This window comes from Styela clava, chromosome 12 (genome assembly GCF_964204865.1).
Source record: "Styela clava chromosome 12, kaStyClav1.hap1.2, whole genome shotgun sequence".
Taxonomy (NCBI): domain Eukaryota; kingdom Metazoa; phylum Chordata; class Ascidiacea; order Stolidobranchia; family Styelidae; genus Styela; species Styela clava.
The window spans coordinates 14,887,471-14,959,559 of NC_135261.1; the positions used below are offsets into that span (position 1 = coordinate 14,887,471).

Genomic DNA, 72,089 nt, shown 5'->3' on the forward strand with positions numbered 1-72,089 from the left:
AAATCACGTGCGGATTTCCGACGAAAACACGAGGTTGCACACGCGTTGATAGATAACTGTGGTGTTTCTCGCGAGTTCGAATTCGAACAATGGTGGCAACCCAAATTTTTTAAATTGGAAAGTTGCAAAACAAAATACTAGTAGAACACCATGGGTTTTATGACGACCGATTAAAAAAGCAGCTTTATACATTGCAAATCGCAAAATTTCGGGTGCTACCGTAGTATATGTACCAGAGCATTTTCCCCTTGAGATTATTCTCGTTCCTGTCCTGTCTCCACATTGGTACGTACAGAACTGGAGCGCCGTAAGTGTTGTACGAAGTACGAACAGCTCAGGTTTGTCGAATTCACAAAAATACGAATCAAAACAAAATATAATTGGACACATCCTACCGCGCATTTTTTATACACGGATTGTCATGATATTTTCTGAGTAGTATTGCTTTTATTTCGTCAACACAGCCGCAGATCAAAATGATCACAATTAAATTAGTAATAAGGCAAGGCGATGAATATTTATTTTTAATTTACTAATATACTTAAATAACTTTCTAATAAGTACTAAATCAAGTTGTACTTTCTGGAAATTTATAGCAGATAGTAGGATTTTTCTAATGGCGATAACAAATTCGCAAGTTCGCAAAAAATATGTATCAAAACTAAATCTAATCGGGTAATATATTATTCTCACATTATTATGTTCGCAGATTGCCGTGCCATTTTAAAGAATTAATGCTTACATGTTGTTGTAAGTCGACGTAATAGCGAGTTACCATGAACACAATTAAATTAAAATTGAATGACATTTTAAATTATCGTCGTTTTCATAGATTTAATATTGTGCGACAGAAAAGAGCATTGTACACTAAAAAAGTCGGCTATTTTAACGAATCTAACCAACGCGTAATTGCGGCGAATTTCCGATTTTAAAATTCGTTACAATTCTGTTGTTTTTGGCTTTATTGCTTTTTCACACGGTTGCAATAAACGGAGTACGGTTGCAATAAACGCACCTTGAGTCGGCAAAGGTTTTCGCTGGTGAGAAAATAGTCCGCGACCTAAAAAAGTTGGGAAACGCTGCGATAGAAGGTGCAGCTATGCCAACCTAAAACCGTAATGCGCTCAATGTATATTGTAACATTTACCTGTCTTATTTATAGAATTTTTTTGGAAAAAAATATTTGTAAATATTTTTATATAATAAAATGTAATATTAATAGTTAATATTAATACATTTTTCCTGGGGGCGAAGCAACCATTCTGGTACACGTATCGACATCGTGTATTCACAAATGTTATTCAAATGTATGCAAACTTCACGCATCATCATAGATTGAGCGTAACCACATATAGCGTCAGCGTGTTTTTGACAAGCACATCTTGTATTCTTTCAAATATGCTAGTGCAGAGTGAGGCACAAAACCACGAACTTCCCTATCACCATACGAAGAAGTCAAATGAGTTGTAAGAGCAAACGAAAAAGATCGTTGTCACTGGTAATTGAAATATCATCAGCAGAACCATTTTCAGTTATAGATCTCTGTTTGTGAGAAAGCACTCCACAACAATGCGCGGTGTTTACCTGTGCATACCATATTTATGTAATGAAGATTTCTATAAATTTTTTATCAAATCACTTGTTACTGAAATCGCTAGAAAACTAGAATACAAAATGGCAGTTTATTGACAACATACAGTTACTTAAACTTGTTGAATAAATGAAATAGCATTGCCATAGTAACAATTTAAAATGTGGAAATTTTTTTATGCTTTTCCCCGTTACTTTTGATTTTAGTTACTGTTTTGTGATCAACCAATGTTGCATTTTCCTGGGTGTGCCAGCCGAATAATGGTTGAATGATTACTGTTTTTCAATCAAGCGTGAAATCCGTGTTCTTGCGTTACCTATTTACTGGCCTTCAAGGTATAAAATCCAATATACCACAGACTTGTCAATTATGTAATCTTTAAAAATATGATATTTTGTAAAATATGATGCATTTTATAACCAACAAATCATTTTGAGCATATTTTTGCACTTTGTTTAGTACATAAAATTTGAATATCTTCAAATGATTTATTACAAGCTTGAGAGTATATTGCTACAATTGAAAGGAAGCATCATATCATATCAGAGTGTGAGACAACTTCAACGAATTATATACAGTTTGTCTAAACAAATACTGTCGTTTTGCTATGAGTGGAAACCAATCAGAGAAGTTTGAATGTGCAATTGGATCTGCATGATAGGAATTAAAAATTGTTTATTATCTACATAACATAAAACTTCTTATGTGTCAGTTTTGACGCGAATTGCTTAATTGTCATTCTGGTGAGTTTTCACTAAAAAAAAATATTATGGTTTTTTATCCATATCTTTGTGTCGCGGCTTTTTCTTCCTATACTCTTTAAAACATACCCTACACTAAAAACAGAACATCCAAGGTTCGACTGCGGCTTTATTCTTAATTAAAAACGATAATAACGCAATTTAAAATGAATAACTAGAACTCAAACAGAACTCAAACTTCTCACGCTAAACACAAACCATCACTGTCTGTCACTGCCCAAAAACATGGCAGACGATACTTCTCATCCTCGCATTCGGGGTTAATCATTACGTAACACAGCAATAAAAAATCATTACTTAACACAGTAATTACAAACAGGAGAACAAAGAATCATATACACGCGGAAAAAAACACTATCAAATTTGCATTGAATTGTTTTATAATTGTTGGTGAGAAGAGAGTCTACAATAAATTAATTTAGACATAAAATAAATTTTCATTCTATTCATTTGCAACTATAAAATTTTTTATCTGCAAGATGTTATGTTTTATGCAATTGGAAAAACAGAATCAATATGTTTTCCACGCTTTTCCGTTTCGACAAAGACTATTGCAGCTATAAAATATTATAATGCTACGTATTAATTCTGATATGCATCATATCATGTAAGTGATAAAATGCTTTACGGCAAAAAAGTTATAATAATTTCAATTAAAAATAAATGCGATTTAAACTTGGGTTTTGTGACTGACTTATTTGTCAATATTTTAAATATGCTTCTTTTGTTGTTGCAAATTTTCATATTTATGACATTCATTTTATAGATTTTTTATTTTAATACAATTTTTATTTAATCTCAAAATATGTAATCAAAAGGGTTCTCTCAAATAGAATTTTCAATATAAAATCATGTATAAAAATATTTACGTCTGTTTGTTTGGTTTTAAAATATATTGTTGCATGAAATAAAACTATAGTTCAGTATATACATAAAAGTACGAATAATCGGATAATTTTGACGCTTCCGCATGTGCTCGACCGCTTGGACGCCATCTAATTTTTTAATTTTTGGACTTTGCATAGTACAGAAAATTTAATCATTTCTGAATGTTTTTTACGACCTCGCGATGTAAATTGCTACATTCGAAAGGAAGCGTCATAAAATCAAAGTATGTGTTTTCGGGCAAAAATTCAGTATTTTTAAAAATGAGTCTGAAAAGAAATGTAAAAGAGAAAAACAAAATATAACATACATTTTTAAATTAATATGATGATTTTGCTTTCCTTATCAGCACTGTTTATTTTAAATTAGAAAGTCCAAAACAAATTTGTTTTCTTGGAATGATTAATCGAAAAATTCATATTTTTGAAATGTTGTTCATTTTTAAAATCATATTATTCATCGCTAATTGGTCTAGTTAAAACTGAATCATAAATATATTACTAATATGAAGATCGTACTATAAAAAGCTGTTTTATGAAAAAAAAACATATTAATATAAATATTTAAATGTCATCAAATAAAAACTGTTTAAAATCATTTATGGTACATCTCATGAGCATGTAGATGTCATGTCACAACTCGAAAGGTACTCATATAGTATGAACATATAGATACTTTTTCGAATATAATGTACTTGATTTGCATTTTGTGTATATTGTTTTCAAAACAAGATGGATCCCTCATTCCTGAAGTTTTTCTCCACCCTGAGTCTAAGTCATTTCCCGGTGGAATTTCACTTATTCGTTTGCAAATGACAGCTTTCAGTCTTAAATGGTTGTTGGCCTACAGAGAAGAATCACAAGCTGAAGCGAACGTGCTGGCTATTCCATATCACCATGCGAAAAAGTCAAATGCGTTGTAATAGATGAATGAAAATGATCGTCGTTACTGGTTATTGAAATGTCATCAGTGGAAACATTTTCAGTTATAGATTTGCTGTTAGTAAGAAAATATTCCACAACAGTGCACGCTATTTACCTATCCAAACCATATCTATGCAATGAAGATCTTCACAACATTTTTAATAAATCACTTGTTACTGAAATATCTAGAAAACTAGAATACAAAATGGCAGATCATTGACAACATAAAGTTATCAAAACTTGTTGAATAAATGAAATAGTAGTGCCATAGTAAGAATTTAGAATGCCAGAGGTTTTTTTTCTTCACCCCGTAAGTTGTAAATGTAGTTACTATTTTGTGATCAACCAATGTTGCATTTTCGTGTGTGTGCCAGCCAAATGATGGTTGCAAGATCACTGCATTTTTATCGAGCGTAAAATCTATGTTCTTGCGTTGGCTTTTTACAGGTCGTCAAGGTATAAAATTCAATATTACATAAGACTTGTTCATTACGCAATATTGAAAATTATTTCCAATTTTATAAACAATGAATAATATCCGAACACGTTCAATGTGGTGAGCCAGTCACAACAAAGACAAATGTGCGTATGTTGATAAATTTTCCAGAACAATTACAATACAAATTATTACTCAAGAGGTGATGCAAACCTTAGGCTAAAATAATAAAAAGTAAACTGAATACATATCAGTTAAGATTTTGTTTTTTGTTATGCAATTGCTTGAAATCATTTTAATGTTATTTTTTTAAATGATCTTTTTCTCAATTCAAATAATAACGTGCTATGTAAATATACCATTGAGTGGTATATGCCAGGGGTTCTCACACTTTTGGTGTTACGGAGCCCTTGAAGAGGTTGACTATTATTCATGGAGCCTGCAAATAAATTTCAAAAATAAAACAAACAAAAAAGCACATTGTTATTTACCGATTAATGCTTCCGAGTAAGTTAAAACTACTGTATGCCTACCTAATTTAAAGGCTAAACTCTTTTTAATAGGGTTACATACAAGTCATAAAAAAATTGAATTTTGTTCAAATCGCCTTTATTTTCGTTAGCGTGACGTGTTTATCAGACCGTGAACATTTCTACGTCGGTGTTTATTCTCCACAAAATACAAATTTTCCTCGGCATATGCATCCATTGTTCCACGGGGACAACGATAATTACTTTTCTGTTCTCGTGTGGAATTGTGAGTTCAGTGTGAAAAACAAGTTAGTATATACTATGTTATATTCAACGGCGACGAGATACTGAAAATAATTAATAAAGAATCCACAACCCAAATTTCTTGATTGAAAAGCGGCATTATAAAATATTAAAACTAAAACCTAAAGAAGATAACACCCTATGTTTTGTTTAGGCGGACTCGCGGCATATCAAAAACATGAAAAAGCTTTTATAGACATTCTATGGAAATTATACCGTAGTCACTGAAATCGAAGCATAGTCGATTGCGCGCACAATGTACCTTTTTTTTTTTATCAATATTACGATTACTAAAGTGAAAGATTACTATTCTAAAATAACATAAAATACGTGCTAAACTGTCAATTATTAATAGATTGGAATCGTATTCTTGAGACCTTGGGATTCATCAAATTGGGGTTGTTCTTTCAGCACTCGTGAATCCTTTTAGCAAGTTGTCGCCATTAAAAGAATCCCAACTTCGGCGTTAAAATATTAATTGGCTCAATTTATTTGATGTCACCTGCAGTTGCGTCGGCTTACGGCAATACAAAAGCCTTACCTTCTACTCAGTATTACCACGGCAATCCGCGGCCATGAAATGAGAAACAACGTCAAATAAACGAATCTCTGTGGATTACCGTATATCCTGAACAACGCCCTTATCATGGGATATTAGGAGCAATGTCGTACTAACCACAAAAGAACATGCCACTACCAGTGCCGATAGTTTGATAAGTTATTCGTGGCCGTCCCGATTTAAATCATAATCATGACTGATTGTGTGGCAGATTACACCGATTAAGCGAATTCGACAAATTTGAGCCGCTCTTGCAACACTGACTCCGGCCTATCGCAGGTCTGCCACACAGATTCTTTTTAAGATATCACCGTTTGGAAAATATCAATGTCTGGACAAAATACGAAAGATTGAAATTTTTTTTTTTTGCAATAACATACTGAGAGAAAATCGCATGCGGCTCCGTCAGTTTCATAGTGGATCGACTCGACGGCGAATAACGATGAACACAATTAAATAATTATGACAAGACATTCTAAATGCTCGCATCGGCCGTGGATTGAATAAATTGCGCGACAGAAAGTATTTTTCTCAACGAGTGGCCTAATTGCCAAGAATGTTGCCTGGGAATTTCTAATTCCAATTTTTAATCCCCCCTATTTAAAAATCTTGACTGCGCTCCTGCTTATAGATACGGTAATGTCATATTTGAATTACCGCCTCGTTGCCATAATTCGACGTTACTGTTGTCAAACTTTATCAATGCCTTCATTGCTTCTTTTGATAATTACAATATTAGCCAAGTCAGTATTTTTGATAAGTAGTGGAAGTAGTGGTTTCTCTCACGGAGCGCTGGGGCTCCGTACGGAGCACTTTGAGAACCTGTGGTATATATATGCCATGGTCAAAATTGCTCGATTTGCTATAAAATGGATCAGATTCTGAGGTAGAATCACTTTTCACAGAATCACAACATGTTCTGGGTCGTCTTGGATTGTTTTGAAATTAAAGAAGTAGTGTGCATAGAAAAACAAACAGTACATTTATTTCGGATATTTACTAGTTGTATTAAGTATGGTAGGACAAAATTAATAACTCAACAATGGAACCAAAAGGTAATATTTCTTATTAATAGGCTGTAGGATTAATATATATATATCTAAATTCTAAACAGTCATTACTTCATGGAAGGCTACAATATGATGCGGTAAATTATTTCAATTGGTTCATAATTAATAACAAGCGCTGCAATATAAGGTGTCCTAAAAGAAATGAAACCCATTAATTCAATTACAACTTTTGGTGGTTTCATTTATTTTGGGACATCTTGTATATGGTCACGCAGATCTGATGACTAACCGCAGTACCGGTAGTCAATTTTAGTCGTGAGACCTTCCACATTGGGTCGCAAGGCAATTTATAAATTATACGCATCACGTCTGTGCGCCGTATTTATGTGCTACAGCTTTATACACCCCTGGTTGTAATTATTGAGTTGTTACTTATCGATTTTAATCGGTAAGTATGTTGATAGGTATTTGTCTGTCTGTCTGTTTGTTTGTCTGTTAGATGCACGCGATATCTCACGAAAGCGTGATTAAATCTGCTCAAGATATTGCATGTGCTTTCATCATATGTCGCACCAGGAGCCTATTGCTTTTGGATGAAATATGTCGTATAATTAGCGAGTTATTAATTGATTAGTGATAGGACACAAGGTGTCACTATGGAGTAAGACCGCTGTTTTGGGGGATCCCCTAACTTTCGATCGATAAGTCTTCGGTCTCTGACCGATATTCTCGTTTGCATTGTTATTACTTATCGATCTTAAGATCGGTAAGTATGTTGATAGGTATTTGTCTGTCTGTTTGTGTGTCTGTTAGATGCACGCGATATCTCACGAAAGCGAGGTTCAATCTGCCCCAAATTTTTGCTTGTGCATTCACCCTAGCTCGTACCAAAACCCTATTAATTTTGGATGAAATATGTCGTATAATTAGCGAGTTATTAACTAATTAGTGATGAAGAGCTCTGGATTTTTGCAAATCGAAAGAACGATTTCTACAAAGCGGGAGATTTTTGAGACGCGCTGAATGTGTGTGTGTGTGCGATGCGCAAGTTTTCACGCTAGTGAGTCAGAGCGAAGGATACACACCGCTGGATCGTATCTCGTGATTAATCTTTAAGCATTGTCCATATCTCTCTTGTGACTTTGACGTCGTCGCGATGCTCAATGTTTCCTTCGAGAAATTTTCCACGCTATTGAGTCAGAGCGAAGGATACACGCCGCGAGTTCGTATCTCGTTACTTATAATTACTCTTTAATAAGCAATGTCCATATTCCTCTATCGGGGTTGCAGAATTCCTCACCAAAATATCGCTAGGCTGTGTTTGGATAGCCGTCGCAACCCGGGTTAGCGCCGTTGTATTTGACACAAAATATAGGATTGGTAAATAGGCTATTGGCTGGAAACTAATCGAAACAATCCAGTTCGGATTTGCAGAATTCTTCATAAAAGTATTTCCTCGAGTAGTATTTCGACGACGACGTGGGGAGTTGGCTATTGTTTCCTACATTTTTAATAGTGGCTGAAAACTAATCGAAACAATCCAGTTCGCGTTTGCAGAATTTTTTCGAATCGAAACCGCAGTTTCTTTTTTGGGAGATACCCTAACTTTACATGATATGTCTTCGGACTCTGATCGATATTCTCGTTAGGTTGTTGCATTGTTATTAGTCCACGCCCTACAACGTCGCATTCTTTCGTGGCAATGCGGTGTTAGCAGCGGTGACCGTACATTTGAACCCTTGCGTATATCCACGGGTTCAATCTATATGCGGGTGCTAAAACCCATGGGTTAGGGTTAGTATGGGTTTAACTATCCGTGAAACAAAAAAAATTCCATAGGTGCAATAGCATACAGGTGCAATTGTCATGGGTTCAAATGTACGTGGGTTCAAATGTAATGTAACCGTTACCAGCAGCTGCATGGAATTGCTTGATAAGACAGATAATGAGGTTCGTCCATTTTAAAATGAGTAGTAAGGCTGCTGTTAAATTTTTTATTGTAGGGTATTTTTGATTGAGTTTGAAATTTAGCAAAGTTAGGTTCAAAAATGTTCACAAACCGGTTACTGAAGAGTACTCTGGAAAAGTCGCTAGCGGAAGAATTGAAATAGAATAAAACACTGCATGTACCTACAAAAATAATAGCTTCTTCAAGCATCGGGGATGAGCGCCCGACAAAAGACTCATATTCTCACACTCGGCGGGACCTTGGTAAAGCTAGCAGATACCGTATTTCCCGGCGAATAAGTCGCATTCAGACCCAAATTTTTTGCCTGATTTTTTTTTTGGGGGGGGGGGGGTCGTCTTATTAGGCGAGTATGATAGTTCTCATTATTTTGGTGTTGCCTTATTATGTATAGAATTTTCTTTTATGGTGGACGCAATCGCGAGTTGAACACAATTAGATAAAAATGTAAAGACAGTTCGAATTCCCGTAGTTATTATGAATTGAAAATTAGCTACAAGAAAACGTCAATATAGGCTATTTTAACCAATGGGCAAACGCGGCGACCGCTCAAAATGCATTGCATGGTGATTTGAGATTCCGATGTTGATGCGATTTTACTACCCCGACTTATTGGCAGGTTATATGCAAAAACCCATTTTTTCAGGCTGAAAACGGGCCCCGTCTTATTGACCGAGTAGACTTATTCGCCGGAAAAGACGGTAGTTTCAGCAGACCGGTATCTCCTTTTTCAGAAATCGAACCCGCCATCTGCAATGAGTTCATCGGGTTCCATTACATTTGAACCCACGTACATTTGAACCCACGACGATTGCACCGGCATACTATCGCACCTATGGAAATTTTCGTTGTTTTACGGATATTTGAACCCATACTAACCCTAACCCATGGGTTTTAGCACCCGCATATATAGATTGAACCCGCGAATATACACATGGGTTCAAATGTACGTGGGTTCAAATGTACGGTCACCAGTTCATCGCATTGAGGTATATAACTAGAATGCGAATATATAGGAGCAAAACTTTGTGCCGAATCGAACGTTCTCGTATTTGGAAAAAAATGGCAAACAGTTGGAAACATGCCAGGGTTATTTTGATACAAAAAAGGGCAGCACAGCTAATACAACAAACTGGAGGCCTATATCGAATTTGATTTTGGATTATAAAATACTCACTTGCGAATTTTCGACGAAAACACGAGCACACGCGTGGTGTTTCTCGCGATTTCGAACAACGAGGAACAATTTTTTTTTTATAGTAGGTGTCAATGGTAGAAACCTAAATTTTCTAAATTAAATATAAATAAAGTGAGCCCTATAACTTTTGTTTTATGATTGTACGCGACCGATTAAAAACGCTTCTTTAGAAATTGCAAGTCGCAAAATTTCGGATGATACTGTAGTATATGTACCAGGGCATTTTCCTTCAGGTCCCCACATTGGTACGTACAGTACTGGAGCGCCGTGAGCGTTGTACGAACAGCTCAGATTTATTGAATTCGAATTACCGAAAACGAAAAATGATTCGAAAATACGAATCAAAACAAAATATAATCTGGCAAGGCGAGTTACCATGAACCCAATTAAAATAGAAAGACATTTTCAATTCTCGTCGTTGTTATGGATTGAATATAGTGCGACAGAAAAGGCCATTACATTAAAAAAAGTCGGCTCTTTTAACGGACGCGTAATTGCCGAGAATTTCCGATTTTTGAAATTTGTTCAAATTCCGTTGTGTTAGGTTTTATTGCTTCTTCACACGGAGTACGGTTGCAATAAACGCACCTTGAGTCCGCAAAGATTTTCGCCAGTGAGAAAATAGTCCGCGACCAAAAAAGGTTGGGAAACGCTGGTCAACATATTCCCCAGTGTGTTCTGTGCATGAAAATCTTTTCAAACAATATCATAAAACCTACTCTATTCTTAGGTTAAGATTGTCCTGTTTGTAATTGCTTTGTATGTGGCAAAAGCTAAAAAAAGGCAAATACGCTTGGTGAAACCCGCCTGACCATGTATATTGGAAAGCACCTCAAACAATGGAACTTTTTCGACCGAACCCCACGCTCCCATTTTTTCACGCCGAACTACAGCTCAATACAGAGGAGAAGATAGGGTAAATGAATAGATAGAAAGGGAAAGAAAAAGTGAGATTTTCTTTCTAAATTTAGAGCTTTTTATACTCTGCTTGACGAAGTTTTTAATTGAAGATCACTAATGGCTGTATTGGGGGTAAATCGTGTAATCTTGTTTGATGAAAGGGTAAAATATGCAAAAAAGGTTAGGAACTACTGCTCTAGAGTCTAGCAGTATTGTATCATTGTCTATTTATGATATAGGCTCGATATGTTTATCCATTGCGCCCATTTTAGCTTGTTTTTTGTAATCGTATGTGGGTTCATGCAAAATCCGCTATACAAAAAACTGTACAAAATTCAAACACTTTTTTAACAGAACCTAATTCGCTATATATGTGGTTCAGACCATATTTCTGCATATTTTTAAAGATATTACGAAACCTACTACCAAACAGTTGATAACTATTTCCCAATCTCCGAGACTAGAATCTAACGCGTATTCTATACTCAAACAACATGTACTTTGGTTCATTTTGATGTTATCGCTTGTCAACTTGCGAACAACACCATGTGAAGTAACATAATCAGAGGTTTCGAAAAGCATAAGATTGCGTGATATTAGTTTGACACGTTGACAATATCAGCCAGAACATCTTTCGGAAAAGTGAACTAAATACACTTGAAATCGTGTTGAATTGTTTCGACTCACCTTGGCCTGGAGAGTACATATATAAGATGAGACATATATGTTGTGCTGTAATCATTTCAATTGGATTATATATATATAATGTATTATGATATCTGCTCATTAATTTGTAATTGACTAACTACATAAATTTATGCATCACTCATCGCCACATTTTATCTTCTACAAAGTCAAACTATCTTTCATTTTGATAATTTCATTTTAATCTATTGAAAAAGTAAACTGTTTTGAAAGAACGGAAAATGGGTAACTGTAGAATATGTATAGATTGTATATTTTTGATCGAATCTATGCGCGTTACCGTCACCTTTTTTTAAATCACAGTTCTGAATATTGATGCCTCGATTATTTATTGGTTAAAATGCAGAATATTCGTAAAACATAAATTAAATCTCATTCCATATATACCATTCAATAGTATCGCACGGTTTTCATGTGATAAACCAATTACTATTATAAAGCGTGCGAAGCCGAAGTGCCACTGGTACCTTCTTGATTTGGTTGCCGTGCAAAAAACTCTACACAATTGGAAGAGAATTACATCATCATTTTTGTTTTTCTCAGTATTTTACGTTTATTTTGAACATATAATATCATAGTGCTGCTGTGTGTTTATAGCACTTGTGCACAGGACGCATTTAAGTCAAATATTCGAGAATATAGCCTATTTGCTTCCATGACACGCTTCACTTACCCCGAGACGTTAACATAGCAACAAATCTAGCCTAAATTAAAGGACAGGAATACAATAGTAAAACACAATAAGTGTCATTTAAATAATGCTGACGCTTACAATGGCAGATTCTATTTCACGATACAGATCCATTGTTTACTCAGCTAACCGCGGGTCAAACACTCGCGTAACGGCACAAATCAGCTATAATACTTCGTATGGAATACCTGTTCATTGGTATAACACATTTTGAGAGTTATAAATTAAAGTTTAGCGCAGTCTTAGATCGTCTGTTTATTTTACTTGCCTATATAAATTTACAGGGTCATCTGAAGGAATGTTTACGGCAAAATAAGCGCTACTCTGTCTGGTGTTTCATAACAACAGTTGTAGGCGTATTCACTATTTGATTAGGTTCTCTTGATATTGCCGGTTTATGCAAGAATCATGTATAAACGAATATCAAAGCAGCTTGTGTACTCACATAGAACGGGAAGTATAAATTAATGTATTGTGAGAAATAGATAGAAATATATAAAATATTCAATAAAGATGATGTAATACAAATTTAAAAAAAGAATTTCCTATTTCCATAATAGGTTTTGAATCGCGAACGCATTGTCATCTTTGACTGGAATGTCGGATCAAGACTAAACCAGAGTTGATACTAAGTTTAAGCTTTATTAACTGTAGTAACCATTTTTTTATCACAGGGCAACTATTGAATTTATTTTAATTTATTTAATAAAAAATAGAAATAGATATGGCATATGCCCACCCACTTCCTGGATTGGGTGTCGGTAAAGTAGATAGAAATCAGAGATTTCTGAGAGCTGCGTCTGCGCCACCAGACGTGCAAAGATTGAAAGAGATGCTACGACCACTAGACCCAAAAGAATGCAAGAAAATAAGGGTAGGTGATAAGTTATTTCTTGTATTTTGCAATTTTACGTAACTTCATTTTAGGCACGTTAAGCATTGGCAAAATAATATTCATCGTTTATTGTATGTTTTAAATCGAATGATGTGAATAAATAGAATTAAATTTTGTAGAAAAGCAAATATTTATCTTGAAATGATGGTTTCTATTTATTTAAGGACACTGCAAGAAAAGACTGGAGAGACGAAATCGAGCGTAGTGATCATTCTGTTACAACCTATAGCGGTTTGCACGCAGAAAAGTTGTTGGATCAGCCAACACGCCAACTTGTTCGCCCTTCCTCTCCGACAAGACTGAATAAACCACATCCTCCAGGGTATATATTTTGACATATTTTTATAGATAAATTGTTTCAAATAAATTGAACAATTGTTTGCATTTAACCATGGATAAGGAACAAAATTAAGAAAAACCACTTTGTGTACATTGTATGAGAATTAATTTATAACCATCATGTAATCCGAATTACAAAATATATCTTTTGAACTATATATAAAGAAAATTGTCGAGATTGCTGTCTTATCTCATAAGATTTGATGTGACATTTATTAGCTCAAAGTTCCGCAACATGAAGTGGTTTTCGTACTTATATAAACTATGTTATTTATATATTTATATAAATATTCCGCTATCAATAGTGCCAAGATCTAACATAAGATTTAATTGAGCTTAAGTATTTTACATTTTTGTCAAATTTCACGCTCTGCTTGCGTTACATTATATAGTTTAAATCGCATGGTCTTAATATTTTAACGAATGGCATCAGGCCCTCCTGGAAATTTAGTTTTTCAAGTTTGTGAGTTTGTCTGTAGTGTAATATTCTTGAAAATTTGAAATTAAGTTCAATTTACTGATTTATATCAGTAAAACGATTAGTAAGACGATCTTTGGCTATTACATATCAAGGCGGATGAAACTCATTTCAGCGAATTTGATATGATACACACATAACTCTAAAAACAGTGAGATTAACATCTTCGCAACATCTTGAACATCAATATTGCCTTATATCATTATCTTTTTAAGCTAGCTTGACATGTGATTGAAATATTTTAAAATGAAGTTCGTGATTAAATACACAATATGTTTTATGTAAAATATTCTTGCAGGGTCTTCCTCGTCACTAGGCTCAAAAATATACAAGGATGTTTTAAACCGGAAGCTGCAGCCACACCACGATATGGCGGTAAGGTCTAAAATATAAAATATTAATCATACAAGTGATTTACCAGTCTTGATGCACATTAACACATTTATATTTCTGTAACATTTCGTCTAACCAATTTCAGACTATCTCAGACCTATACATAACTCAACTATAAAAAAAAGCGATTACATGCATATTTTGAACAATGAATCTTGCTGCACGTTAATGGCTAACCTTGAAACAAAGAAATACTCATTGAAGACCCTTTGTCTGAGTCTCCAACTGTTTATTAATTAGAAAGTTATTAAAAATATAGGCAAATTCATTTTGTGAAAATTTTTCGATGCGCCAACATGACAGATTGATTACGTGACCAAGCCCAGCGATGTTAGTTCATTTTTTTCTCAATATTCCGTATTCATGTATAAGATTATAACATGTATTCACATTCATCTTTTAGTAATTAGTTGGAAGAACTAGATGCAAACTTTACAATATACAGACATACGGCAACGAATATTGAGTAGTAGTTATTGAAATCTGACTTTTTGCGATTTGAACCATTCTATAAATACGCTAAAATAATGCAGAAAAGATAAAACACGCAGATGTTGTAGACGTTTTTCTATGAACTATATAAAATCATCTTGAAAAAATAAAATGATCACGTTCTTGTTTGGTGTATATTCTATTACGAGTTGCTTTGTATATAAGCCACCCTTTTGTTAATACTAATACATTGTCATGCTACAATATGGAAATGACTTAATTACACTGACATCAGTGACATACGTACGATTTCATCAAGCTGAAAATGAGACACATCACAATTATATAGTATGATGTCATAATTTTTGAGCAAGTTTTGAAACGAACGTTATTACAAATTTTCTGCAATCTAATTTAGGAAATGGACAAGATAATCTGGAAAGATATATACAAGAAAACAGACAGAAAATTGCTATTGCAATGGGTCATCATCCTCGACCAGTACGTCCGCAAACCGCAGATGCCATCGCAACAAATAAAGCCCGCGAAAAAATAACTACTATTATGGGTCAGGTTCCTGGGCAAGCAACCGAGGCGTGGATAAAACTTAGCAATGACAAAGGTTAGTATACTAAACTTTATTGTGCTATTCAGTCCATCATACTATATCTATAAAACGGATTCTAAATTGATTTAGTTGGGATTCACCATAAAGTATATGAGTGACATATTTTATGAATGGAAGAAACATATTTAACTCATAGGTTCGATAAATAGAAGTATATCAAAGCGTTCAGTTTATTGCGAGTTATAGATAGAGGTGATGAAAGTTAAGGAAATGTTTAATATTTGCTAAATCTAAGCACGCTAAACTCAAAGTACTTAATTTTTAAGGTGAATTTATTATATGCAAATTTACACAAAGAAGGTGATTACACAAAGTGATCAGATCTGATCAAAGTTACGGGCGAACAGTGTCATTCAAATTGACATCATGAGTGGAAAAAAGTGGAACTTTCATACGTTAAAAAAAAACATTTGTATATAACAAAAGTCAATTTGTTTCTCTGTAATATATGGTGCTATCTCAAGCTAAATGTCAAGTGAGGTTTATTCAACTTGGGTCGAATATTTTCAGTTGAGTTCGTTACTGACAAAAATATCTGATAAAATCTTGAAACGACTTGTTGTGGTGTGAAGCCAGACATAAACACTTTACAAGTATTCTCGTTCAAAATTTCCGAGGCAGGTTATTGGTTTTATTTTATATTTATGGTTGGTGAGTTTAAGCATACTGAGAATAAGTTGTAATATAAACATGTATGATGTGATATTCTAAAATGGCGGACATTGATTTATTTTTCTTGGAAAAAAATGTAACTTTCTATTTTCTGTGACATAGAAAACATTGGACAATATCATGAAGACAAAAACCAATTTAGTAAAACGGTGACTGCTTAAATTATGTGTCCAAAAACTGTTTCCAATCAATAATTTGATTCTTGAAAGACTGCAACTATCTGGTTATACTATCTAATTATGACGAATGAAATAATACTTATTTCAGAATATACAGTATATACAGAATATGCGCCCATCCCAATTAAGAATATTCTTGCTAATAAAAGCAATTGGTATTTAAAACAATACCAAACAGATAAATGTGATAAAATATTCATATATTTACCAGATCGGCGAGAAATTCTTCACGTAATCGATGAGGCTGCACAAAAGACAAAACAGAACGATTTTTCACGAGAACAAGAAAAGCGAAGGCGTTTACGTCGTCGCCAACAAATTGTCTCTTTGCGACAAATTGCAGGAAAACAGGAAAAAGAAACAGAAAGGATTTATTCTTCAAATCGATGGCTGAAACCTGCAGGACGAGAAGGTTTGTGTATATTAACTTGAATTGGCAGAGTACGGAGAAAACAAAACGATTCGAATGAGGTAACTCAACTAATATATCCTTAAAAGTTACAATCGGAATTGAGAAAATTTGTGCATGTACACTCAGTACAGTCAACAATTTCGTTATTGTGTTGACGACAGTTGCAATCGAGAATTGTAGATTTTTAGTTAAATAAACATCTTTCGCACGTATTTCATACAATCTCTTTCACCGAACAAATTCTGGACAAAATTGTGTCTCGTTTTCCTAAAAAAGTTAAATGTATATTTATTAGTTAATAATATGTATTTAAAGTTATATGTAATAAATCTAATATTATGATTGTAAACTACTGAGTTCAGATTACACGAATATTTAACGTTTAATAATGCAGCAAAATTATAACCCTTTGTTATTTATTCGTAGTCTTAGATTTGTTTGTAGATAATAGAAAATAAAACAAGCTTTTTTTGTTTCATCAGAAAACGACGCGGTCACCAGATTAATCGAAGCATTCCGAAGGGCTCCAAAGAGGCAGATACCAATGAAAGGACCGCATTTTCATATAACGGATTATTCAACCATGTTTGCTTCCCCTTCCAAACCCCCTCGGTACGACTTTCAGATTCATCCAGAAAGTGAGATTTTCTTTCTAAATTTAGAGCTTTTTATACTCTGCTTGACGAAGTTTTTAATTGAAGATCACTAATGGCTGTATTGGGGGTAAATCGTGTAATCTTGTTTGATGAAAGGGTAAAATATGCAAAAAAGGTTAGGAACTACTGCTCTAGAGTCTAGCAGTATTGTATCATTGTCTATTTATGATATAGGCTCGATATGTTTATCCATTGCGCCCATTTTAGCTTGTTTTTTGTAATCGTATGTGGGTTCATGCAAAATCCGCTATACAAAAAACTGTACAAAATTCAAACACTTTTTTAACAGAACCTAATTCGCTATATATGTGGTTCAGACCATATTTCTGCATATTTTTAAAGATATTACGAAACCTACTACCAAACAGTTGATAACTATTTCCCAATCTCCGAGACTAGAATCTAACGCGTATTCTATACTCAAACAACATGTACTTTGGTTCATTTTGATGTTATCGCTTGTCAACTTGCGAACAACACCATGTGAAGTAACATAATCAGAGGTTTCGAAAAGCATAAGATTGCGTGATATTAGTTTGACACGTTGACAATATCAGCCAGAACATCTTTCGGAAAAGTGAACTAAATACACTTGAAATCGTGTTGAATTGTTTCGACTCACCTTGGCCTGGAGAGTACATATATAAGATGAGACATATATGTTGTGCTGTAATCATTTCAATTGGATTATATATATATAATGTATTATGATATCTGCTCATTAATTTGTAATTGACTAACTACATAAATTTATGCATCACTCATCGCCACATTTTATCTTCTACAAAGTCAAACTATCTTTCATTTTGATAATTTCATTTTAATCTATTGAAAAAGTAAACTGTTTTGAAAGAACGGAAAATGGGTAACTGTAGAATATGTATAGATTGTATATTTTTGATCGAATCTATGCGCGTTACCGTCACCTTTTTTTAAATCACAGTTCTGAATATTGATGCCTCGATTATTTATTGGTTAAAATGCAGAATATTCGTAAAACATAAATTAAATCTCATTCCATATATACCATTCAATAGTATCGCACGGTTTTCATGTGATAAACCAATTACCATTATAAAGCGTGCGAAGCCGAAGTGCCACTGGTACCTTCTTGATTTGGTTGCCGTGCAAAAAACTCTACACAATTGGAAGAGAATTACATCATCATTTTTGTTTTTCTCAGTATTTTACGTTTATTTTGAACATATAATATCATAGTGCTGCTGTGTGTTTATAGCACTTGTGCACAGGACGCATTTAAGTCAAATATTCGAGAATATAGCCTATTTGCTTCCATGACACGCTTCACTTACCCCGAGACGTTAACATAGCAACAAATCTAGCCTAAATTAAAGGACAGGAATACAATAGTAAAACACAATAAGTGTCATTTAAATAATGCTGACGCTTACAATGGCAGATTCTATTTCACGATACAGATCCATTGTTTACTCAGCTAACCGCGGGTCAAACACTCGCGTAACGGCACAAATCAGCTATAATACTTCGTATGGAATACCTGTTCATTGGTATAACACATTTTGAGAGTTATAAATTAAAGTTTAGCGCAGTCTTAGATCGTCTGTTTATTTTACTTGCCTATATAAATTTACAGGGTCATCTGAAGGAATGTTTACGGCAAAATAAGCGCTACTCTGTCTGGTGTTTCATAACAACAGTTGTAGGCGTATTCACTATTTGATTAGGTTCTCTTGATATTGCCGGTTTATGCAAGAATCATGTATAAACGAATATCAAAGCAGCTTGTGTACTCACATAGAACGGGAAGTATAAATTAATGTATTGTGAGAAATAGATAGAAATATATAAAATATTCAATAAAGATGATGTAATACAAATTTAAGAAAAGAATTTCCTATTTCCATAATAGGTTTTGAATCGCGAACGCATTGTCATCTTTGACTGGAATGTCGGATCAAGACTAAACCAGAGTTGATACTAAGTTTAAGCTTTATTAACTGTAGTAACCATTTTTTTATCACAGGGCAACTATTGAATTTATTTTAATTTATTTAATAAAAAATAGAAATAGATATGGCATATGCCCACCCACTTCCTGGATTGGGTGTCGGTAAAGTAGATAGAAATCAGAGATTTCTGAGAGCTGCGTCTGCGCCACCAGACGTGCAAAGATTGAAAGAGATGCTACGACCACTAGACCCAAAAGAATGCAAGAAAATAAGGGTAGGTGATAAGTTATTTCTTGTATTTTGCAATTTTACGTAACTTCATTTTAGGCACGTTAAGCATTGGCAAAATAATATTCATCGTTTATTGTATGTTTTAAATCGAATGATGTGAATAAATAGAATTAAATTTTGTAGAAAAGCAAATATTTATCTTGAAATGATGGTTTCTATTTATTTAAGGACACTGCAAGAAAAGACTGGAGAGACGAAATCGAGCGTAGTGATCATTCTGTTACAACCTATAGCGGTTTGCACGCAGAAAAGTTGTTGGATCAGCCAACACGCCAACTTGTTCGCCCTTCCTCTCCGACAAGACTGAATAAACCACATCCTCCAGGGTATATATTTTGACATATTTTTATAGATAAATTGTTTCAAATAAATTGAACAATTGTTTGCATTTAACCATGGATAAGGAACAAAATTAAGAAAAACCACTTTGTGTACATTGTATGAGAATTAATTTATAACCATCATGTAATCCGAATTACAAAATATATCTTTTGAACTATATATAAAGAAAATTGTCGAGATTGCTGTCTTATCTCATAAGATTTGATGTGACATTTATTAGCTCAAAGTTCCGCAACATGAAGTGGTTTTCGTACTTATATAAACTATGTTATTTATATATTTATATAAATATTCCGCTATCAATAGTGCCAAGATCTAACATAAGATTTAATTGAGCTTAAGTATTTTACATTTTTGTCAAATTTCACGCTCTGCTTGCGTTACATTATATAGTTTAAATCGCATGGTCTTAATATTTTAACGAATGGCATCAGGCCCTCCTGGAAATTTAGTTTTTCAAGTTTGTGAGTTTGTCTGTAGTGTAATATTCTTGAAAATTTGAAATTAAGTTCAATTTACTGATTTATATCAGTAAAACGATTAGTAAGACGATCTTTGGCTATTACATATCAAGGCGGATGAAACTCATTTCAGCGAATTTGATATGATACACACATAACTCTAAAAACAGTGAGATTAACATCTTCGCAACATCTTGAACATCAATATTGCCTTATATCATTATCTTTTTAAGCTAGCTTGACATGTGATTGAAATATTTTAAAATGAAGTTCGTGATTAAATACACAATATGTTTTATGTAAAATATTCTTGCAGGGTCTTCCTCGTCACTAGGCTCAAAAATATACAAGGATGTTTTAAACCGGAAGCTGCAGCCACACCACGATATGGCGGTAAGGTCTAAAATATAAAATATTAATCATACAAGTGATTTACCAGTCTTGATGCACATTAACACATTTATATTTCTGTAACATTTCGTCTAACCAATTTCAGACTATCTCAGACCTATACATAACTCAACTATAAAAAAAAGCGATTACATGCATATTTTGAACAATGAATCTTGCTGCACGTTAATGGCTAACCTTGAAACAAAGAAATACTCATTGAAGACCCTTTGTCTGAGTCTCCAACTGTTTATTAATTAGAAAGTTATTAAAAATATAGGCAAATTCATTTTGTGAAAATTTTTCGATGCGCCAACATGACAGATTGATTACGTGACCAAGCCCAGCGATGTTAGTTCATTTTTTTCTCAATATTCCGTATTCATGTATAAGATTATAACATGTATTCACATTCATCTTTTAGTAATTAGTTGGAAGAACTAGATGCAAACTTTACAATATACAGACATACGGCAACGAATATTGAGTAGTAGTTATTGAAATCTGACTTTTTGCGATTTGAACCATTCTATAAATACGCTAAAATAATGCAGAAAAGATAAAACACGCAGATGTTGTAGACGTTTTTCTATGAACTATATAAAATCATCTTGAAAAAATAAAATGATCACGTTCTTGTTTGGTGTATATTCTATTACGAGTTGCTTTGTATATAAGCCACCCTTTTGTTAATACTAATACATTGTCATGCTACAATATGGAAATGACTTAATTACACTGACATCAGTGACATACGTACGATTTCATCAAGCTGAAAATGAGACACATCACAATAATATAGTATGATGTCATAATTTTTGAGCAAGTTTTGAAACGAACGTTATTACAAATTTTCTGCAATCTAATTTAGGAAATGGACAAGATAATCTGGAAAGATATATACAAGAAAACAGACAGAAAATTGCTATTGCAATGGGTCATCATCCTCGACCAGTACGTCCGCAAACCGCAGATGCCATCGCAACAAATAAAGCCCGCGAAAAAATAACTACTATTATGGGTCAGGTTCCTGGGCAAGCAACCGAGGCGTGGATAAAACTTAGCAATGACAAAGGTTAGTATACTAAACTTTATTGTGCTATTCAGTCCATCATACTATATCTATAAAACGGATTCTAAATTGATTTAGTTGGGATTCACCATAAAGTATATGAGTGACATATTTTATGAATGGAAGAAACATATTTAACTCATAGGTCCGATAAATAGAAGTATATCAAAGCGTTCAGTTTATTGCGAGTTATAGATAGAGGTGATGAAAGTTAAGGAAATGTTTAATATTTGCTAAATCTAAGCACGCTAAACTCAAAGTACTTAATTTTTAAGGTGAATTTATTATATGCAAATTTACACAAAGAAGGTGATTACACAAAGTGATCAGATCTGATCAAAGTTACGGGCGAACAGTGTCATTCAAATTGACATCATGAGTGGAAAAAAGTGGAACTTTCATACGTTAAAAAAAAACATTTGTATATAACAAAAGTCAATTTGTTTCTCTGTAATATATGGTGCTATCTCAAGCTAAATGTCAAGTGAGGTTTATTCAACTTGGGTCGAATATTTTCAGTTGAGTTCGTTACTGACAAAAATATCTGATAAAATCTTGAAACGACTTGTTGTGGTGTGAAGCCAGACATAAACACTTTACAAGTATTCTCGTTCAAAATTTCCGAGGCAGGTTATTGGTTTTATTTTATATTTATGGTTGGTGAGTTTAAGCATACTGAGAATAAGTTGTAATATAAACATGTATGATGTGATATTCTAAAATGGCGGACATTGATTTATTTTTCTTGGAAAAAAATGTAACTTTCTATTTTCTGTGACATAGAAAACATTGGACAATATCATGAAGACAAAAACCAATTTAGTAAAACGGTGACTGCTTAAATTATGTGTCCAAAAACTGTTTCCAATCAATAATTTGATTCTTGAAAGACTGCAACTATCTGGTTATACTATCTAATTATGACGAATGAAATAATACTTATTTCAGAATATACAGTATATACAGAATATGCGCCCATCCCAATTAAGAATATTCTTGCTAATAAAAGCAATTGGTATTTAAAACAATACCAAACAGATAAATGTGATAAAATATCCATATATTTACCAGATCGGCGAGAAATTCTTCACGTAATCGATGAGGCTGCACAAAAGACAAAACAGAACGATTTTTCACGAGAACAAGAAAAGCGAAGGCGTTTACGTCGTCGCCAACAAATTGTCTCTTTGCGACAAATTGCAGGAAAACAGGAAAAAGAAACAGAAAGGATTTATTCTTCAAATCGATGGCTGAAACCTGCAGGACGAGAAGGTTTGTGTATATTAACTTGAATTGGCAGAGTACGGAGAAAACAAAACGATTCGAATGAGGTAACTCAACTAATATATCCTTAAAAGTTACAATCGGAATTGAGAAAATTTGTGCATGTACACTCAGTACAGTCAACAATTTCGTTATTGTGTTGACGACAGTTGCAATCGAGAATTGTAGATTTTTAGTTAAATAAACATCTTTCGCACGTATTTCATACAATCTCTTTCACCGAACAAATTCTGGACAAAATTGTGTCTCGTTTTCCTAAAAAAGTTAAATGTATATTTATTAGTTAATAATATGTATTTAAAGTTATATGTAATAAATCTAATATTATGATTGTAAACTACTGAGTTCAGATTACACGAATATTTAACGTTTAATAATGCAGCAAAATTATAACCCTTTGTTATTTATTCGTAGTCTTAGATTTGTTTGTAGATAATAGAAAATAAAACAAGCTTTTTTTGTTTCATCAGAAAACGACGCGGTCACCAGATTAATCGAAGCATTCCGAAGGGCTCCAAAGAGGCAGATACCAATGAAAGGACCGCATTTTCATATAACGGATTATTCAACCATGTTTGCTTCCCCTTCCAAACCCCCTCGGTACGACTTTCAGATTCATCCAGAATGGCATACACCATGGCACAAGCAATATGAAAAACAAAATATTTTCACAGCCTGAGACGTCGCACAAGAATCTGAAAATAAATGGTTAACAGTATTGGACCAAAAAAAAAACAATTTACCGACGTTCTAGTAACTAAGAATTCGAGTAGTAAGTTGGTGATATAATTCTACACCAGTTTTCTTATTTTATTTCTCAGCAATCCCATAAATCTGCCTTGTTTAAAACTGACGATCTACTTCTCTCATAACTGATTCCCTTATTGTAAGACTGGCTGTTATACCTTTACATTTATTGATTGTAATTCTGATTTCAATCACTGTTCTAACACATATACTGCACTTTTTTATATTTTAGTCACTGTATTTGAAATACTGCTTATTTTATATTTAATTAATTTATACACAAATTAATTTTCGGTCTAATCGGTTTCCAAAGCACTGGTATCAAGCATATAAAGTATAAGATTGAAAACATAAAAAAAATATAAAATAATCTCTGAAAAATGAGAATTCTTAAACATATTTTATTGGTGTATCTCTCCTTAGAAAGCTCTTGGTATAATATTGCTTGTTAATATTATTATGAATATTAATATTATTTCATGATGCTTATAACTTGCATAGTTTTGAACATTTAGACTGTAATATGTCCTATTGAATAATGAGCCGTTGTAAAGCTTCTACGACAAAATTATTATTTTTGAGATTTGTTAATTAACAAATTGCTGATATTCGCAGGAGATATATTCAGTTCGCTACGGGGTTACGGGGAAATTAAAACATTACACCAAAGGTGAGGTGCTTTTAACGACGACGTAATATTGCGTTTAATAAACTAAAATGCATGGTCGAAATTCCACAGTTACGTGTAGCCCGCCTCTCTTTGCCTGATGGTGTTCAGTGAATATTTTGCAAGTCCTATTTTAAATATTGACCATATATCCGTAGTCAGCAGGTACCCGCATTTAGAATTAAAACATTAACAATTAATTTTAGAGAGAACTATAACTAGCAGATGTCAGTAGCGTCATGATGATTTATATGTAAAAAAAAAACGCTCGCATGTAGCGCCGATCAAATGCATGAAATGTGAAACTATAACTTAGAATTTCTTGTTAATTAAGTTGATTTTTTATTAGCATTCAATGTTGTTTACATGCGCCGTGATTAATGGCGGGTAAAATCGTATTTTTAAATAGACTTATTCGAATAATTTCAATAAACACCGAATGAGTATTGTCATTTTTTCGGATTTTACTAGAAGACTAAAAACTCCGTAACAATGCGGCGTTTTTTATTTCATAATTTTGTCAAAATCGAAGGCTGCAGTAAATTTTTGTCACTGCGATTGCTCGGCGGCCGACATTCCAATTAATGTTGTTAAATTATATTAAAGCATATTCCTATTCAATGGCAAATATTAATTCTCACGCAACGGAAGATATCGTGGTTTTTATATTTCGGACAGAATTGAGAGTTCACATCGGCGAAGATGTTAGAGACAGCTATTAAGGAGTGCATTCACAACACAAATTAATATTATTCTCATTTTTATCTTCTGTGTAAGATTTGTATAACAGTTTGTAAATTACTGTCTCAATTTTAAGCGAACAATATTATCATTACTGACCCCGGGATGCGATATTTGTGAAGCTGATAGTTGACATTTTTATGCTTTCAATTTTAGATCGTGTTCGTGTTACTTTTGTATTAAACAGCATTTAAAAGCTTCGCAAATTGGTAATCTCTTGAATACTCAGGGTTGAGTATTTACGTAGCTCAGCTTTGGGTTAAAACACTGATACTAAACACATGAATATATCGGCAATAATGGCATTCCTACTAGAGATGTACCGATACCACTTTGTCGCCGATACCGATTCAGTACCAACTGAAACGCCAATACGGATATATCGATGTTACAAAAATGCCGATATTGTCGATATTCCGATACTATATATTTATTACCTCTAGTGTGCGTAGCAGAAGGGTTAAATTTAAAACGATAGTCTCTGAGCAATATTCATACTACGCATTGTTTCAGATTGAAAAATGGATATAATACATAATGAAATTGATGTTTTGGATTCTGATCCGGTAATTGATCCAGATGCATTGTGCTAGTAATCTCGGTGTTCAATCAGAAAATTCATAGACAGGGATGTCCAATTTGAATTTAATATTAGTATCGCGACCTTCGAATATCGTTTTTCGTGTATATGAGAATATCGCCCACATCTCATAGCGCCGCCGTCCACGTTTTAATTAAAAATATTCCACATATTTTCTGTGTTTTACCTTAATCATGCGTCGCGACAATAAATTACAGCCGAAATCAAAGGATTTCAATCAGCGCCCACAAGAAATACCTATAATACGTCGACGATGTTTTTTATCTTACTATTTTACTGGATCATAGCAAAAAGGTAAATATATCAGAAATATTGGTCTTCATATAGCGGCATAGCAGATACCGATACCGAAATTTGACCGATATTGCCGATCCCGATACCCGATACCGATGCATCGGTACATCACTAATTTCTACGTAGTCAAAATAATATTTCTTCCCAATATCTCGAAAACTTTCCATAAAATACATTATTTAACTGTTTTACTTATCTGGTTCGATTTTTCTAAATTTATAAAAACGGTGTTGACACGCTTCATGCAAAATTAGGAATTGAAAAACATGAAGCAGAGAGGCCAGGAAATTTTTTTTCACATTCATCGTTTCTACCAGTTAGCGATAGCCGTCGGTAAATTCTTAGCCGTAACTTGTTGTAAAATATTGTTAATAAATTCTATTTTGCTTTTCAATGCCTGTGAAAAGTAGGTCCTTAAATTAGCTTCTTCAAAAAATGGGGATTACGACCCATTTACCGATCAACAAGGTTCCTCAATCAATTTCTGATGCAAAACTCATTATATTTAAATTAGACAATATAGAAACATTTGGCAAAACACAATATTGACAAAGGTTAGCAATGGTTAGATCTACTTACTGTATTCTGTTATCCTGACTGTGGTACTGTGAGCAAAGTGTCTTTGAGGGATCACTTGTTACGCAAATTACTAGAATCCAGTGGCTGTTGAATTATAATAATTATTTTATACATTTCGCTATTTCCAAAAAACATACACAGTCTATGTGACTCGCTATCGAAGCGCCACAATTGACAAATTTTTGTCTGATGCATTTTAGAGTGATTTGCTTTTTTCAAATAATATAATGTGACGGTAAAGTTGCAGTGTGTTTTCCATTCTAATTATTAACATACATAAATCTTAAATGAAATTGCTTTGAGTAAGATAAAAATGAATGACTCACAATGAAAAGCCGCAAGAAAATTGGGCGTGTTCTGCGATTAAATTGAGCAGCATTTGTAAACTTGGAAGCCCATACAGTTATATAGTTTTAAACTCAACTGATCGTTATAAAAATTCTCATTTTTTTCGAAGTTACAATCTTATCAAAACTTTGTGTCATGTAACACATTTGCGCCTTTTCTTGCTAATCGCGTTTAAAATTTGACGAGATATTTGGAAACATAAATTTTCACAACACAGAGTGGTTTTCGCGCTACTGTTTAATAAATATTCCGGGATAAATAGTGCAATAAACAATCTAGAGGTTCAAACCTTTTTATTTGTACTTGTGCAGCATAAATGAAGCAAAATAACTTTTAAATAAAATATCACAATTGACCCTGAAGCATTCAAAAATCGAGAGCACTCGAGTTCAAATTCCCTTTGTTCATACTTTAAATTGAACAAATTTCATTAAGTTTAAAAATTTACCAAATTTAATACCTGGAATTTATTTTGCTGTTCTCTTAAAATAGTCTTCAAATGTATACTATGTTTCTGTCAAAACACATGAACTTTACTGTAATCTAACCGAGTATGACGCAAAATTACACGTTCGTGCTTTATCGTGTTAATCGCGTTTAAAATCTCAAATATAATTATGTTTGAATTATGCAATATTGAAACAGTCGGCAAATCACATTATGGAGTATTATATATTAAAATTTCATGTCATCTCAACAGATAAAAATCGTGACAAAATGACCCCAATACTGTACTGTGACCACTATATTTTCATTATTCGACATGCGTGGGTATACTTTAGTGCCCAACGTCGTCGTTACAACAACAAGGTTTAATTAAGCTATCATTGTAGTTTCATTGAAGTATATTGATATGAAGTTCATGAAAAGTATACTATATTAAATGTCGCGATTGTTCGAGGTTCCACGATATTACTTCATTGTCTAAACGCCAAAATATTGTGTTCTGATTTTAGCAATATAGCAATGTATATGAAGGGATGCTGAATGGTTGCTGTCGATTGAAAAACTCAGCCAACAAGAAAGATTGATCATGTTTTATTGCTTGCGACTACGGCTACCGCTCCTTGAGATGTTGCTTCATGCTTTTATTTGTTAATATTCCGTATGAATGTATCGATATTATAAAAAGCATTGTCATTTATCGGTTTTCTCAATCTTTAAATAGTCTGACCTTCGGCATCATATTACTGAATTGAAATTGGAAAAGGTAACATACTTGACCTTCATGCATTTCATATTGATTTGTAATAATGTTAAGCATATTTGATTTGATAATAATACTGCATAGAGTGATAAATTACCTACGATAACATTCTTATCAGACCTGCAATTGTATCACAAGAACGCTTTTAATAATAAACAATGAAATGGGCAAAGTAACATTAAAAGATATTTTTATAAAAAAAAATTGATATTTTTACGGGCCATCATTCTCAAACAGATTTTCCCAAGTAGCAGATATTTTCATGTTGTAAAAAGCATAAGGGCTTTCTTATCAAAAAAGTTCCGACTTCGCTGACCATCAGATCGCGGAAATGCGATCGCGGAACTGCCACACGTTACGCAATTTTTAATTTTTATGATGTCATCGCACAAAATTTCAGAGTAAAAAACGAAATTTTTGTAGAGCCAGCAGAATTTTTGGAATAAATAAAAATACCAGCATTTCAGCAGAAACAAAATCTTTAACCACTGAAAGAAAGCAATTCAAAGCAAAAGGTCCAATAGTTCAAACGAAAGTGATTTTTCACAACAAGAAGGATACTAAAAACAACAATTTACCAACTCATAGGTCCACCTGGTATCCAACATCCAATATATAGACCTGAATCTAATTCAGCATCGAAAAAGTTTGTATGGAATACTTTACAGTGTTATTCTGTTCATCCTACGATGATAGTGGAATAATTTTTCTGGAGATGCATGACAAACGTATGCATGCCGGATCCGGCCCGCGGGAGTTAGATCGCCGACCTCCACTGTAGCGTATCTCAATCAACCTTTATCTTCTCGACGTTCTCTTAAACATATGCAAATGTTTTATAGCTTCCCGTAAAATCCAAATTCATAGCATTCACCAGTCGGATCCTGCATCTCAGGTATTGGGTTTTGACTGATTACTGGTATTGAACAGTTCATACTCACCGACGATATCATTCTGCTACTTGGTATTTTTCACATTGCAAATCTAGAACTCAACCAGTATAATTTTTTGAATATTTTAACGTTCCAAAATTAATTTGAATAAAGTTTATTACCACTTGGCATAGTTTCTCGCGCAAGGGCTAGTCTTAGATCGTCAACTGTTCCCGGCCAAGAAGATATACCTGCATTGGTTTTAAATGATGGCCCTGAGAGATGAATCCTCTTTTCCAGACTGCTACCGTTGTTCGCGCTTTAGATCGGGGTTAATCGACGGATCCTGGTAAATATCGACCCACTTATCTTTTTTTAACGTACGCAAAATATTGAAATTACCTATCAACACTGACATTACTGACCAGCTATAATTGCATAGTCTTGTGACTGATGAACAATATGGTTTTGGTCTCAAACGTTACACTCCAGACTTTTTAACAGTTATAACCAGTGCTGGGATTCAAATTTTTTGTCAGCCAGTTCCATCATACAAATATCGGATTTTCAGGCGGTTCTGTTACAAAATGTCATGTAATGCTAACCGGTTCGCTGATCTCATAAAATTCCGTGAGAAGGTTCTATAGAACCGGTGCGAACCGGCTGAATCGCACTACTGGTTATAACTAAAAAATATACCGTCTTATCTCTCTCGTATCTAATGAATGGAACCTGCTACAGTGTATGTGAGAAAATTATATTACAAGATTTTACAAATGCATTTTATATTTGATGCAGATATATACCAACATATATATAGCACGTTTTATAGAACATAATTTGATAAAAATGAAATAGAAGTAAATAAACGTAAATGAAATCCAGTTTCAATAAATTTTCATTTTTGTCTGAATAAATTGATATCTCTAATATTTCAATATCACTATTCGTCTTGTCTTGAATTGTGGGAAAGTCGTATTGGACACAAAGTACATATGAATCGTTTTGATATTGTAGGACGCAAAGTAGACCGATAGATCGTTTTTAATATTATTTGATTGTTAGAGTTTTTTGGCATGTTCTTGTTTCTATGAAAATATCACCTTTCTCCCTAACTACTGAACCAACTTAATGCGGTAAGTTAATGTAAAATATAAAGTACTGTAAATGATTGTTAGTATATTGTTAGTAATTGTTGTTAATTCTTTACAATTTTAATTCACGTTGGCACAAGAAGCATGAATCATCATTGTCACAGGAGAGGACCTGGTTACGCGAAGGCAGTCCGGGTACCGTTACTAGAAAGTTACAATAGTTTCAGCTTTGTCCATGATATGATTTTGGCAGAAATTGTGAATAGAATATTTGGTTTTGGTTTTGGTGTTAATACATATTCAAGCATTGCTCGATTGTGTTTTTGTTGTTCTTGTTGGTATTTTCCATTGTTATCGTTATGAAAGAATCCCTCTTCTCAATAACTAATGGACCAGTTGCCAATTTGAAATTTACTGTTGTTACAGCTTGTATTTCTCTCTATTACTTTGATTTCTTTTAAAACTTCTTGTGGGCTCTAAGTGATTCGTTTTTCACTTTAAAATTTTGTGTGCTGACTTTTTCAAAATTGATAAAATAATATTTATAGCGACTCTGCGCCATCTTTCGTGCTACGCGAAGTTTTTTTTTACTGTACCGTACAGTTGACTAGATAAGGTACTGTATGAGGTGAGGTAAACTACTGATTCGCTTTGGCCTTCGTATCGATATGCTCGAGTATCGTTTTCTTGTAATCTTCTTCCGATTTGTTACCTAGTATTTTGTTGAATAGAAGTTCGAATTAATTTCCGCATGAAAAAATTGCAAAGTGTTGACAGTGTTAAATATTGAGAATAAGTTGCAATATCTGCATTTTAATGTCATTTAAATTTAAAAATAAATACATACCTCGTTTAGAAAGAACACCTCCAAATTAGAATAAAAAAACTGCGTTGTTGAAAATAGAGCGCCGCGATGAAGTAACAATAAAATTGGGGGCTTGTTCACTAAACGCCGTCAAGTACTTCTAGTTGGCGTTGCATAACCATTTTTGCATTTGTCTTTACTAACCCAACTTGACTCCGTCAATACAGCGTCACAGTGACAAAATAAGGCCCGTCAAAGTATATGGATTATCGTCCAAAACGCATAGAGTCCACGGGTGTCAAACTCGTGGGTATTCGAGGGTCGCATTCCATATTGGGAATTGCGCCAAGGGCCGCAAACAGCTCTTGATATATTTTGATAATATATACTTTAAGCATATTTTTAGATAGGTATAGTTTGTGATACATGTTGTGATGTAGTTAAACAGCCAAATAAAGTTTTGCTACTTTTTTTGATTTCAAAAGGCATTTGCATAATAATTTCTTGCATTTCGCTGTTATTGCAATTTACTGTATTTATTCCAAAAGCCAAAACATTTTTGAACAAACTTTTGATAAGGAAATAATAATACATACACTAAAAATGACTTATTCCTAATACACCTAAAATTTGCAAAAATACAGAATGAACCTAATGTTTTTTAATACATTTGTTCTGACGTTTGGCATCTCTTTTGGGCCACCAGCTTACTTATATCAGGCTGAGATGATTTTACAGTAAGCTACCAATTGTTATTAACAAGTTCACATGATTATTAATTAATTCTGATCGTAGAGAATGTTGGATTAATTTCAGAAATTCCTCCCTTATTTGCAACTTAGCATCACAAGCTCGGATAAAGACCGCAAGTTGTGCAGTGCCTGATATATCATACATTTCATTAATGGCTAAGGAAAAGTATTCAATGTCAGCAGAAGCTAATTTTATTTGTTCTTTTAAATTTTCGGACATCTTATCAATTCTAGCAGCAACTGTATTATTTGTCAACGATAATTTTTTAAAAAGTTTCAATTGTTTTTACAAGGCAATTTCATTATGGAAGCTCCATCAGTAAAAGCATTTCCGTCAGAGACTACAACCATCTGGCTAAGTTCATAGCTGTCTGAAAAAGTGCGACCTTCTTCATGTAGTGTGCGTTTCTTCCTAATCACTGAAATGTTTTTGTTTTCAAGTATTCTTTTGCTAACTTGAGGTGTATTCATAATTGGGTCGAAACGAGAACAAAAAAAATTGTAATTTTTAAATACTGCTTTTTGTAAATTGCCGTGTTCTGCCTGGATAATAAATTTCAATTTGAAAGGTTTGAAAAATGTATTACCGCATTGCCGCATTGGAAGTTTCAAAGGGCCACATGCGGCCCGGGGGCTGCGAGTTTGACATCCCTGGCATAGACGATCATCCGGAATCAAGCAAGCTATTTTTCTCGTCGTAACGATCCCGATATATGAGAGAGATCGTTGGCGTTAGCGAGTTGGTGGTTATCGTCGGCGGAGATACCATTTAGGCCTTAGCGCCGCATTGGAAGTTTCAAAGGGCCACATGCGGCCCGCGGGCTGCGAATTTGACACCCCTGGCTGCACGATCATCCGGAATCAAGCAAGCAATTTCTCTCGTTTTCTCGTCGTAACGATCCCGATATATGAGAGAGACCGTTGGCGTTAGCGAGTTGGTGGTCATCGTCGGCGGAGATACCATTTAGGCCTTAGGGCGATCGTAGCTTTCTTTCGCAAGTTCTGTGACGTGATTGTGACGTCTTAGTGACGTAATTTTTGAATGACGTAGCCAGGCGGGGGTCAAGGCGTTTAGTGAACATGAGCCGAAAATTGAGTATGATATGTGAATAAATTTGAGATGCATTCAGTGAATTCGGACGAGATATATATTAAGGCTAAAGGCATCATTTCCTTATCTTTATCCGATTTCACAGAAGTGTTACACAATTTTTTTTGTTTAATACAACAATAAACATGTCCGGGATTTGGATCAGCAAGTGATCAATCAAATACACGCTTGTCGTCAATTTTCAAGTAGTTTATTTTTCTTCGTGTTATTCAGCATGGAATATCATACTTTCTCATTTGTTAGACTGATTACTAACATTGAAAAGCCAAAAGAAAATTGGGCGTGTCCTGCGATTAAATTGAGCAGCATTTGTAAACTTGGAAGCCCATAAAGTTAGTTATTTAGTTTTTAACCCAATAGAGCAGTCAACTGATCGTTATCAAAATTCTCATTCTTTTCGAAGTTACAACCTCATCCAAACTTTGTGTCATATAATCTATAGGAGTATCACGCAAAATTACACATTTGCGTTTTTTCTTGCTAATCGCGTTTAAAATTTAACGAGATATTCAAAAACATAAATTTTCACAACACGCAGTGGTTTTCGCGCTACTGTTTAATAAATATTCCGGGATAAATAGTGCAATAAACAAACTAGAGGTTCAAACTTTTTTTTTTGTACTTGTGCAGCATAAATGAAGCAAAATATATTTTAAATATAATATCACAATTGACCCTGAAACATTTAAAAATCGAGAGCACTCGAGTTCAAATTCCATTTGTTCATCTTTAAATTTAACAAATTTCATTAAGTTTGAAAATTCACCAAATTTAATAACTGAAATTTATTTTGCTGTTCTTTTAAAATGGTCTTCAAATGTATACTATGTAAACTATGTTTCTGTCAAAACACATGAACTTTACTGTAATCTAACCGAGTATGACGCAAAATTACACGTTCGTGCTTTTTCGTGTTAATCGCGTTAAAAATCTCAAATATAATTATCTTTAAATTATACAATATTGGAACATTCGGCAAAACACATTATGGAGTATTATATATTGAAATTTCATGTCATCTCAACAGATAAAGATCGTCAAAAATAACCACTACATCGGGCGTGGTTTCTAGATAGACCACGGAAATCTGGATAAATCATACTGTTGGCAACGGGTAGCATGATCTACTTACTGTATTGTGTTATCCTGACTGTGATACTGTGAGCAAAGTGTCTTTAAGGTATCACTTGTTACGCAATGCACTAGAATCCAGCGGCTGTTGAGTTATAATGGTTTTATATTATACATTTCGCTATTTTCAAAAGATGCACAGTCCCCTATATGTGACTCGCTATCAAAGCGCCATAATTGACAAATTTTTGTATGATACAATTTTGGAGTAGTTTGCTTTTTTTAAATATTATAATGTCGCGGTAAGGTTGCAGTGTGTTTTCCATTATGACTATTTAACATACATAAACCTTGTATGAAACTGCTTTGAGCAAGAAAAAATGAAGTATACATACTCGCATTGGAAAGCCACAAAAAAATTGGGCGTGTCCTGCGATTAAATTGAGCAGCAGTTGTAAACTTGGAAGCACATACAGTTACATAGTTTCAAACTCAACACGGCAGTCATCTCATCGTTATAAAAATTCGTATTCTTTTCGATGTTACAACCTTATCAGAACTTTGTGTCATGTAATTGTAATCTATAAGAGAATCACGCAAATTTACACATTCGAGTTTTACTCGCGTTTAAAACTTGACGACATATTCAGAAACATAAATTTCCGCAACACGAAGTGGTTTCGCGCTAATGTTAAATAAATATTCCGGGATAAATAGTGAAATAAACAAACAAGACGTTCAGACATTTTTTTGTACCTATGCAACATAAATGAAGCAAAATATATTTTAAATAAAATATCACAATTGACCCCGAAGCATTCAAAATTCGAAAGCACTCGAGTTCAAATTCCCTTTGTTCATACTTTAAATTTAACAAATTTCATTAGGTTTAGAAATTCACCAAATTTAATACCTGAAATTTATTTTGCTGTTCTCTTAAAATGGTCTTCAAATGTATACTATATGTAAACTATGTTTCTGTCAAAACACATGAACTTTCCTGTAATCTAACCGAGTATGACGCAAAATTACACATTCGCGCCTTTTGTGTTAATCACGTTTAAAATCTCAAATTTAATTATGTTTAAAATATGCAACATTGAAACAGTCGGCAAATCACATTATGGAGTATTATATATTGAAATTTCATGTCATCTCAACTGATAAAAATCGTGACAAAATGACCCCAATACTGTACTGTGACCACTATATTTTCATTATTCGACATGCGTGGGTATACTTTAGTGCCCAGCGTCGTCGTTACAACAACAAGGTTTAATTAAGCTATTATTATAGTTTCATTGAAGTATATTGATAAGAGGTTCATGAAAAGTATACTATATTAAATGTCACGAAAGTTCGAGGGTCCACGATATTGCTTTTGTCTAAACGCCAAAATATTGTGTTCTGATTTTAGCAATATAGCAATGTATGAAGGGATGCTGAATGGTTGCTGTCGATTGAAAAACTCAGCCAACAAGAAAGATTGATCATGTTTTATTGCTTGCGACTACGGCTACCGCTCCTTGAGATGTTGCTTCATGCTTTTATTTGGTAATATTCCGTATGAATGTATCGATATTATAAAAAGCATTGTCATTTATCGGTTTTCTCAATCTTTAAATAGTCTGACCTTCGGCATCATATTACTGAATTGAAATTGGAAAAGGTAACATACTTGACCTTCATGCATTTCATATTGATTTGTAATAATGTTAAGCATATTTGATTTGATAATAATACTGCATAGAGTGATAAATTACCTACGATAACATTCTCATCAGACCTGCAATTGTATCACAAGAACGCTTTTAATAATAAACAATGAAATGGGCAAAGTAACATTAAAAGATATTTTTATAAAAAAAAATTGATATTTTTACGGGCCATCATTCTCAAACAGATTTTCCCAAGTAGCAGATAATTTCATGTTGTAAAAAGCATAAGGGCAATTCTCAAATACATGGACACGATGGCCAAAACGAAAAAAAGTATCATATTTATTACAGTAACGGTAGTCTTTCTTATCAAAAAAGTTCCGACTTCGCTGACCATCAGATCGCGGAAATGCGATCGCGGAACTGCCACACGTTACGCAATTTTTAATTTTTATGATGTCATCGCACAAAATTTCAGAGTGAAAAACGAAATTTTTGTAGAGCCAGCAGAATTTTTGGAATAAATAAAAATACCAGCATTTCAGCAGAAACAAAATCTTTAACCACTGAAAGAAAGCAATTCAAAGCAAATAGTCCAATAGTTAATACAAAAGTGATTTTTCACAAGAAGAAGAATACTAAATTCAACAACAAACCAACTCATAGGTCCACTTGGTATCCAACATCCAATATATAGACCTGAATCTAATTCAGCATCGAAAAAGTTTGTATGGAATACTTTACAGTGTTATTCTGTCCATCCCACGATGATAGTGGAATAATTTTTCTGGAGATGCATGACAAACGTATGCATGCCGGATCCGGCCCGCGGGAGTTAGATCGCCGACCTCCGCTGTAGCGTATCTCAATCAACCTTTATCTTCTCGACGTTCTCTTAAACATATGCAAATGTTTTATAGCTTCGTAAAATCGTAAAATCCAAATTCATAGCATTCACCAGTCGGATCCTGCATCTCAGGTATTGGGTTTTGACTGATTACTGGTATTGAACAGATCATACTCACCGACGGTATCAGTTAACGCAACATTCTGCTACTTGGTATTTTTCACATTGCAAATCTAGAACTTAATCAGTATAATTTTTTTGAATATTTTAACGTACCAAAATTAATTTGTATAAAGTTTATTACCACTTGGCATAGTTTCTCGCGCAAGGGCTAGTCTTAGATCGTCAACTGTTCCCGGCCAAGAAGATATACCTGCATTGGTTTTAAATGATGGCCCTGAGAGATGAATCCTCTTTACCAGACTGCTACCGTTGTTCGCGCTTTAGATCGGGGTTAATCGACGGATCCTGGTAAATATCGACCCCCTTATCTTTTTTTTAACGTACGCAAAATATTCAAATTACTTATCAACACTGACATTACTGACCAGCCATAATTGCATAGTCTTGTGACTGATGAGCAATATGGTTTTGGCCTCAAATGTTACACTCCAGACTTTTTAGCAGTAATAACCAGTGCTGGGATTCAAATTTGTTGTCAGCAGGTTCCATCATACAAATATCGAATTTTCAGGCGGTTCTATTACAAAATGTCATGTAATGCTAACCGGCTCGCTGATCTCATAAAATTCCGTAAGAAGGTTCTATAGAACCGGTGCGAACCGGCTGAATCCCACTACTGGTTATAACTAAAAAAATATACCGTCTTATCTCTCTCGTATCTAATGAATGGAACCTGCTACAGTGTATGTGATAAAATTATATTACAAGATTTTACAAATGCATTTTATATTTGATGCAGATAGACAACAACATATATATATCACGTTTTAGGGTTGATACAAATGAAATAGAAGTCAATTAACATAAATGAAATCCAGTTACAATAAATTTTCATTTTTGTCCGAATAAATTGATATCTCTAATATTTCAATATCACTATTCGTCGTGTCTTGAAATGTGGGAAAGTCGTATTGGACACAAAGTACATATGAATCGTTTTGATATTGTAGGGCGCAAAGTAGACCGATAGATCGTTTTAATATTATTTGATTGTTAGAATTTTTTGGCATGTTCTTGTTTCTATGAAAATATCGCTTTTCTCCTTAACTACTGAACCAACTTGATGCGGTAAGGTAATGTAAAAAATAAAGTACTGTAAATGATTGTTAGTCGAATTCTTTACAATTTTAATTCACGTTGGCACAAGAAGCATGAATCATCATTGTCACAGGAGAGGACCTGGTTACGCGAAGGCAGTCCGGGTACCGTTACTAGAAAGTTACAATAGTTTCAGCTTTGTCCAGGATATGATTTTGGCAGAAATTGTGAATAGAATATTTGGTTTTGGTGTTAATACATATTCAAGCATTGCTCGATTGTGTTTTTGTTGTTCTTGTTGGTGTTTTCCATTGTTATCGTTGTGAAAAAATCCCTCTTCTCAATAACTAATGGACCAGTTGCCAATTTGAAACTTACTGTAGTTACAGCATGTATTTTTCTCTATTACTTTGATTTCTTTTAAAACTTCCTGTGGGCTCTAAGTGATTCGTTTTTCACTTTAAAATTTTGTGTGCTGACTTTTTCAAAATTGATAAAATAATATTTATAGCGAAGTTTTTTTTTTACTGTACCGTACAGTTGACTAGATAAGGTACTGTATGAGGTGAGGTAAACTACTGCTTCGCTTTGGCCTTCGTATCAATATGCTTGAGTATCGTTCTCTTGTAATCTTCTTCCGATTTGTTACCTAGTATTTTGTTGAATAGAAGTTCGAATTAATTTCCGCATGAAAAAATTGCAAAGTGTTGAGAGCGTTAAATATTGAGAATAAGTTGCAATATCTGCATTTTAATGTCTTTTAAATTTAAAAAAAAATATCTACCTCGTTTAGAAAGAACACCTCCAAATTAGAATAAAAAAATTGCGTTGTTAAAAATAGAGCGCCGCGATGAAGCAACAATAAAATTGGGGGCTTGTTCACTAAACGCCGTCAAGTACTTCTAGTTGGCGTTGCATAACCATTTTTGCATATGTCTTTACTAACCCCCACTTAACTACGTCAATACAGCGTCACAGTAACAAAATGAGGGTCGTCAAAGTATATGGATTATCGTCCAAAACGCATAGAGTCCACGGGTGTCAAACTCGTGGGTAGTCGAGGGTCGCATTCCATATTGGGAATTGCGCCAAGGGCCGCAAACAGCTCTTGATATATTTTGATAATATATACTTTAATAATATTTTTAGATAGGTATAGTTTGTGATACATGTTGTGATGTAGTTGAACAGCCAAATAAAGTTTTGCTAATTTTTTTTTATTCCAAAAGGCATTTGCATAATAATTTCTTGCATTTCGCTGTTATTGCAATTTACTGTATTTATTCCAAAAGCCAAAACATTTTTGAACAAACTTTTGATAAGGAAAGAATAATACATACACTAAAAATGACTTATTCCTAATACACCTAAAATTTACAAAAATACAGAATGAACCTAATGTTTTTTAATAAATTTGTTCTGACGTTTGGCATCTCTTTTGGGCCACCAGCTTACTTATATCAGGCTGAGATGATTTTACAGTAAGCTACCAATTGTTATTAACGAGTTCACATGATTATTAATAAATTCTGATCGTAGAGAATGTTGAATTAATTTCAGATATTCCTCCCTTATTTGCAACTTAGCATCACAAGCTCGGATAAAGACCGCAAGTTGTGCAGTGCCTGATATATCACACATTTCATTAATGGCTAAGGAAAAATATTCAATGTCAGCAGAAGCTAATTTTATTTGTTCTTTTAAATTTTCGGACATCTTATCAATTCTAGCAGCAACTGTATTATTTGTCAACGATAATTTTTTAAAAAGTTTCAATTGTTTTTACAAGGCAATTTCATTATGGAAGCTCCATCAGTAAAAGCATTTCCGTCAGAGACTGCAACCATCTGGCTAAGTTCATAGCTGTCTGAAAAAGTGCGACCTTCTTCATGTTGTGTGCGTTTCTTCCTAATCACTGAAATGTTTTTGTTTTCAAGTATTCTTTTGCTAACTTGAGGTGTATTCATAATTGGGTCGAAACGAGAACAAAAAAAATTGTAATTTTTAAATACTGCTTTTTGTAAATTGCCGTGTTCTGCCTGGATAATAAATTTCAATTTGAAAGGTTTGAAATATGTATTACCGCATTGCCGCATTGGAAGTTTCAAAGGGCCACATGCGGCCCGGGGGCTGCGAGTTTGACATCCCTGGCATAGACGATCATCCGGAATCAAGCAAGCTATTTTTCTCGTCGTAACGATCCCGATATATGAGAGAGATCGTTGGCGTTAGCGAGTTGGTGGTTATCGTCGGCGGAGATACCATTTAGGCCTTAGCGCCGCATTGGAAGTTTCAAAGGGCCACATGCGGCCCGCGGGCTGCGAGTTGGACACCCCTGGCTGCACGATCATCCGGAATCAAGCAAGCGATCGTAGCATTCTTTCGCAAGTTCTGTGACGTGATTGTGACGTCTTAGTGACGTAATTTTTGGATGACGTAGCCAGGCGGGGGTCAGGGCGTTTAGTGAACATGAGCCGAAAATTGAGTATGATATGTGAATAAATTTGAGATGCATTCAGTGAATTCGGACGAGATATATATTAAGGCTAAAGGCATCATTTCCTTATCTTTATCCGATTTCACAGAAGTGTTACACAATTTTTTTTTGTTTAATACAACAATAAACATGTCTGGGATTTGGATCAGCAAGTGATCAATCAAATACACGCTTGTCGTCAATTTTCAAGTAGTTTATTTTTCTTCGTGTTATTCAGCATGGAATATCATACTTTCTCATTTGTTAGACTGATTACTAACATTGAAAAGCCAAAAGAAAATTGGGCGTGTCCTGCGATTAAATTGAGCAGCATTTGTAAACTTGGAAGCCCATAAAGTTAGTTATATAGTTTTTGACCCAATAGAGCAGTCAACTGATCGTTATCAAAATTCTCATTCTTTTCGAAGTTACAACCTCATCCAAACTTTGTGTCATATAATCTATAGGAGTATCACGCAAAATTACACATTTGCGTTTTTTCTTGCTTATTGCATTTAATATTTAACAGATATTCAAAAACATAAATTTCCACAACACAGAGTGGTTTTCGCGCTTCTGTTTAATAAATATTCCGGGATAAATAGTGCAATAAACAACTAGAGATTCCAACCTTTTTTATTTGTACTTGTGCAGCATAAATGTAGCAAAATATATTTTAAATAAAACATCGCAATTGACCCTGAAGCATTCAAAAATCGAGAGCACTCGAGTTCAAATTCCATTTGTTCATACTTTGAATTTAACAAATTCCATTAGGTTTGAAAATTCACCATATTTAATAACTGAAATTTATTTTGCTGTTCTCTCATAATAGTTTTCAAATGTATATTATGTGAACTATGTTTCTGTCAAAACACATGAACTTTACCGTGATCTAACCGAGTATGACGCAAAATTACACGTTCGTGCTTTTTCGTGTTAATCGCGTTAAAAATCTCAAATATAATTATCTTTAAATTATACAATATTGAAACTTTCGGCAAAACACATTATGGAGTATTATATATTGAAATTTCATGTCATCTCAACAGATAAAGATCGTAAAAAAATAACCACTACATCGGGCGTGGTTTCTAGATAGACCCCGGAAATCTGGATAAATCATACTGTTGGCAACGGGTAGCATGATCTACTTACTGTATTGTGTTATCCTGACTGTGATACTGTGAGCAAAGTGTCTTTAAGGTATCACTTGTTACGCAATTCACTAGAATCCAGCGGCTGTTGAATTATAATGGTTTTATATTATACATTTCGCTATTTTCAAAAGATGCACAGTATATGTGACTCGCTATCAAAGCGCCACAATTGACAAATTTTTGTATGATACAATTTTGGAGTAGTTTGCTTTTTTAAAATATTATAATGTCGCGGTAAGGTTGCAGTGTGTTTTCCATTATGACTATTTAACATACATAAATCGTGAGAAATTGCTTTGAGCATGACAAAAGTACTCACAAAACTGAAAAGCCACAAGAAAAATGAACGTGATCTGCGATTAAATTTAGAAGCATTTGTAAACTTGGAAGCACATATATTTATAAAGATTTAAACTCAACACGGCAGTCAACTCATCGTAAGAAATATCTGTATCCTTCCCGAATTCGAACCTTATTAGAACTTTGTGTCATGTAATCTATAAGAGTATCACGCAAAATTACGCATTCGTGAATAAATTTGAAAATCACAGGGTAAAGTTGGACGCGGAGATATAGTATACATATCGTATAGCCCAAAGCATCATTTGTCATTCTCATGCATGTTCGTACCATTACCCAATATTACAGAAATGTTACAAATGGTCAGTTGTAATTTATACAAAAATATACTATACTAGTCTGAGATTTGAAGCCACAAGCAGAATATGCGTGAAATGCGTATAAGCAGTGTCCAATAACCTTGCTGGAACAAAAAATGCTTCGAAACCCAATAGCACCACCAAACGATCAATTCATAACAGTGCTGTTCACTCCTTGTGCAATGAAACACGTGAATTTACTGTATTGAGGCAGGGGGAGACCAAATTTATCTTTTAATACAACGCTTAATCGCATCTTTCATTCGAACAAGACCAGGCATAAGCATCCGATGATATCCAACGATATGAAAGGAGATACTAATTATTATGTAGCCTACACTAACTACTAAATCATTGGCCGATACTTGTATTTATTTGCAGAACAATTTTGATGAATTTTTAAACTATTCCAACTAAGAATAGTCCTTTTCCTGATCCCGATGTCGGGATTGATATTTGTTAAAATCACAGAATTTCATTGTTGTATAAATAAACGTCAAGACGGTGGCTATATGGAAATGACGTCCGGGGATCGGTGAAAGGAGAATGAATTGTCTTGTGCAGACAGGACAAAGCCGATGAGATGAGCTCGCGTCAAGTAACTCCTCATTTGAGGAAACGTTTTGTGCTTTTATTTTAGTCAAAACACTTCTCTATTTTTAAGCGTTGTCACTGTGACAGCAGTGACGAACCACAGAGCTGACTCAGCGCCGCGCGATCCGTTTTTTTATATCTGGGCCCGAGGTTCCAACTTACAAGGACTTGGTTGTTTTTTGACGGTAGCACTAGGTTTGCTCACGCCACAAATTCATCATACAATGAGTGTAGAAAAAAGATGACCGAGGTAAACTGAGAGTAAACGTATTTCCTTACCCACAACAACGTTAAATCACAGTGTCTGCCGTCTGCCGTTTTCAAGTAATAGTTGTCAGGAAAGAATATAATTTTAAGCGACATTACAAAACCAAACTCGAGAAAAAGATACCGAAAATACCACGATATTTATCGGGGAGCAATTTTGAAATAACTGATGGCTTTATATAGTTTCCCTGAAAAACTGATTAGAACGATAAACTCTCATTCTTGAATATATTTAAAGTGAGTAAACTCGCGATGTTTTGATCATTTTTGGGTTTTCTCCGACTGCGGCCCGCGAAATCTCCTCAAAAGTTTTTGCGGCCCTTCAACCTCGCAACCTTGGACCACCCTGGCCTACACAATTCATCACACTCTGGGTGAAATGGTGGCATGAGATCTGAACTTGAGATATCTGTGATGCCAACATCGTTTACGTTTTGAACGCAGGCTGCTATGGCAACGTTTCCAAACCGGAGAGGAATTTTGTCATTCTTGGAGGGGAATTTGCTGTAGTATATTATATTACTAATACTCTTTGTAGTTTTACTATAATATAAATTTATGCACACATTATAAACTTGAACCATACGTTGAGCGAACTCGGTTACCAGTACCGATTACTTTGTGCAAAACCATGCCCACCAGCCTTTTTTCGAAAATTCAAGCAAACCAATTAAAAAATTCATATTAGGAAACACGAATTTGGTCACATTATAGTGATTAGTTACCACTACACATAAATTGTTTGTTGAATGGTGTGATTAGTTGCTCTGCCACAAATTTTGACTGACAACAGTTTTGTCCCAAGTATGTCAACCAGACCAGACCATACAACCAGGCGGTATGACGATAGACACCGGCAGTCGTCAATGTCCACGTGAATGGAGATAAGTTTAAAAAATCTCTATTTGCTTTTATTCATAGATTTACACAACACACAGTATACAATCTTGTAACTTTTTATCCAGACTAGCTTGACATTGAAAGATATTTTACACTATATATACTTAATCGAATAGCGAATAATATTAAAAACGTGATGCCCTTGTAAACAGAAACTCTTATTATTTTAATATGGGTAATTATGCACATCCTACTGATGGGACTTAGATATAATTATTTCAATCAGTGCCTAAAGATATTGAGAATATAAATTTTAATTTGATAGTGACAGGACACAACTTGTTATGTTCCTCAAGGTGGTGTAATTTGATTCCTACGAAAGTCTTTGTTTGAATTCTGGGAAAAATTAACTTTGTTTTCATATTTTTACCTTGCAATTTACCCCATTTGGGGGTTAATTGCTATACCATAAGGATTTTGCGTCAAAGTGTCGTCGAATCAAACAATCTAAAACCAAAGTTTCAAGTTTGTATTACTTGACTAAAATGCGGCATATTTTACTGATTTCAATTTTTATAGCATACACCAAATGGTAAGTACTAAATAAAAGTCTCACTAGGTATATGTCGTGTCGTGTGGATCAGATAGATGTCTCACTGTAAAATTTTTGTCGTCGGAAAACTAGAAATATAGAAACTAGCGATGATAAAGAATTTTCAACGCCTATATAACACTGTCTACAATAAATGGCATAGTTATCGTTAAAAATAAGATAATTCTATTCGATGTCATGGTCATTTTACTTCCCTTTCGGGCTGAAATGCGACGTATTTTTGTTATTTATTATTGTATTAAAAATGTCCTACTAGGTCAGTTTGGCGTCAAATTGAAAAGTTATTGTTGAAAATATAGTAATTTTTTTCGAAATTAGACAATTTGACGTTGTCACGTAGTCTTCGTGTTCATATATTTGAGCATTGCTGTCTCGAGCTAATCTTTAAGTACCTCAGAATCTCAATTATGATTGAGTTTCTTAGTTTGTATTTCTTTCTAAGAGTTTCTCCATGTGCAAATATCTTCAATATTTGACACGTGATAGAATCTTAAAAGTCAAACTTTGGAAATAATATTTATTTGAGTATGTTTGACAATTTGGTCAAAATATGAAAATTTTTGAATAATTAACAATCATGGAGTAAAAGAAAATATGCAATGCTTTCTAGGAATTATTTCACCATTTTCACTTGTATATACCATATGCGATGATTATCAATACTTATGAACCCTAATTGATATTGCAATTTTGAGTTTCAAGTTGAAATAAACTTCTGTTGGTTTCCTTGTGCGAAAATTTTAGAATTTAATTTAAAAGTTAATAATATAATGCGATGAAACAAAGCCGTACTTCAGTCAAAAATTGACGTTGTTTCTTCGAATTAAAGTTTATATGAATTAATGTAGACCTTTCCATCATCACATTTTATTTCGCATTCATTGTAATCATCGGATTTGGTTCCACTGGTCGTAGAATCAGTTTTGCTAGAATAAATGAAAATAAGAATACTACAATGCTCTTGACAGGCAGATAGGGGGCTGGAAAATACTGTTCTAGACTATTCTGCGATTGTTTCGATGATAGGCCAATTTCAATTTATTGCACAAGTAAATTTTCTGCTTGAAAAAAGCGATTTTCTAAATACCTTTGATACTCGGCGGTCGCACCGAATAGCCTTGCAGTTATCTTCATATTATTACGATAAAAATTTTCAGCTTGATCCACTGATGTCATTAAATCGGAATTTGTAGTGTCGGGAAGCATCAGAGACGTTGCACCAGCAATGATTGCGAGGGTGCCAAATATTGTCTGTAAAATAATTTTTGCACATACAATTCTATATTTGTACACATAACTATTTACTTAACGCTATATGCCAAAACTGCCGTACTTGCCGAAATTTTACCCGATATTCCGAAAAATATATTTGTGCCAACATAAAAAAAGTATTAGCATAAGCTTACGTTTTACAGAATAGCTAAATATCAATAGGTATCAACAAGAATTACACTTTCTTTGGAAAAACAAATTGCAAAAACTGGGAGAAAAACTATTGTCGATGTTAGCTATTATTTTATTGGCGCTATCGACAAAAATATCTTCAAAAGATTCAAAGTAGGCTACTTTGAAAAAATCAAATAATGCTTATTAGTTGAGTGCTAAAGTTTAATAATGTAAATACGCTTCGTATAAATATTATTAATATGAAAATTGTCAGCTGGCGATGGTTACAATAATACTTCATTCAGTATTGTACTGTGAGGCGGAAGGAAATAATACAGAGCGCGTTAATGAATTGATCAAGCCTTCAATGCTGACTGTCATATACTAAATTTAGAATGTCTTAACAAAAGCAGTTGCTCAGATACAGCATAAGGTACGTTGCTCAGTATAGCCAGTAAGAGTTTAAATTTAGAAAAACAGCTTGATATCTGGTTAAATAAAGATACTAAAAGGGTTTTTTACCTAATCGTATAATCAGCGTATTTCGCATCGGCAGTTTGTTTATACAACCCTCATGATTTTGACTATGCGACTTATAGATATGAAAACTATTAAAACAGCAAGGAAATTGCATATTGCTATAAAAGTATTTTTCAAGTTACGCCATAGCATCTTAGATTCGCCCGGATACCAGCAGAACATGCTGCCGAAATGATCTGCACAAATTTTTCTGATTGGCGATAACGCCTGGTTACTTGTTGCGCAAACTTGGATCTGTTTACCCTATTCATCAGTTAAAACATATATTTATAATATTAAATCTTAGCATTCTATGAAAATGAGTGTTTCATTAATGGTAACTACTACGTCACTGGCGTCACTCGCAATTTTACTTGATGTTATTGCTTTATCCACAACAAGCTGGTTAACCACATCCCGAATGATGTTGGGAATAACCATAGTTACCACCAGCGGACTCTTTCAAGAATGCAGGATGTCTAAATGCCATACGTTAGGTAAGAATTAATGACGGGTGAAGAAATGTGGCGACTGTATACTCTTAAAATCGATTCCGCTTTGATAATTTTTAACATGAACAAATATTCACAGAGATCCGATTTATTCGGTTGGTACTATACTGATCAAACAAAAATGCAATATATTATGAGGTATTCATATATAATAACTATTTATTACCTAAAAAGGGATCAAAGGGTTGAATATCTAACGAGTTTTGGATATGCTTCGTTGGTATTTTTGTTTTGAAATTGAAATTACTACTGGCTTGATTAATAATTTGAAGACTATTATTTTGTTATTTAGTATTCTCCGACGGAAGAGGGAGAGCAGAAGATCTGGCAGCAGCTTCTCTTATTTTGCCTCTATTTATATTGGGTGTTGGAATTTTTTTTGTAATAGGAAATGAATTTCGAAATGTTAATCATGGCTTCACCGGTGGCGTACTTTTTTCAACCGCAGGTAAGAAATCGTTACATCAAGACATTCATGAGGATTCATATATCAATGACTTGAGTGTTATAATCCAACTTGTGCAATTGAAACAACGTTTCAAGTTGCTTCATGAAAACGTATTTGAACAACGTACGATTGCCTAATGCTCACACCACATATGCTCAGCAGCAAACAGTCCTTTTAATTTGGCCGTTTTAATATTACGTCGTAAAATCACGCTGATCAAACTTTTACCGGCACCATACAAAACTTTCTACATTGAGAAATGAATATTAAACAGTCAATATACCATCTATAAAATCTTCAATATTAATTCGTATTATTTTGAACGTGTTTGCTAATTTTTTCTCGATTTATTTCATAAAACCTAACAACGTATTAAAACTAAAACCTAATAATCCCTTTTTACAGGACTTTTTGGATTGATCGGGGTTTCGGTATATAGTGGACTAAAAAAGCAAGTATTCGTTCCGGGACACACATCATCATTTGGATACAGTTTTGTATTGGCATGTGGATTCGTGGTATTGTGCTTGTTAAGTTCAATGCTGGCTTTCATAGGAATGACTAGACCAGACACAAATGCTGTCAGGTTGCGAATACTTACTTGACTCGTAATAACTGTTTTCAGCAGATTATTTTGCGCGTACACTATCGCAAAATTGTGACAGGCAAGAGAGTCGATTGCCGAGGAATGTGAGAATCACTATTGTAATTGAAGACAACAAAGACAACATACATACAAAAATGAAAACTTAAATATGATTCGGCTCGGGAGAATAAAAAGTAAAAAAAGCACATATTTGATGAGTACTTCACAAATATGGAGCATCAGATACCTGTGTAAGCCAAGGAATTGTCTGTTGAAGTTGCAATGTAAAAGGCATTATGATAGGGCCCAGTCTTCCTGCCATGGATCCCATTGCCAAGCCCGTTCCTCTAAGATAACAAAACAAAATGTATAAAAAGGGAACATCGTACTGAAGTGACAAAACAGTTTACTTTGTAATACCTGACAACTGTTGGATAAAGTTCAGCGGTGTACTGATAAACAACAGCAAAAGATGTACTTGCGAACAATTTTCCTAAAATTGCCACCCATCTACTGGCTTCTAGCATTGCTGAAAAGTTCAAATTTATTCACCAGTGTTATGAAACAACAAATGACAATACTAATGCCAATAGATAAGAGAAATGAGATTGAGATTCTTTGTCGAGATTTTCTTTCGTTTTATTGATACTCCAAATTTTTCAATATAAAGTTGTGTTCATTCGAACTTTTTTGCAAAGAATATTATTCAGAAATATTTGATAATTTGTTGGACTATGTGGTCGTACAGTCCGTAAGTTTACAGTCTAATATGCTTGAATAATAAAATAAGAAGACTTTTTGGTCAATATGAAAAAAAAGGCGCTCCAGACGTATGTGCACCAAGATGGCGGACACTGGAATATAGTATGTGTACCAGGTTCGGGTTAGACTCTAATTTTATTCCAATTTTCCTTTTTTTAGTTCTATTACGAGTTCGGGGACTAGTCAAGTGACTCCCGTAGTATTTGCATCTGAAATTATGGACTAACCCTAATCTGGTACACATACTTCATTTCGGTGTCCGCCATCTTGGTGCACATACTTCTGGAGTACCAAAAAATATGCTATTTTGTATTAGGACACCTTGATTGCCATTTGCAAATTGCAAAAGTAACATTGTCGTTATACAACACATTCCTCCAAGAAAGTATGAAATACTCGACGTTATTCTCATTCCAACCGGCCCAGCAAATGCATAGAACACGAAATATCCAACAAATTCAACCAGTGCATTTATGGCTGCGTTAACGTATGGATCGCCTGTAAAACAAATGAATATGAACTAAATCAAAGTTTGAAAAGGGAAATAAATATAATCTTATAATTTTATGATATCGATATTTTATGATATTATTTGTATACGTCCGAGTAACTCTTAGAAAACTACAACATTATATAAATTCATTGAATTTATCAGTAATATTACAACCTTGTGCGCCCCAGAAGTATGTGTACAAATATAATATCAATTTTGTTCGCGTACCTTACATCAAGTGATGTAAAGGGACGGAGGCTCATGGGCAGGAGGTATATTTACTTGGCTAACACAAACAGTACCCCGAACTCGTAATAGAACTAAAATAGGAAAAATCGGAATCAAATTATGGCCTAACCTTAACCTGGTACACATACTACGGGAGTACTCAATCTTGAATTGTCACTGTTTGATAGAGGTTTGGTTATCAGCTATTACCGTGTTAAATTAAAACTTAAAATTTATTTTGTGCAAAGATTTTACATACGGGAAGAAATAAACCTAACGTTGAAGGATTATAACTGTTAATTAATTACATTGTTCTTGTATTACAGCCAGATATATATCATTGCACAATGTAGTGAAAAGTAGGCACCTAATAAATTTTATTATTAGACTATATTGGTCGGACAACAATATCGAGTACTCAAACCCAAAATAATTTGTGTGATTGTGAATATATTTTGATCGGATATGCAAGGTGAAACAAACAGAGCAGTTATTCACCTACTAACGTTCTGACATTGAGTGTTAATCCGTAGAATATCATGGCAACAACAAACCATAAATAGATAATATTTATAGATACAAAACGCATCATTGTTGGTCGGTATAAGTCATACATGAAATATTTCTTTTTCTTCTGAGACATCTGAAATATATTTTATAAAAATTGAAAATATATGAATATCAACCGGCAACACATTGGCAACATTTAAATCATCAAATTATGATTGTTCTTTGACTTACTAATTGTAATTAATCTATATTTTTCCCGTCAGAATTACAGCGCTATTTATACAGCGCAGGCCTCCAATTTTTACGATAGTTTGGGTATTGGACAAAACACAGAAAAGTTGAATTTTAGTAAGAAAATTTCATTAACAATGGAATAGAAGTTTTTTTAAACAAGCATTGTTTGAACTTTTATGGCAATGGCGACATAACTTTTTGTATCAATTAATACTGTGGGTTACTTGGAGTATTTCTTTTTCTGTCTTCACTACAAGGTTCCAATCGTCGTCATTAAGTTCAATTTTGTTAAATCTGGCAATTCTTTGTACTGTTATCTTGGCTTCTTCAGCCTTATCGTTTGTCAATAACCACCTGAAGAATAAACGATGTTCAAATATATGGACACGAAGTAATCTGTCACAGTAGCCTACCGGTACCGTGTCGTAGATGAGCAGCAGACTTGGACGTACGAGAAAGCGAAACCACACAAGGAGCGCAATTGTTAAATTTGATGACGCCATCACACACAAAAAACGAATCCCATAGAGGACACACAAATTTTGGAAATAAATAAAAGTGATAGCCTTCTGGAGAAATATACAATATTTAACCACTGATAATTTCAAAGCAATAGGTCCAGTTGTCAATGACAGAAGCGATTTCTTCCACAACAAGAAGTAGAAGAAAAGAAATACTAACATGATGATCAACAACAACAAAATAACAAAACGATTCATAGGTCCGCTACGTGTCCAATAAACGTAGTACAGAACGCTAAACTGCTTTAGTATATACTGTTGTGTGATTACCGATGTAAAGTAATAAAGTTTATACCTATTTTGAAGCTGTTACCATGGGAAATATCACGCTATTTTGGTAAAAAACACAACTCTTGTTACGTACCTGCAAGATCTGGGTATGAAGAAATATACAAAAATGTAGGACACATTTATGAGCGCAAGGCAAAGACATAATTTTCTCCAGTCTCGCAGAAAATATGCAAAACCAGGCAGACAGGTATGGGCGAGTGCTGATATCTGCATTGCCCCTACTGTTGTTGGTGTTCTTGATTTCTTGTCTACCATTTCGCTGACTTGAAAAAAAAACGTCAAAATATTATGGCACATCACAGATGATGGTATTGAAGTGTGTAAGAAAATATGTCGATTAGGTGTGACATAAACAAAAACGTAGTCTCCAGCGCCTGAAATGTTATTTTGGAGTAATTACCAATAACTAGAGCGACAAAAATGGAAAATCAATGAATCAATTCTTGATTCATACTAGCATTCGATCCAAGAAGCTTTTTGATTTGCGGATTGCTCTTCCCAGAAGCATTTCTTTTCAACGCATTATTTTATTGTACAAATCATAATCTCTTGTAAATACATAAAAATGAATGGATTTGGCTAAAATTCACAAAGTATAAACTGAATGAATCAGCTTTTGTATTTCCATTAGTTTTTTTAATGCGTTTAATACGTTCTGACGCTGATCTGTTAATGGGTATAACTGACAGTTATATTCCGTCATCGGATCGAAGTGGTGAGGCTTAATCAAAATCACTCTTCTTGAATATTTCAAAAGCTTTTGATAGAGTTTGGCAAGTTGGACTTCTGCGTAAAATTCGATTCTATGGTTTATCTGGTCAGATTTTTGACATTATCAAATCATTTTTGGCTGATCGAATGGCCAACGCTCTCGGACGAACCCTCTATCTTATGGAGTTCATCAAGGCTCAATTTATGGACTTATATTCTTTCTAATATTCATCAATGATCTTTCAGATAATCTCATCTACAATTCCCATTTATGATGAAGACAATACTCTTTATTTTTGTCTTGATGCGAAGTCCAGTAAAAACGCCGTTTTAAACTTGCTAAATAGTCGGAATAGAACTTGATTGGGGTTTCCAAAAGAGGTGATCAGTGAAGGTCTCTTTGAACTCAAAAACGTCATGTTGATCAATCTTTATATCAATCCTGATACAGTTCCAATTTCAACGGAGGAAATACTAAAAGAATCATCCAAATTTCATCTGATTGGGCTCACTATGTCCAAGGATTCGAATTGAAATGAAAATATCGAATCATTACCATGTTCTCCAATATTTGTTCCATGAGTGCATATTTCACTTGCACAAATCACTGATAGTTTCACGCATGGAGTATTGCTGTTATATTTAGACTGGCTCTTCTGTGACCTCTTCATACCGTGTTCAGAAACGAATATCAAATATGATTGGCGTCAGAACTGCAAACTCCGCGGCTTCTTTTACAAATACTATAATGAACAGAGTTCTTCTGAACTTTCGGAACTTGTCTCTTTATGAAAAGTTTTTAGCTGTCAAACTCACTTAGTTGTCAACCGGTCACAGCAAAAAGTTTTTTCTCTCAAGAACTTCAGGAATTCACTACCTCATAGCTGATTCCTGATTGTATGAATGTTTCCCGAGCATCGACATTCCTGTTTATTTCCGTAACACTAACAAATAAGCAATAAGTTAACAATGACGTAACAGTTTGAATTTATGCCTGTGCTCTGACATTTTATTCGCTCAGACAGATATTCAAGCTTCCTTGTAAACATTGGTGTTTTTTCGTTTTATTCGATAGGTTTTAATTGTGTTTTCAAAAATAGTTGTGAATCAAATAACTTAATTGTCATTATGTCTTCAGAGGACCTTTTGTTGAGTTACAATAATCAAAAATTAATACCGCAAACGCTGCGATAGACTAGCTTAAAATTAGCTATCAGTACCTATACGCTTTGAAAATGTGCGCCAGTTTGTAAGCGGCAACTCTCTAAAACACTCTCAAAATCAGCATTGAAAATTTTGCAATGATAAAGTATAGGGAGAATCTTTCAGGGGTCAAGGGTCGGGGAAACGTCCATTGGCGTGAACTCAAGTCATGCGTCAATCGGTATTTACTAAGGCGCTTTCTAGAATTATGATTCTTTATATTGTCAGTAGCTATTGGAATTTTAGTGGTCGCCCGTAACTTCACTCAGTGATCTTTTTTTTTAATTTCTGGGGGACTTCCTACGTCCCTGTTTGAGCAAATGTTCTCAGAAATATATATATATATATGGTGAGCTTTTTATAAATACATACTCGATTGGAATTTAATTCTCATTCATTCCCTTGCGAAATTAGTATTCTCAAGAGAATTGTTTCATTTGCGGCCAAACCACATAACGCAAAACTGATTTTCTGTTTGGATCTGTCCCAACAAATTGTTCGTATGGACAAAAATTTATTGTGATTTTGCAACCGAACAGACAGTTCAAAAGACATACCACGTAGATATTCAAATATTTGAATATGTGTTGTCCTCTTGATGCCTTCTCCGTATATTTTTTTGAAAATATAGTTGTGGGTCTTCAATTATGGTCAAGAACGCTGAATGCCGACACGCAAACAAATACCACTTACACTTACGACTAATTGGAACAAACAAACGTATGTTTTCATTTCAAATCAATATGGAACGATAATATAATATTTACCATATGTAAAGTAGCAAAGATATGCAGAATTTCCGATTGCAGTGAGCGTTCTCATGCCGATGTATACTCCGTAGGACGGTGAAAAGGAAGTCACGATTGCATTAATAAGTATAATGAATGCAAAAATCAGCATAGACACCTTTCTTCCAAACCTGAACATACATGAAGAGTAGAAACGAGTGAGCGACTTACTAATACCTCTATGTTAAATATTTTTACTTTATGCTTTAAACCAAAACAATTGTAAATCAGTCAAAGATAAGCTGAATCAATCAAATTATATCAGCAAACTTGTGGTGCATGGGGTGACAGATTAATTAACCATCGTTCTCTAATTTTTGTCCGAGACAGTGCAGTTATAATTATCATGATTAGTCTCAAAATATCACTCGATGATATATGATATTATAAATACGTAATTCGATCTTGTATTTTAATTTGAATTGTCAGCAAATAGATGTGATGCGTACCAGTCAAGAAGTGGTCCAGCAAGAAAGGCACCAATCATAACACCGAAATAATACATCGCAATTGCAACAGAGTCTAGCGTTGTCCTCCCACAAACAAGATCCCACTACGAAACAAAAAATAAATATTCATTCACGGACAGAGTAAAATCTATTTAGAGATACAATTTTATAGAAAAAATCAATCGATTCATCAAAATTATTCAATATTGTTAGATAAGGATTTCTGAAGTCGATTAGAAAATAGCCAGTGCCCCTGTCATAAGACAGGACGAATTCATATTTGGTTTGAAAATCTTCACATGAGAAAAACGTATAACACTCAAAAATGTGCTGAACAACAGAGTTACTTCCGAAACTGTGGTTTCTTCATAATAAGTATCGTCGTATGTATATCCATTATCACATTGTATTTTCCCTGGGTCTGGATTATCCAAGCACGACAAATCTCCATCGCCAGTACATGTTGATAAATTGTAATCGTATCTAAAACACTGCTCCCCAGGCTGCATAATAAAATTGTACTTTATTAGTTATTTAAATAGTTTCAATTATCATGCAATACAGTTGAATAACGAAAATTGAAAAGCATTCTTCATATGGCAATTTATCCTGTTTTTCCTAGCCACATAAAATTTGATATAGTATTTCTCACCGGTATCAATAGATTTGTTATGTTTTCTTCAGTTAAATTAGGATATACTCGAGGATCATCCAAAGGTGGTACCGAGCACCTATAAACAAATTAAAACATGTGCTCAATAAACTATTATAAATAAAATTGCAAATATTTTCTTATTTATAAGCAAGTTTGTGTAAAACAAGGTCGTAACCCATCTTAGTCTTCTATTTATGTTTTCTCGATGCAAGTTGATTCTAAACCTTTTTATAGGTCAATAAGTTACAAATAATATTGTTACAAGTAGTAACTGACCAGCTGGGACATGCAGCTGGCGGAAAACACCGATTACCGTAAAAATACCCAAATTTAGCAAATGGTATAGTTATAATGAATAGCTATAAACAACGAGAAATTGTTATTCATAGTTTAATGATTTTTTCTGATAATTACAATTATTCTTGAGCTTAAAATTTAATGCTAGTAGTTACCCATTGGGGCACTCTAGCTCGACGAAGCTAATATTTTGAATTCACATTTTGTAGGTAAGTTCCTCGACACAATTTTTGTTCAGAATACTCCTGAACAAGTATATGAAAGGGCACGTGAAAAAGGCACATTCTTGTCTTGTGGCACGTTTTGCAGGGTATCGATATATTCTGGTTGAGTTTTGTGTGGAGCACGTATATGTTAGGTTGGTATATGCTGTTTTTATATAATATAGTCGCAGTCAGGCATTGAGATTTTCTGATTTCATCGTAGCAGATCTTGTTGAAAGGTTAATAAAAAAAGGAAGTAGGCCTATATTCCAATAGCATACTAAACATTTTCTGGCTTTGTGGTACAAGACGTTGCCAGTCATCTACCTTACCTGATGGCTTTAGTATTGCGCTTAGATATACGAAACATGCTTGTTAATTTTCTAGAGGTTTTTATACATTTCACCATGTTTATGTATATTTGAAAGCATTGGGAGTTAGTTTTACGCACCATTACTGATAAATATATACAAATATCAGAATTTAACTTTAAATGAAGCAGTCGTATTTGATAGTGTTGTTAAATCAATTTTGAACAATTCAATTGCGGGATTCTGAGGAAACATTACAGATAAGATAAATATTTCTGGCAATGTAGTGTAGTAGGACATAGCTTGCCATTGTGAGAGTTTGTTCATCTCGCTTGGCATTTTTACAACTTGACATTCCAACTGTAAGCCAAAGTTTAAAAAGCATTTTTGATTAGAGTTTTTGAGAGTGAGTAAACTCACTTATTCGGGTGTTTTGCAATAAATCAAACGTAAATCAATTTAGTAACAGTTACATCTTACTTTGGGATTGCGAGGAATGTACCGGTAGTTTGCATTATTCCAGTTTGTATTCATTTATACAATTGGAATTTCAGTGCAGCAAAGAGTGTTATCAAAATTAATTTTATCATGACCTATATTTGTCACAATAAGAACATAGTAAAAGTTTTACTTCACCTGTAATACGGCACTGCACTAAAAAATATCGATGACTGGGCCATGAATGAAGTTCCAAACGGAAGAACACTTACAGCTACGACTATGATGATCTGATAAGTACTTATTCCTCCTAACTTTTCAGCTAGCAGTTCGTCCAAATCCATTTTGATTGTAGACATTATGCAGAATGTAGGTCAAGTTTTTACAGATTTAATAATCACAAATATATCTACATGAACATATGAATGACATTACACGTCACATTGAAATAAGGCTCTACGCAGTCTACGGATACGCGTACATAAGCTGATGCCTCAATTTTTGACTAAGGTTATATGAATTGTAATAAAATTTGTAAAAAGAACTCTGCTGCTGATATATTATTTGTATTGACTTCTGTCCGTTGACTAACTCGTTAGTTGTTGTTGACTAGTTTACTAATTTAGTGATATATTATCTACTGCTAGAATCTAGACTCCAATATGAAACAATATGTTAATCAGAAGTTATGCACTGTTCACTTGGGAATACTTGTTAACTTGATATAACTGTTAAACAATGTTGCTAAAATATTGTTTAAATAAACATGATTATTTGATGTTTTCTTTTTGTGCAATTTGTCAATATTTTGTGCAGATGGGAAATTACCTGTGTTTCTCAGATTAGAGTTTACAGTCAAAGATGGATAGCGTGCATATTCGACAATTTACGAGGTGCCATATTGAAAATTTGATACAATATACAATATAGCCATCGTCAAAAATGAAACAAATAAAGAAATGAATTTCTGTCCTGCGCGATTATATTTTGACTTCGCTGAGGTAAACGGTAGAGTAGAGCTAATGCACATGATGTCTGAACTGCCGAGCTGTCTTGCATAATGAGCAAATCACGCACAGCATTGCCTTCCGCGAAATACGCGAGTATTTGGAATATAGGAGAGAAAAAGAAAGACAATTTTCAGTGAGTAGTAAGCAGTAGAAAAAGTAGTATAGGCTTTTGGTCTTGTAGGCTATCTGTTGATGAGGCACAAGGCAGAATAATGTAATAGGGCGGATTTGGTATTTACTCTTTCGCGTACATGCTGGTCCTGCAGGCGTATCCCTTGGTAGTCACGTGATCCAAGAGTCCTGCTACCTGCTGGCATATCCTTTCGTAGTCACGTAATGTAAGAAGGAGATGACTGTTTTTTAAGAGTGGTATTTGAATTTATCTAATGTGTTCACTTAAATAATTCTGGAGAGTATTGGCGCATCTTCCAATGTTGCGTTGATAAATATACCAAAACTGATTGGTAAATATATATTTGCGAAAATTGGTCATTTCGCAAATTCAAGTCTTCTTGGAAACGCCTCCGTGGGTGGAATTCAACATAGCATCATCGGTCCCTTCGCAGCGGAGAATAATAGTAGTTACTAGTGGGCTATAATTGAATATATGAGGTAAAATACAATTTTTCATATCTCTTAGTCATATCATTAAAATGGATAATCTTCAAATTTTCATTCGAATAGAATCAATATTTTTTTCATCTTCAAGTCTAATTACAGCAAAACCGATTAGTTTAAATAAAAGATAACGATGCTCAAATGCATGGACGCAAAAACCAAAACGAAGCAGTACTGATATGCAATTTTCTACATCAGACTACCAGTACCTCAGTCATCGCCTGACCATCAGAAAGCACGCAAAACCGCCACAAAGTGCGCAATTTTCTTTTTTGATGAAATCATCGCACATAAAAAACTGTTTGATTTTGTTTATTCTCTCCACAATGCTCACGTGTCAATATATATACACACAGGTTCTTGTACGTTCAATTACAGAATACTCTCCCAAGTTTTGATTCTTAGGTTTCTTTTGGCTAATGACGTAACAATATCACTCTGAAGACCAAACCGCTGGAATTCTTCGAGGGAACTTAAAACGAGCTCTAGTGGGGATGTTGCATATTTGTCCATTCATATATGGTTCTAATTAGAAGGGATAATAAGAGTTAATATCTTATACGTATACTATACATCTTGTCACAAACATCTGTAGTGAACATATTGTCTGTTGTGAAATGTTGCCAGTGCTCTGAAAAGCTGGTAAGAATCACTTGTGTTGGGTTCCATTACATTTGAACCCACGTACATTTGAACCCATGACAATTGCACCTGTATGCTATTGCACCTATGGAATTTTTTTTGTTTCACGGATAGTTAAACCCATACTAACCCTAACCCATGGGTTTTAGCACCCGCATATAGATCGAACCCGTGGATATACGCATGGGTTCAAATTTACGGTCACCCTTGTGTTGTAACCCAGGTAAGAATTACAGCTGATAACTCCATTACAATGACTTTGTACCAGCGTAGCATGTGGCGTAGTGATTAATTTCGTCCACGGCACCGTATTGTTTTCAAAAATGTGACATTTCTCTCTACCATGCATGGTGGTGAAGTGGTGAAATTGTAAACGAGAATATCGGTCAGAGACCGAAGACTTATCGATCGAAAGTTAGGGGATCCGCAAAACAGCGCTCTTACTCCATAGTGACACCTTGTGTCCCATCACTAATTAATCAATAACTCGACATAATTCATCCAAAATCAATAGGCTTCTGGTACGACATATGATGAATGCACATGCAAATCGCGTGCATCTAACAGAATGACAGACAAATACCTATCAACATACTTACCGATTAAAATCGATAAACGAGAATATCGGTTGGAAACCGAAGACTTATCGATCGATAGTTAGGGGATCCCCCAAAACAGAAACTGCAGTTTCGATTCATCCGCTCTTGTAACTTGCGCACTGCGCATCGCACACACACACTCGGCGGGTCTCAAAATTCTCTTGTTTTACAAAAATCTAGATCACTATATCAATAATTGATTGATAACTCGCTAATTATACGACATAATTCGCTCAAAATCAATAGGCTTCTGGTCCGAGATAAGATGGATGCACATGCAAAATCTGGAGCAGATTCAATCTCGCTTTCGTGAAATATCGCGTGCATCTAACAGACATACATACATACAGACAAATACCTATCAACATACTTACCGATTAAAATCGATAAGTAATAAGAATTGAATGTAAAAGTATTCGTTGCGGTCAGATTTACTGACGGTTTCACCTATTAGCCCAAATCTATTTCAAACGTTCTTCATTGTTACTTGTCGGTATTTTAATCGGTAAGTATGTTGATAGGTATTTGTCTGTTTGTCTGTTAGATGCACGCGATATCTCACGAAAGCGAGATTAAATCTGCTCCAGATTTTGCATGTGCATTCATCATATGTCGGACCAGAAAGAAGCCTGTTGATTTTGGATGAACTATGTCGTATAATTAGCGAGTTATTAATTAATTAGTGATGGGCCACAAGGTTTGCGCTGTTTTGGGAGCACTGTTTGGGGGATCCCCTAACCTTCGATCGATAAGTCTTCGGTTTCCAACCGAATTCTAGTTTTTTTCTTACCGTTTTCTATAATTTCTGGAGGATTGCCGTTGAAAGATGATGATGATTCAAAATCAAGCTTCTGATCCGAGCTAAGATGAATGCACATGCAAAATTTGGAGCAGATTGAACCTCGCTTTCGTGAGATATCGCGTGCATCTAACACACAGACATACATACAAACAGACATACAAATACCTATCAACATACTTACCGATCAAGATCGATAAGTAATAATTACAAATAACTTCACGCTAATAACCGAATTGCGTAAGTCATTTTTAGCAGTTTTGAGAAAAACGTAAAAAACTTCCTAATGATATTGTTATGCCATTGAGTGTCAATATTTTGCCATGGTTCAATTTTTTGATCGTAGCCGAATTTAAGTTAATTTGTATGACGCAGTTAAGTGACGTCATAATGGCGCACTGTGACTTAGGCAGAAATGTGTCTATGACTTGGGGACATACGCAATTTTGCAACTTTACTATATGCACCAGTCCTGAAAACTAAGCATTCCAAAAACGAATGTAATTCTCAGTATCTACAATGTCTAATCCCAAAATAGCTAATCAGTTTCAATTCCATTCTTTTTTATGTTTAAAAATATATATTTCATCAATATAACACGTTCTGCACACCCACCGAAATAAGACTAAGATTAAATATAAAGAATAAAACAGCAATACACCCAATATAAAAGCCAACCAAGGTGAATTGGACTCGGACAGTGAATATCACAAGTGCACGTGTTCCTATACTGTATTATAAATTCAAATTAATATGCGCTAAGCTGGCATCCGAGATGCAAAAACTCGAAAATACTTCGCCGAATATATTTGCCTTCGTGACGTCACAATGGTCCTGCGGTAACAATGATAATTGATTATGACGAAAATATTGCAAAAATGTGCTTGTCATACTAAATCTCCATTTTAATGGGTTTCGTAATTCTTAAAATAAAATCTAAGGTAACAGACAGGTGCGCAGCATTACATAAATACCTATTTTATGAAAAACTCAAAATCGCCAAAAATGACTTACGCAATTCGGTTATTAGCGTGACGATAAGTTGAACAAATGAAAAGTGAAAACCCTATTTTTGCCAAAAACATACGTGGGAAAAGTAGTTCACCATTCAGGTTCAGTCTATGATATAATTTATATGTCTTCCCTCTGACTAGCCTAACTCATGGTTGGTGAACTTTGCGATATTTTTACAAATCGTAAGTCGTTGTATTCTCGCTTCTTCCCCCTCCTATTGTCCGCTTCAAGGTTTGGCCCCTTTTGTGTCTCTCGTGATCCCTAAAGAGCCTCTCCTTGAGAATCGTTATTTAGATGTAACTGTACCTTTGTACCTGACATTCACTGTACTATGTATATTGCTAGAATGAAAAGCAAACCAGAAAATCGAGATAAAGGTTAATGTGGCATTGCAATGGCAAAGTAACGGTACATATGGTACGCATGATACACTTACGCTGAACAACGTCATTAAATTTACGACAACAAGTTCAAAGCATTGGCACAAAAAAGCAACGAGCTAAAATTTGTTAAACAAATATTCACTGGCAAGCAACAAACATATATACTACGTCAGTGTTTCCCAACTATTTCAGTTCGCGACCCACTTTTATTACCATTTTTGTGCAACCCACAATAACATGCTGTGAAACAACACGCGCAATTTACTATTATTCCAAACTGGGGGCCTTTTTCGTTAAATACTATCTGCAAATATATCCATTCGTAGGTTTTGGGATACATGTACCACGAGGTAGAAAATGGTTTTCCTTTTAGATCCAAAAATCTGTAGGTAAATTTCATCTCCATAATTTTCATTCGTTTTTCATCTAAATTCAATATAACCACGCTTGTGAAGCGTTTCCATGAATTTCAGGGGACCCTTACCTCAATGCAACATTGTATGCTTTCGTTAAACGTATCGAGTTTCTTTTATATATTTAGTGTGCAAAACCTGCAGGAATGAGAATTACTTCGATTATTTCATATTTTCTTGCTGGAATATGTTGTTCAACTACAATGTTTCTGGCACAGTTTGCAGACGGTAATAAAGGTAAGTTGCACAAGCAAACTTATTTGGTGAAAGGTAACAAAGTTATTTGCAAGCCTGTGTTTCATTTTTGTCCATCAATATCCCGCGGAGCTATATCCAACTGTGGCAGGGTATATTGTTACAATTCATCCTGTAAACGGGATTACGCAAAGAATTCTTCGTAACTCGGGCATATTACAAACCACAGGTATGTTGTGCAACAGAGGCGTGCAACAGCAGAATTATACACAAAATTAGTGTACTGCTTTGTCATATATTTCGGTACAATTGACATGTTTAAACCTTCGGGCAGGGTATTTATCGATAGTTTCAAGTTGCTTTTATTTGACAATAAACAAGAGAGCAATGCTGAATATTTGGACACGGAGGCCAAATCGAAGCAGTAGTCTACCTAACCTTTTACAGTTACTACCTAGTCTATGATATAATCGAAAAACTTCCAACTTTTTCGTAGCACGAGAGAGGTCGCAGAACCGCTGTAAATAGTTTTTATGAACAGGTCATCACCTAAGAGGTCATACCATAATATTTCGAAGCGAAAATCGACTTACAAAGAACCTCACAATAAAATAAATCCTATTTACGCCTGAAACTTTTTACTTGGAAAATAGTTTTCAAAAGTTACGACGGGACAATACTTTTTCCTTGGAAAATAGTGTTCAAACGTTACGAAGGGACAAAACGTTTTAAAGGTGGGTTATCACGCTAACATTTTTGTGACAAATTTGATTATATATAACTGTTTAGGATTTTTAGCGTTCACCGTTTGCATAAAATGGATTTCGTTTGCGAGACTCAAATTTTTAAAAGTCAACCCTGCCGAAATCGAACGCAAATTAGTATGTCCCGTTGATGACGTAATATTGAGAACTCGTCGGCGAATTTTTGCATTAGGTCAAAGGCAATTATGGCGTTCTGGGTACTTACTTTGAACCGTATGCTAGTTCTATTGGACGATGCATTCGGAAAACGCTTCAGTGGTTCAAATACATTCCAATACCTTCAAATAATATCATTGCATCATCAAGAAATTACAGTAAACTCAACTAATTGAGGTCAAAAAGCACTCGAGTTTTGTGCCGGACCTTTTGCTGCAACATATTTTCCTGTGAAATAACGCACACCAGGCTATTTTTTTTGTCTCAAATCATCTAGATTTTATAATTTATGTGGGTTTATTCTGCTTTTCTGATCGTATAACCAAACTTTTTGTTATATTGTCGGTATATACACTATACAGAGTTAGCATACGGTACCGGTATATCTGCTTTCAAACACTAGCGGATGGGATGTGTCAGTCAGTATGTAGTTCGTGGTTACAGCTGAACTCACAGTGATGGGTTGTCCCGAAGCCGGAAACAAACTATGGATCGAATTTTCTCAGGCAACCTGTTCTGATGCCTCCATAGAACTCAAAGGAGACTTCTAATTCGAAGAATTGTTTCAGCCTTAAAATTTTATTGGAATTCATGCAAACTCCAGCCCACAGCCCGAAACAATATAACCTGACGCAGTTTATCAAATCAGTTTTATTTATTTTTAACATTTTATTATGAGTGTTCATCATATGTAATTTATTCATGTAAATAAATGTTTTTCAAATGTAAATAAATGTTTTCACGAAGTTCCATTAGTTGATCGCTGACAGCTGAGCTGTGTTGTTAAATAGCGGTGTGAGCTGGAAAACAAAGTATACAATTTAAATTGATAGAACTGGCATAAAAGAGATCAGCATAATATCACCAAACAGATTAGTGATGTTCGGCAAGCAACAGTAATAATTTGGAATGAATAAAAAAATAAATCCTTACTGGTGTGACGACCCCTGTTTTTTTTTTTAAATGTTGTCATGTGATAATATTGCTATATTTTGTATTTTTAACACTGAGGACGCTGTGACACTGTCGATTTGTTTTTTGATAGCCTGTTGGCCTATGCTGTGGTGTGCAGTTGTGATTGTTTCAGTTAGATTTTGAGTGTTTAAGGGTATTTTATATCTGCAAAAGTCCCTCTAAGTCTCAAGTAGGTTATCAAAGATGTTTACTCTTGGTTTTATGACTATTAGATTGGGATTGTTAGATATTTTGATGCTAGACAGTAGGATGATATTATTGTTTAGTACCGGTACAGTGCAATCACAGTTGTTTTGGCGTTGTATTTTTAGTTTATTCATGAAATTGGCTATCAACAGTGCTGTTCAAATCTTGTGCACCTGTGGAATTGTTTGTGTTTTTTTTAAAGTGCCCGTCATGAGTTATTCTCAGCGTATTTTGCAAATTGTAAGTAGCTGGTTTAGTTTACCAGATTATAGGGGTTATTTTGGCTGCTATTGAAAGTTGTCTTTGATTTCAGGGTCCGTCTTTAATTTTTATTGTTTTCTCATATTGTACTGCCTGGTATTTGTTATTTTTATTGTATGCTTTTCGTTTCATTGATTTCATTGAAGTGTTTGGTTGTATTAAGATTGTAATTAATAAATAGATTAAAATAGTATAAATTGAAGTGAATATTGGGAGGAAACTTGACGTCAGATGATATTGGAAGATATTCTGAACTTGGATAATTATTACATAGACTGTTGGTACGCTACACTGGTTATTCTACTATCACTCACTTGGTAAATGTATCAATTTGTACTGTTCAGACGCTAGAGTTGCAACTTAAACCATGTGAAAAGTTGTTTTATATAACAGTTTAACATGCTAGCATTAAACATTACCTGGATATTATATCAAACAGCCAAAAACTTAGTAAGGTGGTTGAAACTTACTCTAGAATCATTTTTTCAAGGCCTATTGACGGCCGGTCAGTTCCGGTACGCTCAATGCATAAGAGCATCGGTTCCATTACATTTGAACCCACGACAATTGCACCTGTATGCTATTGCACCTATAAAAAAAATTTTGGTTTTACGGATATTTGTACTCATACTAACCTAACCCATGGGTTTTAGCACCCGCATATTGATTGAACTCGCGGATATACACATGGGTTCAAATGTACGGTCACCAAGAGCATCAGCATCAGAGCTTTCTATACATTGGGATTTCTGTTTTATATTACATTATTGTTTCAATCTTTATGAAACTACGCGATGAGGAACTAATTTTAAACGCCAAAACAAGATAAACCCCCTACTGGCGAAAGCGCGATGAAAGCAAGTGCTTGAACGAGTTCTCACTACTACCTCATCAAAGGCCATTTCCGTAGGGGTGTCGATTTTCGTTCAAGCGGTTTTTAAAAATTGATAACTAGAAAACTAAGTCCACTTTATGCAGGCGGTAAACGTCAAAATTACTGAAAAATTGTATGGAATCAAATTTTCTACAGACACGTTTGCGTGATAACCCACCTTTAAAATAATATCTAGTTCAATTTAATGCACAACAAAGAGAACAGCATGTATAAATGCTGTGCTAAATGCTTAAACAAATTTTACTGAAATTCGTTTTCTCGTATTTCAGGGTAACAGCTGTATTGGACCAATAATTGGACTGTGTTGGAATTGGGCCAATAATTATGCAATTCCCTGGTTGAAATGGACACAGTTCATTTTCAGTCTATATTCATTATTTTGCGGTTTCGTATCTTCGCGTTTTATTTGAGCTGACATCGAATTTTCAATTTAATATACCATTTTCGGCTCACTCGGAATTATAGGGAGAGAGTGACATTACTGCTTGTTCGCTCTCGTGTTATTGGGTTGACAAACGTTTAATAGAGCGTAACTTCGATGTGAACTTCCCAGAAGTCAATGAGCACACAGTGTATTGAATGCCGAATGTTCGTATATTGAAAGTTCCACAATCCAATCCGATTACAGAAGATTGAAAATACACTTAACCCCTAATGCTGTGAAAATGGAATAATATCACAAACACAGTATATTTCAGAACTCGGTGAGACCGGAAACATACGTCATCCAAATTGGTCGCTACAAAGAAGGCTATATACACAGAACCAAGGTTTATCGCTGTAGCAATAATAAAGTGACCTATTTTGGAGAATTCAACATATTAATATTAAATAACATTATAATTCATAGTTACAATCCACATTCGCTACAGAATCTTAGCAGAACATGCCCAAAAGCCACCGAGTTTCTCGTAATCAACCGTTGTGGGAGTCATTCGCTATACTTTGTTAACATCTGACGTGTTGGTAAATCTTCAACTTCAGAATAGTCTGGCTGTGGTGTTTTCATTTTTATTAAAAAAAATTGTTAATTCAGTAATAATTGACACACAATCTAGCAATTTGCACGGTAATAAAGGTAATGACAAAAGCGCCCACCCATTTGCCTACTCTGATGGAACCAGATGCTGGTTTACTAAAAGACAGCTAACGGTTACCATCAATTGCATAATTACCGAAATTGACAGTCCACTGTTTTCATCGTCTTTCACACGAGCAGTGACAATATGTGACCTGAGCCTTTTATGTATTCCTAGATTACGACCATCATCATCTAAACACAGACTACAAACAGCAATACACCCAATATAAAAGCCAACCAAGGTGAATTGGACTCGGACAGTGAATGTCACAAGTGCACGTGTTCCTATACTGTATTATAAATTCAAATTAATATGCGCTAAGCTGGCATCCGAGATGCAAAAACTCGAAAATACTTCGCCGAATATATTTGCCTTCGTGACGTCACAATGGTCCTGCGGTAACAATGATAATTGATTATGACGAAAATATTGCAAAAATGTGCTTGTCATACAAAATCTCCATTTTAATGGGTTTCGTAATTCTTAAAATAAAATCTAAGGTAACAGACAGGTGCGCAGCATTACATAAATACCAATTTTATGAAAAACTCAAAATCGCCAAAAATGACTTACGCAATTCGGTTATTAGCGTGACGATAAGTTGAACAAATGAAAAGTGAAAACCCTATTTTTGCCAAAAACATACGTGGGAAAAGTAGTTCACCATTCAGGTTCAGTCTATGATATAATTTATATGTCTTCCCTCTGACTAGCCTAACTCATGGTTGGTGAACTTTGCGATATTTTTACAAATCGTAAGTCGTTGTATTCTCGCTTCTTCCCCCTCCTATTGTCCGCTTCAAGGTTTGGCCCCTTTTGTGTCTCTCGTGATCCCTAAAGAGCCTCTCCTTGAGAATCGTTATTTAGATGTAACTGTACCTTTGTACCTGACATTCACTGTACTATGTATATTGCTAGAATGAAAAGCAAACCAGAAAATCGAGATAAAGGTTAATGTGGCATTGCAATGGCAAAGTAACGGTACATATGGTACGCATGATACACTTACGCTGAACAACGTCATTAAATTTACGACAACAAGTTCAAAGCATTGGCACAAAAAAGCAACGAGCTAAAATTTGTTAAACAAATATTCACTGGCAAGCAACAAACATATATACTACGTCAGTGTTTCCCAACTATTTCAGTTCGCGACCCACTTTTATTACCATTTTTGTGCAACCCACAATAACATGCTGTGAAACAACACGCGCAATTTACTATTATTCCAAACTGGGGGCCTTTTTCGTTAAATACTATCTGCAAATATATCCATTCGTAGGTTTTGGGATACATGTACCACGAGGTAGAAAATGGTTTTCCTTTTAGATCCAAAAATCTGTAGGTAAATTTCATCTCCATAATTTTCATTCGTTTTTCATCTAAATTCAATATAACCACGCTTGTGAAGCGTTTCCATGAATTTCAGGGGACCCTTACCTCAATGCAACATTGTATGCTTTCGTTAAACGTATCGAGTTTCTTTTATATATTTAGTGTGCAAAACCTGCAGGAATGAGAATTACTTCGATTATTTCATATTTTCTTGCTGGAATATGTTGTTCAACTACAATGTTTCTGGCACAGTTTGCAGACGGTAATAAAGGTAAGTTGCACAAGCAAACTTATTTGGTGAAAGGTAACAAAGTTATTTGCAAGCCTGTGTTTCATTTTTGTCCATCAATATCCCGCGGAGCTATATCCAACTGTGGCAGGGTATATTGTTACAATTCATCCTGTAAACGGGATTACGCAAAGAATTCTTCGTAACTCGGGCATATTACAAACCACAGGTATGTTGTGCAACAGAGGCGTGCAACAGCAGAATTATACACAAAATTAGTGTACTGCTTTGTCATATATTTCGGTACAATTGACATGTTTAAACCTTCGGGCAGGGTATTTATCGATAGTTTCAAGTTGCTTTTATTTGACAATAAACAAGAGAGCAATGCTGAATATTTGGACACGGAGGCCAAATCGAAGCAGTAGTCTACCTAACCTTTTACAGTTACTACCTAGTCTATGATATAATCGAAAAACTTCCAACTTTTTCGTAGCACGAGAGAGGTCGCAGAACCGCTGTAAATAGTTTTTATGAACAGGTCATCACCTAAGAGGTCATACCATAATATTTCGAAGCGAAAATCGACTTACAAAGAACCTCACAATAAAATAAATCCTATTTACGCCTGAAACTTTTTACTTGGAAAATAGTTTTCAAAAGTTACGACGGGACAATACTTTTTCCTTGGAAAATAGTGTTCAAACGTTACGAAGGGACAAAACGTTTTAAAGGTGGGTTATCACGCTAACATTTTTGTGACAAATTTGATTATATATAACTGTTTAGGATTTTTAGCGTTCACCGTTTGCATAAAATGGATTTCGTTTGCGAGACTCAAATTTTTAAAAGTCAACCCTGCCGAAATCGAACGCAAATTAGTATGTCCCGTTGATGACGTAATATTGAGAACTCGTCGGCGAATTTTTGCATTAGGTCAAAGGCAATTATGGCGTTCTGGGTACTTACTTTGAACCGTATGCTAGTTCTATTGGACGATGCATTCGGAAAACGCTTCAGTGGTTCAAATACATTCCAATACCTTCAAATAATATCATTGCATCATCAAGAAATTACAGTAAACTCAACTAATTGAGGTCAAAAAGCACTCGAGTTTTGTGCCGGACCTTTTGCTGCAACATATTTTCCTGTGAAATAACGCACACCAGGCTATTTTTTTTGTCTCAAATCATCTAGATTTTATAATTTATGTGGGTTTATTCTGCTTTTCTGATCGTATAACCAAACTTTTTGTTATATTGTCGGTATATACACTATACAGAGTTAGCATACGGTACCGGTATATCTGCTTTCAAACACTAGCGGATGGGATGTGTCAGTCAGTATGTAGTTCGTGGTTACAGCTGAACTCACAGTGATGGGTTGTCCCGAAGCCGGAAACAAACTATGGATCGAATTTTCTCAGGCAACCTGTTCTGATGCCTCCATAGAACTCAAAGGAGACTTCTAATTCGAAGAATTGTTTCAGCCTTAAAATTTTATTGGAATTCATGCAAACTCCAGCCCACAGCCCGAAACAATATAACCTGACGCAGTTTATCAAATCAGTTTTATTTATTTTTAACATTTTATTATGAGTGTTCATCATATGTAATTTATTCATGTAAATAAATGTTTTTCAAATGTAAATAAATGTTTTCACGAAGTTCCATTAGTTGATCGCTGACAGCTGAGCTGTGTTGTTAAATAGCGGTGTGAGCTGGAAAACAAAGTATACAATTTAAATTGATAGAACTGGCATAAAAGAGATCAGCATAATATCACCAAACAGATTAGTGATGTTCGGCAAGCAACAGTAATAATTTGGAATGAATAAAAAAATAAATCCTTACTGGTGTGACGACCCCTGTTTTTTTTTTTAAATGTTGTCATGTGATAATATTGCTATATTTTGTATTTTTAACACTGAGGACGCTGTGACACTGTCGATTTGTTTTTTGATAGCCTGTTGGCCTATGCTGTGGTGTGCAGTTGTGATTGTTTCAGTTAGATTTTGAGTGTTTAAGGGTATTTTATATCTGCAAAAGTCCCTCTAAGTCTCAAGTAGGTTATCAAAGATGTTTACTCTTGGTTTTATGACTATTAGATTGGGATTGTTAGATATTTTGATGCTAGACAGTAGGATGATATTATTGTTTAGTACCGGTACAGTGCAATCACAGTTGTTTTGGCGTTGTATTTTTAGTTTATTCATGAAATTGGCTATCAACAGTGCTGTTCAAATCTTGTGCACCTGTGGAATTGTTTGTGTTTTTTTTAAAGTGCCCGTCATGAGTTATTCTCAGCGTATTTTGCAAATTGTAAGTAGCTGGTTTAGTTTACCAGATTATAGGGGTTATTTTGGCTGCTATTGAAAGTTGTCTTTGATTTCAGGGTCCGTCTTTAATTTTTATTGTTTTCTCATATTGTACTGCCTGGTATTTGTTATTTTTATTGTATGCTTTTCGTTTCATTGATTTCATTGAAGTGTTTGGTTGTATTAAGATTGTAATTAATAAATAGATTAAAATAGTATAAATTGAAGTGAATATTGGGAGGAAACTTGACGTCAGATGATATTGGAAGATATTCTGAACTTGGATAATTATTACATAGACTGTTGGTACGCTACACTGGTTATTCTACTATCACTCACTTGGTAAATGTATCAATTTGTACTGTTCAGACGCTAGAGTTGCAACTTAAACCATGTGAAAAGTTGTTTTATATAACAGTTTAACATGCTAGCATTAAACATTACCTGGATATTATATCAAACAGCCAAAAACTTAGTAAGGTGGTTGAAACTTACTCTAGAATCATTTTTTCAAGGCCTATTGACGGCCGGTCAGTTCCGGTACGCTCAATGCATAAGAGCATCGGTTCCATTACATTTGAACCCACGACAATTGCACCTGTATGCTATTGCACCTATAAAAAAAATTTTGGTTTTACGGATATTTGTACTCATACTAACCTAACCCATGGGTTTTAGCACCCGCATATTGATTGAACTCGCGGATATACACATGGGTTCAAATGTACGGTCACCAAGAGCATCAGCATCAGAGCTTTCTATACATTGGGATTTCTGTTTTATATTACATTATTGTTTCAATCTTTATGAAACTACGCGATGAGGAACTAATTTTAAACGCCAAAACAAGATAAACCCCCTACTGGCGAAAGCGCGATGAAAGCAAGTGCTTGAACGAGTTCTCACTACTACCTCATCAAAGGCCATTTCCGTAGGGGTGTCGATTTTCGTTCAAGCGGTTTTTAAAAATTGATAACTAGAAAACTAAGTCCACTTTATGCAGGCGGTAAACGTCAAAATTACTGAAAAATTGTATGGAATCAAATTTTCTACAGACACGTTTGCGTGATAACCCACCTTTAAAATAATATCTAGTTCAATTTAATGCACAACAAAGAGAACAGCATGTATAAATGCTGTGCTAAATGCTTAAACAAATTTTACTGAAATTCGTTTTCTCGTATTTCAGGGTAACAGCTGTATTGGACCAATAATTGGACTGTGTTGGAATTGGGCCAATAATTATGCAATTCCCTGGTTGAAATGGACACAGTTCATTTTCAGTCTATATTCATTATTTTGCGGTTTCGTATCTTCGCGTTTTATTTGAGCTGACATCGAATTTTCAATTTAATATACCATTTTCGGCTCACTCGGAATTATAGGGAGAGAGTGACATTACTGCTTGTTCGCTCTCGTGTTATTGGGTTGACAAACGTTTAATAGAGCGTAACTTCGATGTGAACTTCCCAGAAGTCAATGAGCACACAGTGTATTGAATGCCGAATGTTCGTATATTGAAAGTTCCACAATCCAATCCGATTACAGAAGATTGAAAATACACTTAACCCCTAATGCTGTGAAAATGGAATAATATCACAAACACAGTATATTTCAGAACTCGGTGAGACCGGAAACATACGTCATCCAAATTGGTCGCTACAAAGAAGGCTATATACACAGAACCAAGGTTTATCGCTGTAGCAATAATAAAGTGACCTATTTTGGAGAATTCAACATATTAATATTAAATAACATTATAATTCATAGTTACAATCCACATTCGCTACAGAATCTTAGCAGAACATGCCCAAAAGCCACCGAGTTTCTCGTAATCAACCGTTGTGGGAGTCATTCGCTATACTTTGTTAACATCTGACGTGTTGGTAAATCTTCAACTTCAGAATAGTCTGGCTGTGGTGTTTTCATTTTTATTAAAAAAAATTGTTAATTCAGTAATAATTGACACACAATCTAGCAATTTGCACGGTAATAAAGGTAATGACAAAAGCGCCCACCCATTTGCCTACTCTGATGGAACCAGATGCTGGTTTACTAAAAGACAGCTAACGGTTACCATCAATTGCATAATTACCGAAATTGACAGTCCACTGTTTTCATCGTCTTTCACACGAGCAGTGACAATATGTGACCTGAGCCTTTTATGTATTCCTAGATTACGACCATCATCATC

The 72,089-nt window shown here is 34.5% G+C and overlaps 4 protein-coding genes across 4 annotated transcripts; 3 read left to right on the top strand and 1 right to left on the bottom strand.

The window, feature by feature from the left end:
• The first annotated feature begins 13,035 nt into the window (after window positions 1-13,035).
• On the top strand, window positions 13,036-17,550 carry LOC144430777 (uncharacterized). Its single transcript, XM_078118859.1, has 6 exons — window positions 13,036-13,272; window positions 13,458-13,615; window positions 14,409-14,485; window positions 15,354-15,557; window positions 16,626-16,826; window positions 17,309-17,550. The coding sequence occupies exons 1-6, from the start codon at window positions 13,123-13,125 to the stop codon at window positions 17,533-17,535; spliced, it is 1,017 nt and encodes a 338-aa protein (XP_077974985.1). The 5' UTR covers window positions 13,036-13,122; the 3' UTR covers window positions 17,536-17,550.
• A 1,288-nt stretch (window positions 17,551-18,838) lies between these two features.
• Window positions 18,839-26,093, top strand: LOC120330021 (uncharacterized). The gene is made up of 6 exons (XM_039396834.2): window positions 18,839-19,687; window positions 19,873-20,030; window positions 20,824-20,900; window positions 21,769-21,972; window positions 23,041-23,241; window positions 23,724-26,093. Exons 1-6 carry the CDS (start codon window positions 19,538-19,540, stop codon window positions 23,930-23,932), a joined length of 999 nt encoding a protein of 332 aa, XP_039252768.2. The 5' UTR covers window positions 18,839-19,537; the 3' UTR covers window positions 23,933-26,093.
• An 18,935-nt stretch (window positions 26,094-45,028) lies between these two features.
• LOC120329991 (solute carrier family 22 member 21-like) lies at window positions 45,029-56,399 on the bottom strand. Its single transcript, XM_039396801.2, has 13 exons — window positions 56,221-56,399; window positions 54,771-54,849; window positions 54,466-54,621; window positions 54,119-54,222; window positions 53,649-53,800; window positions 51,041-51,230; window positions 50,380-50,509; window positions 49,910-50,054; window positions 49,012-49,188; window positions 48,349-48,457; window positions 48,176-48,275; window positions 45,565-45,728; window positions 45,029-45,403 (listed from the first exon to the last, which is right to left on the bottom strand). Exons 1-13 carry the CDS (start codon window positions 56,379-56,381, stop codon window positions 45,301-45,303), a joined length of 1,770 nt encoding a protein of 589 aa, XP_039252735.2. The 5' UTR covers window positions 56,382-56,399; the 3' UTR covers window positions 45,029-45,300.
• Window positions 46,316-49,965, top strand: LOC120329993 (uncharacterized). The gene is made up of 3 exons (XM_039396803.2): window positions 46,316-46,879; window positions 47,187-47,342; window positions 47,748-49,965. Exons 1-3 carry the CDS (start codon window positions 46,696-46,698, stop codon window positions 47,945-47,947), a joined length of 540 nt encoding a protein of 179 aa, XP_039252737.2. The 5' UTR covers window positions 46,316-46,695; the 3' UTR covers window positions 47,948-49,965.
• Window positions 56,400-72,089: the final 15,690 nt, after the last annotated feature.

Coding starts and splice junctions, on each gene's coding strand:
- LOC144430777 (XM_078118859.1), top strand. CDS start 13,123: ATGGCATATGCCCACCCACTTCCTGGATTGGGTGTCGGTAAAGTAGAT. Junction 14,486..15,353: donor AGCCACACCACGATATGGCG/GTAAGGTCTAAA, acceptor AATCTAATTTAG/GAAATGGACAAGATAATCTG. Junction 16,827..17,308: donor GAAACCTGCAGGACGAGAAG/GTTTGTGTATAT, acceptor TTGTTTCATCAG/AAAACGACGCGGTCACCAGA.
- LOC120330021 (XM_039396834.2), top strand. CDS start 19,538: ATGGCATATGCCCACCCACTTCCTGGATTGGGTGTCGGTAAAGTAGAT. Junction 21,973..23,040: donor AAAACTTAGCAATGACAAAG/GTTAGTATACTA, acceptor TATATTTACCAG/ATCGGCGAGAAATTCTTCAC. Junction 23,242..23,723: donor GAAACCTGCAGGACGAGAAG/GTTTGTGTATAT, acceptor TTGTTTCATCAG/AAAACGACGCGGTCACCAGA.
- LOC120329993 (XM_039396803.2), top strand. CDS start 46,696: ATGAAAATGAGTGTTTCATTAATGGTAACTACTACGTCACTGGCGTCA. Junction 46,880..47,186: donor GTCTAAATGCCATACGTTAG/GTAAGAATTAAT, acceptor TTTGTTATTTAG/TATTCTCCGACGGAAGAGGG. Junction 47,343..47,747: donor CGTACTTTTTTCAACCGCAG/GTAAGAAATCGT, acceptor CCCTTTTTACAG/GACTTTTTGGATTGATCGGG.
- LOC120329991 (XM_039396801.2), bottom strand. CDS start 56,381: ATGTCTACAATCAAAATGGATTTGGACGAACTGCTAGCTGAAAAGTTA. Junction 54,622..54,770: donor TAACAAATCTATTGATACCG/GTGAGAAATACT, acceptor TTTATTATGCAG/CCTGGGGAGCAGTGTTTTAG. Junction 50,510..51,040: donor TTCATACCCAGATCTTGCAG/GTACGTAACAAG, acceptor TTTATTCTTCAG/GTGGTTATTGACAAACGATA.